This window comes from Bos indicus x Bos taurus, chromosome 15, assembly GCF_003369695.1.
Source record: "Bos indicus x Bos taurus breed Angus x Brahman F1 hybrid chromosome 15, Bos_hybrid_MaternalHap_v2.0, whole genome shotgun sequence".
Taxonomy (NCBI): Eukaryota; Metazoa; Chordata; class Mammalia; order Artiodactyla; family Bovidae; genus Bos; species Bos indicus x Bos taurus.
Genome location: NC_040090.1, coordinates 55,557,272 through 55,629,360, shown reverse-complemented (window position 1 = coordinate 55,629,360; position 72,089 = coordinate 55,557,272). Strand labels below are relative to the sequence as shown.

At 45.4% G+C, this 72,089-nt stretch overlaps 2 protein-coding genes and 1 non-coding gene across 3 annotated transcripts in view; 2 read left to right on the top strand and 1 right to left on the bottom strand.

Moving 5' to 3' along the window:
- Nucleotides 1–1,551, top strand: part of IL10RA (interleukin 10 receptor subunit alpha) — a 13,446-nt gene extending 11,895 nt beyond the window's left edge. The window contains exon 7 of the mRNA XM_027563615.1: nucleotides 1–1,551. This exon is cut by the window's left edge and continues 1,186 nt beyond it. The gene's annotated coding sequence lies outside the window, so the exon portion shown is untranslated.
- A 12,907-nt stretch (nucleotides 1,552–14,458) lies between these two features.
- On the bottom strand, nucleotides 14,459–69,369 carry SMIM35 (small integral membrane protein 35). Its single transcript, XM_027562086.1, has 5 exons — nucleotides 69,361–69,369; nucleotides 62,845–62,912; nucleotides 18,513–18,760; nucleotides 17,217–17,250; nucleotides 14,459–16,518 (listed from the first exon to the last, which is right to left on the bottom strand). The coding sequence occupies exons 1-5, from the start codon at nucleotides 69,367–69,369 to the stop codon at nucleotides 16,419–16,421; spliced, it is 459 nt and encodes a 152-aa protein (XP_027417887.1). The 3' UTR covers nucleotides 14,459–16,418.
- Nucleotides 38,396–38,522, top strand: LOC113906071. Its single transcript, XR_003514766.1, has one exon. It is a non-coding gene; the product is annotated as a small nucleolar RNA SNORA40 (small nucleolar RNA).
- Nucleotides 69,370–72,089: the final 2,720 nt, after the last annotated feature.

Sequence of the window (72,089 nt, the reverse complement as noted above, 5' to 3'; positions counted from 1 at the left end):
AGGACTCTTTGCTCAGGGGGATCATGAAGCCACCAGGCTAAAGGCAGCTCAGTGAGCCAGGCCTCCCCACTTAGGCCGTCCATGTGTCAGGAGAGCCTCCAGTAGGATGGAGGGCTGGGAGGATAGAGGCGTCAGGGCTGCCAATACAGGGGCCACTTCCAGGGGAGGAAGGAGGAAACAGGAGCCAAAGGGAGCTGAGATCCAAAAGGGGGCTTCTGACTCAGAACCCTGGGGATGTTGCGTCCATCTGCAGACAGTGCCCTCTTTCGAGCAAATAGAGCAGCAGCCCCCTGGGGCACTCGGAGTGGCCATGTCACACACTGCCCTCATCCTGCTGCTCCCACCACCTTGCTGACAGAACCAGAGAAACCATGGGTGTTTGTCCTGGTCCAAACACAGCCCTTCAGTGGCTCTCTGGGCTTGGACATCACCTTATCTGCCCAGGAAGGTCAGGGTTAGGACCTGTACTTGTGTTGCTGCTGATGTCCAGCTATAGGACAGGGCACTGGGCTGAGACCTCTGTCCTCTCAGTGATCAGATGTGGTGAGCTTGGACCAGCAGCCACTTCTCAGAAGTGGATGTCGCTCAGTTGTGTCCGACTCTGTGCAACCCCATGGAGGCTGTAACCTGCCAGGCTCCTCTGTCCATGGGATTCTCCAAGCAAGAATATTGGACAGGGTAGTCATTCCCTTCTCCAGGGGATCTTCCTGACTCAGGGATCGAACCTGTGTCTCCTGCATGACAGGCAGATTCTTTACCATCTGAGCCACTTATCAAAGGGCCGTGGTTATTCCATTTGTAAAATAAAGACTCAGTCTCATGCTGGGATGTTGGCCAGCCTGGCTTCTGGGGTGACACCTCCAACCCCACATGATGCTGGGCTGGGAGGAAGCCGTGTCCACACAGAGCTGAGGGCCGAGGGACAGCCCCACGCTGAGGGCTCATCCACGTAGCAGGAGTGGATGGGATTGTGCTGAGACAATGACCAGACCCTGGGCCCAGGGAGGGGGCAGGTGTAGGCTCTGCTTCCCCACAGTCAGTTTGGGATCTGTCTGCACCTGTGAGCAGGGAAACTGTATGCCCCCCGGGTCATCCTTGGCCCTGCCTTCTCCGTGCCACTCTTGGAATAAGCATCAGGCCCAGTGAATCCAGCCAGAGCTCCTCCACTCCGCCAGAAAGCTCATAGATGCCAGTCCGATAATAATTCCCTCTAGAAACAGGTCTGAGGGAGGGTTTCTCAGCATTTCCTTGGAGGGTTTATTTATTTAGTTTATTTATTGAAAAGGCAGCATGGTACAGGGAAAGAGTTCTGGGCATTTCAAGAGCCTAGTAGTTCTCATTCTGACTTCACTGTTCCTAGCCATGTGACCTTGGGAAAGTCACCTTTCCTGATCTGTGAAACCAGAAAATGTTGCCTGACTTGTTTTGTTTATAAGGTTCCACTGAAAACATGAGTGCGAATGTGGCTTGAAACACAAGGCTCTGTTAATGAGTTGATGTATGTTTTTTCTTCCAATAAATTATTGGGATCACAGGAATCTCAGAAAACCAGTCAGATGTCTGATGACACAGTGGCTGGTAGAGGCGTGAGGTTATTGATGATCAAGGATGATAATGAATAGGATGTGTGACATCAGTCAGATATCGATGACACAGTGGCTGGTAGAAGTGTCAAGTTATTGATGATCAAGGATGAAAATGAATAAGATGTGTGATGTCGCTTTAAGGCACCAAGACTGAGAACTCAACGCTCAAATCAGGTCTAGTTCCTCATGTTACCGTTTGTTGCCTGTGACCTTGGGCAAATTCCTTACTAAGTCCCCGTTTCCTCATCTATAAAATGGGAATAATAATTCCTCGTGGGGATGTTGGGAGGTTTAAACGAGATCATACATAAACAGTTTAACGTACCAGGTGTATGGTATTCTAGGCATAGGTAGCTGACATTGACTTTGTTTTTTTAAATTTTTAATTGGAGGATAATTGCTTTACAGTGTTGTGTTGGCTTCAGCTGTATGTTGTTGACTTGTAAAGCTGTAAAGGGAAATGAACAGTTTTTCCTGGAAACTGGTGAAAATGAAAGAGATCTTTAAAAATGTATATTAAATATATGACAAAATTGTTGAAAGAGAAGGTAAGCAAAGATAATGAAGGAATTCCCTGGCAGTCCAGTGGTTAGGACCCTGAGCTTTCAGTGACAAGGGCCCGAGTTCGATCCCTGGTCCGGGAACCAAGATCCCATAAGTCATGGGGTGCCACCAAAAAAAAAAAAAGAATGATAATGTAAAAATTATGTAATATAATGAGAGATAATGAAAATGGATATAAATGAAAGAGTATGCAGAGGTTCTTTGTTGTTGTAATTGTCCAGTCACTAAGTCGTGTCCAACTCTGCGACCCAATGAACTGCAGCACCCCAGGCTTCCCTGTCCTTCACTGTCTCCCAGAGTTTGCTCAAACTCAAGTCATTGAGTCGGTGATGCCTTCCAACCATCTCATCCTCTGCCATCCCCTTCTCCTCCTGCCCTCAATCGTGCCCAGCATCAGGGTCTTTTCCAGTGAGTTGGTTCTTTAGGAAGACTGAAAAGGAAACCATGGGACAGAGAACACTGTGTTTTGGATGTGAATTCTGACAACTTGAAAGGAGACCCCAATGGCCCCTCCCTTCCAGGAAGACAGCAAACCAGGTGTCCCTGGAACCCACCAACTGCTACCCCCAACCTGGAAGTGTGTCCCAGAGGTACTTCTCATAAGGGCGGAAGCCATCTGCATTCAATTCTAAAAGCAGCCTCCTCCTTCCACGAAAAGCCACATGTGGGTTTGAGGCTCTCCCCAAGCTCAGCCCAGCGGGTGGAGCAGACCCAGGGCTCGAGGCTTGAGTCTGGGTACACTTTGCTCTCTGTCACATCCTGGATCCTCCAGGAGGTGGCCAGGGACACCGCATCTCTGTTCCACTGTGTTGCCTCCAACCACACCTCTCCCCTCTTAATCTGAGAAACTAACTAGTTCCGGGGAAGCCCTGATCTATCACCTTCACAGAACTTGACGTATCTCACACTGTTTGGGACCTGCTCAGACTTTTCCCCAAAGGTCTTCTTGTCAGATTGGTAAGAAGTGTGAGATTGGTCACTTTCTCCTGGAACTGAGTGTTGGAAATGGAAAGGCCCCTGGGGCAGGTTGGATGAGGGCTGGCCAAGATGTTGAATATGAAGATTCAAGAGAGAGGGGGTCTGAGGATGTGGAATGGGTGCGAGTTTGGGCTGGGTCTCCTCCCCTTTTCAGCTCAGACTGCCCAGCACCAGGGCCATGGGAGAAACTGAGAGAGTTCCTCCAAACAGCGGTGAGATGCCACCAGACTTCTCAGGAATTTGGAATAAAGTCCCCAAGAGACATCCCTGTCTGTTCCTACACTGAGAAACCTCCTGTGAGGGCTTTTCCAAGCTGAGGAATGGGTGACTCTGCGTTTCTATGAGCTAATGGAACTTCCTCTTTAAGGAGAGGGGAAATGGGTCAGCTCCACTGAAGAGGAAATTCTATTGAACTGTGCTTTCCTGAGTTTGTAAATAGCCATGGTCAACGGGTCTCCCTTGTCTTCCCTGATCTCCATTTCTCTCCACCCCATTCCCAATGCACACAGGGTCGCACAGGTCGGGTCGTGACTCCTGAGATAGTCCCACCCATTTCACCGAATGGAGCCCACATGGCAGCGTGGGTTGAGGGCGGTGGTCTCTGAGCCCCACCTGCGAACAGCAGAGAAGGGGACACTAACATGATGCCCACCTGGGACAGTACACTGGTAACCAAGCGAGGTAGTTCTAGCAGTTAGGGCTGATTTTATCAAGCCCCAATCTAGAGGACACTAGATACTTGGAACGCATGACTCATCCATTTCCTGTGGTGCTCGTGGGCTTGGGGGTTTCTTTTAAAGCAAATCCACAATTTAAAAATTTGTATTAATCACTTATGATCATTTTTATTACTGATCCACCACACCTTTCCTCACTATCAGCTTGATCTTAACTTTGTTATCACGCCCATAAACATTCAGAAAGCGTGCTGGTAAACACTGACAGGGTCCAGTAAGCACTGACAAAAGAAGGGTTGAGTGCAGTGAAATTCGTGTTTCAGAAAGATAACCCTGGTCAGCCCCCCAGGCGTGAGTCAGAAGGGACCAGGAAGAAAGCTGAGAGAACTGGTCGGAGGCATTCTTTATCAGCATTTCATTTCTTGAAGGAGTATATTAGTAACCTCTTGCTACGCGCCCAACGTGGTACTCAGCCCTGGGTCAAGAATGGTGAACGAAAGACGCAAAGCTTCATGGAGGGCACCTTCTGGTTATGAAGGTAAGCACCAAGCTGCTCAACAACAAGTATATATGACTATAATCACTGAGAAGTGTCATGAAAGACACTGCTATCCACACAACAGACGAAGGCAAGAGGCAGAGAAATGGAACGGGAGATGTATTGGCTCAAGCTGCTATAACAAAATACTGTAGGCTGCGTGGCTTCAACAGCACAAAATTATTTTTCATTGTGCTGGAGGCTGGGACATCCAAGACCAAACTGTTGGCAGATTCATTTCTTAGTGAGGGCTCTCTTCCTGACTTGCAGATGAGGCTAAAGATTCACGATGGGTGCTTCTCCTTCTCCTTACTGAGCGGGGTGGGATGGAGGAGGGGTGGCAGAGAGCTCTGGTTTCTCTTCCTCTTCTTATAAGGACCCTTTTTTCCATTGCGAGGGCTCCATTCTCACAACCTCATCTAACCCTAAGCACATGCCAAAGGCTCCGCCTCCTAATACCAGCACTTCAGGGGTTAGGGCGTCAACAGATGAACGGTGGGACCACAAACATTCATTCCACACCAGAGGCTTAAATGATAATCCAATCAAATGAGCAGGGACAGTGGGAATGGAAAGGAAGTGACAGATTCCAAAGACATTTTCGAAGGGAGAATTGGCAAGACTTGATGATTGGCTGGAGTGAGAGAAACAGGAACCAGAGGTATTGATACTAATCATACTTCAGTGTGGGCTTCCCTGGTAGCTCAGACGGTAAAGAATCTGCCTGCAATGTGGGAGACCTGGGTTTGATCCCTGGGTTGGGAAGATCCCCTGGAGGAGGGCATGGCAACCCACTCCAGTATTCTTGCCTGGAGAATCCCACGGACAGAGGAACCTGGAGGGCTACAGTCCTTGAGGTCACAAAGAGTCAGACAGGACTGAGCAACTAAGCACACACATACTTGAATGTGGATGATAAGAAAAGTGAAATATGGCCATGGAAGGGAGATATATGGGCAGGGGATAGAGGGGAGATGGTAAGTTCTGGAGTCAATATGACAAGTCAGCCAAGGGAAAGTTCCTCCAGCAGTTGGCAAGGCAGACCTGGCGCTGGATGAGGGCTTGGAGCTGAGGCTCGGAGTTTTCAGATGTGAAAACTTTAGTACTGTGATACACTTAGTTTGAGTCCACATCCAAAGGTGTGGAGATGCCCATCAAGCCCCGCTGCAGTTAGAATACTCATCTGATGGTCACTCGCCTTGAGGAAAACTGGGCTGCCATTCCTCTGCTCTTAGTGACACCTGTGCTGGGCACCTGTCTTGCAGATCCCAGTGTCATTGGTGCCATGTTGTTCCTTGGACAGTGACAGCCCATCCATCACAGGGGTGAAGTCAAGGGTTTTTCGTAAGTCAGCTGCTCTGTAGGGCTGGTTAGTTCTGGGGTAGGAGGGGTGCATGGCAAAGACTGGCCCATGACTGCCAGAGGACAGTCTGGGTGCCACACGGTATACCTCTCCGTACATGGAAGGAGGGGCTGGTGGAGGGTAAGGCCTCATGACAGCCCTGGAGAGAACAGAAACATTCTTTAGGATCCTGCTATCTAGTCACCCCAACGCTTGTTGGGGCTATTCTTGTCCTCCCCTTCCCACCCTCTACCTATCCCCCAGAACAGTTTCTCAAAGTATAACCTACATTTAAACCATCTGGGGCTACTTGTCTTCCTAAGCTTCTCTCCAAGGCTCAGAATTTCTAAGGCTAGTGCCCAGGGACCTGCTTAGTCAGTAAGTTACAAATAATCAAGTTTCAGGCGATTCACGTACACATCAAAGTCTGAGAGTCACTCCTTTGGAGGACAACTTGATGACTTGCTGCTTGTTCTGTTAAACTCAACCCTTCTCTCCTCGCTACTCCTAGAGGATATCTCCCAGTCCATACATTTAAATGCTATCTGGATGCTGATGACTTCCAAAAGTCTGAGCAGGGCTTCTGAATTCTAATGCCCCCTGAGCAGCTCCATTTAGATGTCTAGCACGCATCTCAAAAATATGCCTAAAACAGAACTCTTGACTCCCTCACACACTCATTCCTCCCCAAGTCTTCCCCTCCAAATGGCACCGTCATTTACCTAGTTGTTCATAACAAAAAATCAGGAGTCATTCTTCCACAACCCACATCTGATCCACCAGGTAGGTCCTAATCAGCTCTACCTTCCAAATAGGTGAATCCAATCACTTATCACCACCCCCACAGTATTATCCTGGTCAAATCCATTGTCTTGTCTTGTCTCACCTGGACCACTGTTCATCCCCTTCCTGCCCCTCCGTTTCCACTCCTGCTCCCTTAATCTAATCCAGTGTGATTTGTACAGTATACTTAATCTAGTACAGTAACCTACATGATCTTCATAACATATGACTCAGGTCATGTTATTCCTCTGCTGGAAGCCCTCTCCTTTGATCTTGGTAAAGTCCAGATGAGCTGGTATCTGCCCACTCTCCTGACATACCTCCTGCAATCTCCCCCTGCCCACTCTGCTTCAGTCTAATGTCTATCTCAGGTCATTAGCCCTTGTTCCTCCCAGGTCTTCTCCTGAATGCCCTCCTCATTTGATTCAAGTGTCTCCTCAAATGGAGCCTCCTTGGAGAAGTCTTCACTGACCACCCTATCCAAGTATCCTCCCCAACTCTGTTCTATCCTTCCATCTCCAGCTTTTTGCCTTCAGAGCACTTATCATTATCTAAAATGATATGATCTATTTATATGTTTATTTGCTCATAGCCTGTCACTCCCAAGAAAATATAAGATATGTGAAAGCAGGGACTTTATCTCTTTCATTTACTCCTACATTCCCAAACCTAGAATGTAGACGCTCAGTTTGTATTTGGGGATGGAATGAATGAGCGAGCAAGTACATAAATGAATACAGACAGGTTTGCAATATAAGGAAGTCATTGCTGGCAGCCTAAACTTCTCCATTCAGAAGCAGAGCCTGATTCAAGGACTTGTGGGAAGGTAGTTTATTTAGAAGTTAAGCACAGGGAACAAGAGCAAGGGACCAGGAGAAGGAAAAGCCAAAACAAGAATAGTTTATCAAACTGGTCATGCTGGGAGCAATTGATCCCACCGGAATGTTAATTGGAGCATATAGAGAGTCCTCCTCCAAACATCCCCTGAGAACAGAAGTCCTGATCCATCAGTTCCTGAATTCCCCTGCTTGAGGTTCCTGCAGAGATGTTGACTCCTCTGCATTCTCAGGGTCCTGTGCAAGGTGCTGTGTGGGCTTTGCCGGAACAGGAGGAGCCAGGGCAGGAAGCAAGTGATGTGCAGTGGGCACTGGAGAAGAGACTTATCAGCACAAAGTCAGTTGGAGCCCACTCAGAACTGGCCAGAACTAGGTGTGGAGCCAAAAAGATGTACGGGGTCATAAGAGGCATCAGCTGAACCTGCTGTGATGGAGACATGCATGGGGGTCACGGCAGGAGCATTTGGTCCAGCTAGAGTGTTCAATGCACATTTGTTGGACTGAATTGAAAGGAGTAAAATACACAGTTTATTAGATGATGCTAAGTGAGGTTGGGAGACTCTCCCAAAACTTGAAATATTGTAAGATCTGAGCCCACAATTCAAACAGGGGACAAAGAGACCACACGTGTAGCAGAACAAGTGCTGCAGCATGCTGTAACAGAGTGAAGAAAGCAAGACACTCACATGGCACAAGTGTCCATCTGTCCACTCAGGCTGCATGGACAGGCTTCCAAGGCAAGGTGGTTGGTCTAGAGATGCCCCAAGGGTAAAAGGGAAGAGGTGACAAACCCAGGGAGTGTAAAGAGTGCTTAGGAATGGAACAGATCTCAGGAGACCTGAGTTCTACCCTCACCTGAAACTGAAAGTTAAGTCATTCAGTCACGTTTGACTCTTTGCGACCCCATGGACTGTAGCCTTCCAGGCTTCTCCATCCATGGGATTTTCCAGGCAAGAATACTGGAGCGGGTTGCTGTTTCCTTCTCCAGGGGATCTTCCTGACCCAGGAATCGAACCTGGGTCTCCCGCACTGCAAGCAGACACTTTACCATCTGAGCCACCAGGGAAGCCCTAGCTTAATCTTATCTTGTCAACTCTGGGCCCCAGTCTTCTCATCTGCCAAATGGAGAGAATATTCTCAATGACTCTGCTCCTGAATTCGCTGGGCAACTGCTGTCATTGTGCCTACAACATGCAGTACTCATTTCAACTTGAGCTCTTGGAGACAGAGACTCCTCTTGGTTTATCTCTGTATCCTTCATGCTAAACCAGTGGCTAATATATAGCCTAGGTGCTCAACACATTTTTGATGAATAAGTGAATGCCTGAACAAACGGATTTCTTCACAGAGAAATGCATGTGAAATATGTCGAAGAAATAATATCCAACATGAGATAGCAATGATGGTAACAGTAGCCTGGGGCTGAATGGATACTTGGCAGACATTAGCACCAAAAGAAAGCAGGTAGTACATAAATTTGATTTTGTTTTCAGGCTTATCATCTTGATTTAGTCACATTATACCATGATTATTCCCTTCCCTGCTATTTTCACCCTATAGCTCTTAGGTACTGAAGGTACTCAGGGCTACAGACTAAACAGGAAGCCTAGAGCAAGGGGATGTGGTCAGGAAGCAAGGTAGGGGACCATGAAAACATTGAGCAGGCAGCCATTCACCCCGTCAGCAAACATTCATTGAACACTAGTCATGGGCAGGTCCTCTGGGAATACAGCAGGCAACAAGACATCCCTGTCTTCCTTGGCTCACCTCTGCAGCACACACACACAAGCACACATATGCAACACATTCAGGTGTCTCTGCCTACCTCCTCCCCTGCCCCCCTCCCCCAGCCCCATGGAACTGAAGTCACCCACACTCTGAAACAGCCTTGCAGCTGGAGGGGACCTCAGAATCCTCAAGTCCAGCGGCAACCTTATTACAAACAAGGCACCTGGGGCCCACCAGCTACTGGGGCTAGACCTGAAGATGAGGCTTCTTACATTTTCCACCCCTCTCCCTCCCCATGGCCCCCTGCCTGTGTATGAGAAACCTCCTCCTAGGCATTGGAGAAGGGGAGATAGCCCCCAAGGCTCTGCAGGGACAACCCAGAAGACAGGGAGTCTGGCAGGGCCTCCAGCACCACCCCACCTGTTGTTTTGTTGACCTGCTACTGCTCTGGGCAGGCAGAACATTTTCACTTCTGGTCCCCAAGTGTGAGAATTCACCAGGCCACTGGCTTCCTGTTTTGTACTAGAACTGCTTAAATATCACTGCTTCTAGATGGTTTTTTGATCACTAAGCACTTTTAAAAATACAGTAAGGAAAGACCCATCTGCTCCCACTTTGAGGTTCTCAGAACCCTGGGCCAGAGAGAGGAGCAGGAAGACACTGGCATAGGGCAAGGTCCTTAAAACTGGAAAGGGAGCTACAGAAGTTCAGAGCCCCCTCCTCACCTGCCCAGCTTCTTCATGGGTTTGGCCATCCCTTAGTTTAACCCTCAAATAGAAAAACTCAAATAGAAGATCTGCACCTTCTCCAGATTTATGTCGCTGGATGATCAAAGGGTTGAGGTTGGGAAGACAGAATCAAAAGTTCTGGTTTTTCAGAGCACCCAGGATTGGTCCAGGGATGAAGCAACAACCAAGATTCCCCGAAGAGACTGAAGATTCCTACAACATAATTTCCTGAGGAGTCACTGGCTATGGTCAGAGCTGTACAAGGCACCATAAAGAACTTAGAAAAGGTGTAAGTTCTGAATTTTGCCAGCAAGAAGTACCCATCAAGTAGGGGAGAGTGAGGTTACTCTCAAGAGGGAATGTATTCCCTCATAGTGCCTAGCACAGTTCTTGACCTGTTATAGAAACTGTAAGAATGAATGAATACAAGGGAATGATCAATAATTAGGTTACAGGAGAGTATCTGGAATTAAAGACTAAAAGACAAGGAGGTCCACAGGTCTTGAAGGAGTTCCTCTGGAGAAGTGAAAATTGAGCTGACATAAAGAATGGGCAGAATTGGGCTTCCCTGGTGGCTCAGTGGTAAAGACACTGCCTGCCAATGCAGGAGATGTGGGTTCCATTCCTGGTCTGGGAAGATCCCACATGGCACGGAGCAGCTAAGTCCATGAGCCACAACTATTAAGCCTGTGCTCTAGAATTCATGAGCCACAATAACTGTAGCCCATGCTCCCCCAGAGCCTGTCCTCCACAATGAGAGAAGCCACCACTGAGAAGCCCATGCACCACAACTACAGATTAGCCTCCTCTCCCCAAAACTAGAGAAAAGCCCACACAGCAACAAAGGCCCAAGAATTAATAAATTATATATTTTTTAAAATCTTGCTTTAAAATTTAAAAAAATAAGCAGAATTTGATGATTTGGAGGTGAAAGGGGGTATAAAAAGTAAAAGAAAGATTGAGGAATGGGTCGATGAGAAACTCACAGCTGAGGACAGGGCCTGGAGAGCCCTGGCTTCTGAGAAGTCCTTCTCAGCACACCAGGGGGCTGGAAAAGAGATGAGAGACCAGAGGGAGGGGCCTGCTTCCTTGGGGGCCAGGGATCTCAGAGAGCTGCTAGTTTGGGCAGAGGCTAAAAGTGAGGAAGAGTTACAAAGAAAATACAGTCTTGCCTGGCCTTAAGCAAATCATTTCTCCAGACCCTGAGCCTCTGTTCCCTAGCCTGGGAGACGGGGAGGATGAAATGAGACAGTGCATTTGAAGTCCCTGCCTTGCACTAATCCGAGGCGTGTGTTAGTGTTTCACCTTCCTGCTCAAGAAGGGATAGGTTGGAAATGGTCCAGTCTTCAGTACTCATCAGTCTTAGCCAGGGTCAAAAAAAAGACGAAGTCATATTTAGGATCCTAAACTATCAGGGTCAAAGGGAACTGCAGCCATCACCTTTCAGCTGCCACCTCCTGTGTTAGAGAGTTATCACTACACTTTATACGTGCCTCTTTTGTGTATGAAATGCACTAAACTGTGGTGGTTTAGTTGCTAAGTCATATTCAACTCTTTATGACCCCATGGACTGTAGCTCGCCAGGTTCCTCTGTCCATGGGATTCTCCAGGCAAGAATACTGGAGTGGGTAGCCATTTCCTTCTCCAGGGATCTTCCCAACTCACTTCTCCTGCATTGCAGGTGGGTTCTTCTACTATTGAGCCACCAGAGAAGCAGGAATATAATTTTCTGTGACTCTGCACATGCTATATAAGGAAACACTCATTTAGCTGGAAGCACAGTTTACGACAATGTGGATGATTTTCCATCTTTTTCCTTTTTCAAAGTTCACAACGGATCCCGATGCCTGAACACCTGAAGAAGCTCTTGTTGGTGAGAAGCTGGGTGTGAAATGAGCCTGCAGGGCATTTTTGGTCAGTGGCCATGAAATATAGTACTGCCCAGCCTCCTCAGATACAGGAAGTCAGAATCCACTAAGGAGAGTGCAAAAGCTCACCTCTGGAGAATCCAGCCTGGATGGGAATGGCCACACACCAGGGCCACACACAACTGGCTCTTCTGGCAGAGTGCTCCAAAAGATAAGCAACGCTCAGCAGATCACAGAGGAGTGGGATTAAACGGGGAAAGCAGCACTGTCACTCACAGAGAAGACAACAGAGTGCCCTAGGGAGTTTTCTCTTCTCTTTTCTGCTATAGGCAGCCACTCAAATTATGGTATGCCTACTAAGTGCCAGCTCTGTGGCACTAAACACAGAGTTGTTATTCAGTCGCCTAGTCACATCTGACTCTTCATGACCCCATGGACTGCACCACTCCAGGCCTTCCTGTCTCTCACCATCTCCCAGAGTTTGCCCAAGTTCATGTTCATTGCATCAGTGATGCCATCCAGCCATCTCATCTTCTGTTGTCCTCTTCTCCTCCTGCCCTCAGTCTTTCCCAGCATCAGGGTCTTTTCCTATGAGTCACTCTTCGAATCAGGTGACCAAAGTATTGGAGCTTCAGCTTCAGCCTCAGTCCTTCCAATGAATATTCAGGGTTTCCTTTAAGATAGACTGGTATGATCTCCTTGCTGTCCAAGGAACTCTCAAGAGTTTTCTTCAGCACCACAGTTTGAAGGCATCAGTTCTTCAGCATTCTGCTTTCTTTATGGCCCAATTCTCAGAGAGCCCAGAGATTTGGAAAAGAAAAAAAAAAAAGATAGGACTCTTTTTCTGCTTCAAGTAACAGAGAGGGGTCTTGAGGAAGTAGTCCCTTAAGTGCCAGATGCTGCAATTTAATCCCAGGATGGTGAAGTGACTGCCCGTGACCACACAGCATGGCAGGACAGGTTCTACCCCAGACCCTGTTCTACAGTGCTCCTCCCTCCAAGCCCAGAGGTCGGGCTGTATCCATGAGGCCTTGCCTCTGTCAGTTGCTGGCTGTGCAGCCTTAGGCAAAGAATACCAACTCTCTGAGCATCAATCTCTCTATATGTAAAATGAGACTGATAGTCGTCTCCACATCACAAGGTTGCCACCAGGCTCAAGACACAGTGGTGTGTGTGGAAGTGCACTGCACTCTGCAGACTCTGCACTGTATAAGCAGTTTCTTCTCTTCCTCATGTCACCTGAGCATCTTTCTCTAGCACCAGGCAGGCTTCTGTGGCCACAGTGGGTGTTTCCTTCCACTCAGCTGGCATTTATTAAGCACCTCCTATTGACTCCACTTTTAATGGTTACTAAAAACCTGTGGGACTTAACCCTGCCTGCTTGGGTGGCATCAAGTCTAGAGTCCAAGGGAAGCCACAGGAAAGATGAGACTTGAGCCAACCATGGAGATTAGATGTGGCCGGGGGTGGGGGTCGGGGGGAGAAGGCATTCTAGGCAGGAGAACAGCCTTGGCAAAGACTCCAAAGAGGAACAGGGTGTCAGTCAGTGGCCTGGGAACAGCCAGTCCACGGAACTGCGGGCTGTCCATGACTGCCTCCTGGCTCCTGGGGCCAGGGAGGTGAAGAAAAGTTACGAGGAAGGGGAAGGCCTGGGTGGCGGGGGCGGTGCTGGCATCGCCATGGGTCAAGGTGCCCAGCAAATAACCAGACTTGGAGCCAGATTTCTAGACATCTGCTCCCTCGCCATTTCTGAATGAGCTGGAATCTGCCCCCAACAGAAAGATGTAGAGTCCAGGGTAAAGAAAGCTGCATTAGCCAGTCAGACACCGGAAGTGAGGAAAACGAGGGGGAGGCAGAGAGGACAGGGAACACGTCAGAGGACCCAAAAAGAGGAAGTGGCGGGGTCTCAGTTCCGCTCCCCAGGATAGGAAATACCCTCCATTCTCCCAGCCTAGGGCAGCTGTCCCTGTCTCCCTACCTGCAGCCATCAAACCTGGGGCCAAGACCACCTGGGCCCAGGACCCTAGCCTTTGAGGTTTCCCCAGGTCACTTTCAGGGGTTAGGGAGGCCCTGCCAGGGCTGCAGACCCAGGATCCATACTGAGCAGGGCGCAGCTGAGCGTTTACTGATACTGGACACCCCCTTGGGTTAAGCAATGGTGCTTAGCCCTCAGAACTGAAATGCAAGGAGGAAGGGCACCAGGTCAGCCCGTAGCCCCTCCCCACACCTCTCCCAGTGGGCCTTCAAGGAAGGGAGGGGTCCAGAGTCTAGGGGGCCCCTCCCCACCTCCACCTACCCAGGAATAGAGGAGTTGGGGCCCAGCCAAAGACCTCCAAAGGCAGAGACTTGGCTTATTAAGTTGTAACCTGGCTCTGTCGGGAGAATGGCCCCCAGGCCCTGGCAAGTCAATCTGTTAAAATCCAAAACAAGAAAGAAACCAGGCTTCAGAAAAGAGAGGACAGGAGGACAAATGTGACTTTTCTCTTCACCTATTATGGTCTTGGGCCTCTGTATATTATTGGCCTTGTTCTGGGACATTGTCAGGGAGACCAGTGGCTGGTAGCTCTAACTGCTGTTTTCACCAATGGCAGGACCTCCATTAGACCCTGCTCCATCCACAGCTGCCTCAGGAATTCAGTCCCTCTGGACTGAACAATGCTGCATAAAGTACCTACTAAAGTGACATCCCGGGGCTTCCCAGGAGGCGCTAGTGGTAAAGAACCCGTCTGCCAATGCAGAAGACACAGGTTCAATCCCTGGCTTGGGAAGACCCCCCGGAGAAGGAAACAGCAACCCACTCCAGTATTCTTGCCTGGAGAATCCCGTGAACAGGAGCCTGGCAGGCTACAGTCCATGGATCGCACAGAGTCAGACACAACTGAAGCAGCTTAGCATGCAAGCTGACATCCCAGTTTGGGCCCCACCTCAGGTCCAGTAAGGTATAGACTGGAGGAAGGAGTCATGACTCATGAACTAACTGTTCTGTCCACTAAGCTATACTTGGTTGTTGATTTCCCATGTGCATTATCTGGTTTATTTCAGGCTAATCTAGGTTCCTCTTCCCCCATTCTCACCATTTCTGGTCCACTTTCCACATTACAAGGCAGGCCTTGCACAGGAAATGGAGTACATGGGAGAGACAGCTATCTACACCAGGCCCTCCCCATCACAGGAACCTAAAAATAAGAATTTGTCTCTAGACTGTTCTCAGTACTGCCCTCAAAATTGTCTGGGAGGCACAGACGCTGGTCAGTAGCAAGGGAAACAGACACAGGTGGTGGACAGATGTGTGGGAGGGCATGAGGGGTTGGGTAGTGAGGTGGGGGGACTTGCGGAAAGTGCCAGAACCCAGGGCAGAGGGGGGCAGGGCAGAGTCAAGGCCTAAGCTCAGTATACAGCTCTCAGGAGAAGTTGGCTTCTGGTAGGAAGGTTTAAAAGCATCTGGAATGACCCTTCCTCCCACATGACTTTGCCTGTGGAGGCTATGACAGGTTTTCTGGCCCTGGTGTCAGTCCCCCAGGGGAAGTGGCTGGGGATGCCCAATGGAGAGCTCCCCTCCGGAATCTCCAAGCCCCACCCACGCCGCCCAGCTGGGAGGGCTCTGCTCTCCAGGGCACCTGGAACCTGTGGCCACAGGCTCAGGAGCCCCCCAGGAACCAGCCCCTCCCCCTCAGGAAATGGCCTTCTCTTGGTTTCTGTGAGAAAGCCGCTGTGACATCACAGAGTTTGTTCCCAGAGGTCTGACTCTCCCGGGGACTCTCACGCTGCAGGCTGGGGTGTCCCAAGAGAAGACTCCTCAATGTTCACAAGAGGGGCCAGGCCAGGCCTTGAAGACCCAGGGGTTGAAGGCAGGGGAAGCCCAAGAGGGGTGGATTCTGAGCCAGGAGCCTCCTCCTGCAGAAAAAGATAAGGGGACATGACAAAGAAATGAGTCTTGGAAAGGATTCCTCTAAACCAGGGCTCCTCAACTTCCGGGATCTAAAGCCGGATGATCTGAGGTGGAACTGATGTACTAATCATAGAGATAAATTGCACAATAAATGAAAATGCTTGAATCATCTCGAAACCACCCCCCATGCCCATCTGTGGAAAAATTGTCTTCCACAAAACTGGTTCCTGATGTCAAAAAGATTGGGGACTGCTGCTCTGAACCATCACATATGGGCAGAGGGAGAAACATATAGAGGAGCTGAGTGTGGGGTCCTATGTGGAGATGGGAGAGAAATCAAACTGAGGGTCCATGAGGGACTGCTGGAAGGGAAAAGTGTTTAGATGGGAGAAAGCAACTGTGATGCAAAGAGGGATGGGCTTAAAGGCAGGCAAGGAAAGGTGTGATCATGGGGTTCACCAGCCAGGAAGCAAGAACGGCTCCTGGGCTTAGAAAGTTCAACAAGTTCAGAAGTTCTACAGTGATGCTTCTTGGAGAGGGTGGCCATCTGGAGCCTTCATCTCAGAGCAAAGGGTTGAGATAGAAAGCTCCATTCTAAAAACTTCCATCTGATTAGAAAGGAAAGAAAGGCATGGATCAGGTGGACAGGAGTAAAAGGAGCGACCCAGTGGAGCAAGAGGCAGGGACAGCATGATCCCAGGTCTTTGCTCTCAAGATCATCTCCTACAGCACTCACTCCCCGGAGGATGAACCACATTATCTGTGGGTTCCAAGCCATCTTTGGTGCTAGGCTTGGGTGCCTGAACCACCTGAGGACCACACTGGGACATCAGGTTCACTCAGGAGCTCACCAATGTTCCACTCACCTCTCTGGGGCTCCAGAAAGTTGACACTCCCCTCATCAGACCAGCCTGTCTGAGAACTTCATGTAGCCTCCATCTGAACTGCTAATGTGGCCACTGATGGTGAAGGGAGGACCCATCTCCAGATCCTTCAGGTTCCTGAGAGAGACCATCCAATCAAGTTACTGGGGCTGAGAACCTGGCCTCTCTCTGGGACCAGAGCATGGGAAAAACTTCCAGCAGTGACTCACTGACTTATTTTCTGGAATGAGAGTTACCCAACCCTTGGGCCAGATGAGAAGCAGGCCTGCTGTGTGGCAGAGACCAGATGAAACGACTTATCACAGGAGGACTTTCTGAATCTTCTTGCAATAACTCAGGACACTCCTTGAATCCCCAGTTGTCTTCATTTGCTCCTCTCTTTGGACAGCATGTTATGTCTGAGATTATATCTGTAACCAGGCATGTGTCCACCGTGGGCAGCTTAAAGACAGATACTATGCCAAGTTATCTTTGTACCCTTAGAAACTAAGGCCACAATACTTACTGCAATAGAATCTTTACTGAATAAATGATGGGTGAGTGAATATATGAATGGATGGATGAACAGATGATGCCCACCCAGATGATGAAGTAGATCACTGTCATTAGGATCTTCCATGTCCTGTCTGTGTTAAAGTTTTCTTTCATGGAACTTTCTACATGGACCCTGCTCCACCCTTTTCTCTTGCTTGCTCCTCCATGGGGAGGAGACAGGGAAGGGAAGTAATAAGTTTGAGCTCCATCTTTGATTCTTTCTCAAGCATACATAGCCTTCCCCCACCCATCCCACTCCGATCTGTCCTGAATCTACTCACCGGATTTGGTACAAGTTGAAGACAAAATTAGGCCCTAGAAAGACAATAAGAAAAGAAAGGGTTGGTACCTCCAGGGAGAGTGACCCACCACTCTTCTGGGAGCATATGTTCCACCCTCATGCCTGTCTGGGAGGTGTGGATGGCTAGGCTGGGCCTCAGGATGTCATGGGAGGTTCCCAGGCTCCTTCAGTGTTTTCTTCCTGCTCCAAACTCTTGGGTACATTCCCTTCTTTCTAGACAGAAACACCAGCTCTTTGAGGATAGATCCTGCCACTGGGGATCTCTCCATTAAGGGCACTAATGATTCTGGGAAGGAGGCTGGAATCCAGACTCCACCACTTTCCAACTCTGTGACTCTAGCCTCATATCTTTGTTTAAAAAAAAAAAAAAAAAAACACAGAGACTAAAAATTTCATCTTCACATGGAATTTTTTTTTAAATCATATTAGGCACAAGTACGTTGGCACATAGTAGGTGCTCAACAAACATCCGTGGAAGCTGTTGAATTTAACTGCAGGTCTAGGAAATGTTCTCTGCTTCTAGTGCATGCTAAGTGACTTCGTGTCCAACTCTTTTCGACCCTATGGACTGTAGCCCACCAGGCTCCTCTGTCCACAGGATTCTCCAGGCAAAAATGCTGGAGTTGGTCACCATGCCCTCCTCCAGGGATCTTCCCAATCCAGGGATGGAACCCACGTCTCTTATGTCTCCTGCACTGGCAGGTAGGTTCTTTACCACTAGCACCACCTGGTAAGCCCCCAGGACTCTAGTACACCCTCCCAGATCTCCTGGGTTCTATGGGAAATTAAGATGTGAATCAGAGTTGGGGCCACCCCCAGCAAATTCCAGGAGATGCCCAGTGGGACTGAAGCATCAGCAAGCTCAGGAGAAGGCCCCGAGACAAACAGGCAGGAGAAGAGAGGACAAGGAGCCAGGGGTAGAAAAGACATCTGGAGCTTAGGCAGTCTAGCCCATCACCCTTGGCCTTGGGGCCCACACAGGCCTGGGAGTGGACTCCTGTGAGTTCTGAGGGAGGAGGAAGCCGACTGCTTGCTGGGTGTGGGAAAAACCCCCCATTCAATAAAGGCCCCAGAACCCTACCCCCGCCAACTCAAGGGTTCAGCCACCCCAAGGGCTCAGCCACCCCACCCAAGTCTTCGACCACTGCTGCCACCGCAGGAAATATTTTTGCATGACACCATTCTAAAGAGTTTGCTGCCCCATCTGGCCTGGCCGACTACCATGGAAGAGGAGGGGCTGGGCTGGGCTGGGGTGACAAGGTCCGCGCTCACTCACCCTCCCAGCAGTACCCCCGCTGGTACCACTTGGCCAGGCTGTAGCCCAGGATGGACACGAGCAGCAGCGACAGCCCCACGCAGAGGATCAGGCCCAAGGTGCTGATGGAGGCGTCACCTGCAGAGACACACAGCCTTCGCCCAGCTGCCCAGAGCCCTCTCGCAGCCCCGGACTCAACTGATTGCACCCTGTTCCAAGTTTCCTCTCCTCCCACCTCACTGCCATCAAAATGACTGTCCCCTAAGAATCTGGATCTTGGGAACTTCCCTGGTGGTCCAGTGGTTAGGACATTGCCTTCCAATGCAGGGGTGTGGGTTCGATCCCTGGTTAGGGAGCTAAGATTCCCATGTGCCTCATGGCCAGAAAACAAGAACATAAACAAATGAAGCAATATTCTAACAATTTCAACAAAGACTGTGCAAATGGTCTACATCCAAAAAATCTTCAAAAAAGGAAAAAAAAAAAAAAAAACAGTGCTGCTTTGCACATTGAGGTGCTTGTATCTTTAAAAAAAAATAAAATAAAAGACTCTGGATCTGGGCTAGCTGGTTAACCTCAGCTATACTAAGATGTCAATGGCTGATATTTGATTTTTTTTTTTTTTTTAAGAGTTAGCTTGTTGTTCCAAAGTAGCAGTCCTCTGACAGTAGAAATAATTTGGAGTTGGGCCACCTTCCAGAAGCTGCAGCTTTCTACTTGTTGATAAAGACGCTGCTCTTTGGGGAGGAGCCCAGGACATCTCTTCAGGAAGCAGCAAAGGCAGTCTGAATACCCCCAAGAGCAAAGACACACAGATCCTCAGTCCTCTCCCCACAAGACCTTCATGTGTGGTAGCAGGGTGTTAACCCCCTGGGTTCTGTTAGCTGCTTATACTCATCACTTCTTCCCTTTTTGTGGTATAAGCTCTCAGCTAAATTTATATTTTATTTGTTAAGCCACACTGAGAAAAAGAGACAAAGAGAAGGAAGAAGAGAGAGAGATTGGAAACCTACTGAAGCAGAAGCAAAGTAGGAAGCCCAATTTGCAGGGAGAGGCTGACCATGGGGACAAACGGGGATGATTCAGCCCTTCCCAGGGCACGGCAGGAAGAGGAGGGACAGCCCACTCTTGCTGGGTGAGGGGCCGGGAGTGTGGAAAAATGGAGTAATTTCCCATCTACAGGGCCTGGTATCCTCAGGCTCTAGAGGAGTTCCATGAGGCCAGGAGGTACAGCCTTTGGTGTACACCAGGTTTGTGTCTGAAGCCCACACCCATCATTTGTAAAATGTGGGACCTGAGTAAATCCCTCTCCCTCACTAGACTTCAATTTGCTCTTATGAAAAATTACTATAATAATAAATACACATGGAGTTGTGGTGGTGATTAATGGAGATGCTGTATACAGAGCACTTGGGAGCAGACCTGACATACAGGAAGTGCTCAATTAATGTTGTGTGTATGCTCAGCGGAGAAGGCAGTGGCACCCCACTCCAGTACTCTTGCCTGGAAAAGCCCATGGACGGAGGAGCCTGGTGGGCTGCCGTCTATGGGGTTGCACAGAGTCGGACACGATTAAATCGACTTAGCAGCAGCAGGGTGTGCTGTCGTGTCTGACTCTTTGTGACCCCCTGGACTGTAGCCCACCAGACTTCTCTGTCCAAGGAATTTTCCAGGCAAGAATACTGGAGTGGGTTGCCAAATCCTTTTCCAGGGGATCTTTCTGACACAGGGATCAAACTCATGTCTCTTATGTCTTCTGCATTGGCAGGCGATTCTTTACCACTAGCGCCACCATCATTATCATTGTTGTCATTACTATCATCAAGTGATGAGACTGTTTTCTTTTTTTCTAAATTTTATTTTTATTTTTTTAATGCCAAAACATTTTGTATTGAGGTACAACCAATTAACAATGTTGTGATAGTTTCAGGTGAGCAGTGAAGGGACTCAGCCACGCATATAATGTATTCATTCTCCCCCAAACACCCTTCCCATCAAGGCTGGCACACAACATTGAGCAGAGTTCCATGTGCTATATGATAGGTTTCTGTTGGTTATCCATTTTAAATACAGCAGTGTGTACATGATCTTCCCAAAGTCCTTAACTATCCCTTCACCCTCGCCCGGCAACCATAAATTCATTTTCTAAGTCTGTGAGTCTCTTTCTGTTTTGTAAGTAAGGTCATTTATTTTTAGATTCCACATATAATATATTATATAATATAATATTATATAATATATATAATATATATTATTATATATATTATATATATAATATTATATAATTATATATATAATAAATTATACAATATATATAAAATTATATATAATTTATATAAATAATATAAATATTTATATAAACATTTATATTTATATAATTTATAAAATATATAATATATAAAAATTTATAAAATATATAATATATTTTATATATTTTATAAATTTTATAAAAAATATATATAAAATATATAATATATTTTATAAAATTTTATAAAATATATATTATATAAAAATTTATAAAATATAATATATATAATATATAAAATTTATATAAATATTTATATAAATAAATATAAATATAAATAAAATATATATAAAATTATATAATAAATATATATGATTATATATAATATATTATATATAATATTATATAATTATATATATAATATATATAATATTTCTCCTTCTCTGACTTACTTCACTCAGTATGAAACTCTCTAGGTCCATCCATGTGGCTGCGAATAGCCTTATTTCATTCTTTTAATGGCTGAGTAATATTCCACTGTGTATATATACCACATCTTCTATAAATATTTCACAATTTCCCCCACCCAAGCCTTTCTCTCTCTCTTTCCCTCTCCCATGCTCCTGACCCTTCTTCTGTTACAGCAGCCAAGTTATCCTCTGAGAGTTTGACACCCAAATGCAGAGAGATAATGTCTCTCCTCCTATTTTTAGATTCCAAAAGCCCAGGCCCTTAGAAAAATGGATTCACAATACAGATGAGAGATGAACAGAAGCAAGATTAGCGTTCTTGTTATACTATGGAAAAATTTCCAGCTTGGGGGAGGAGAAGAGAGAAGGTGAAGTACGGTGAGAGATGGGGGGTGGGGGTGGGGAACATTAAAAAGATATCGGTGGACTCTACATAGAGAAAGTCCTTATTCCCTGATCTGAAGTGGAGCCCAGAAAGGCAACAGAATTCTTAGATAGAGTTGTGGGATCTGAGAGCTGGGCTGAGTCCCAGAAAGACAGAAAGAGCCCAGTAAGGAGAGTGCCAGCAAGCTCCTGGGCAGATGGAGCCTTGGACAGCCTTGGAGAGTTACGGTGCCTTCTTATGCTTTTGTTACTGTTGTTCAGTCGTTCACTTGTGTCCGACTCTTTGCAACCCCATGGACTGCAGCAATCAGGCTTCTCTGTCCTCCATTATCTCTCAGAGTTTTCTCAAATTCATGTCTACTGAGTCAGTGATGCTATCTAACCATCTCATCCTCTGCCACCTCCTTCTTTTGCATTCATGCATGGAAGCAATCAAATGATTTCTGGGTCCCTACAAGAGGCAGGAAAGTCAGAGAGGGGCTCTCCAGACCTGAAGGAGCTAAACACCTGGGACCTAGGAACACCTCTGCAGCACTCTGCCTAGCTGATGCTCAAAGCCCAGTCTAAGGGATTGCTGTCACAAGTGTGCCAGGTGAACAGCTGGTACAAGGGGCTATACCCCTCTCCCTCACTCCTTAAGTCTCTGAGTAAAGGAGGAAACAGATCCTCAAAGCCACTGTTGGCAATCTCCTTGCCAGGCACTTGTCTAGGTGCTTGTATTACAGCAGTAAATAAAACACAAAAATCCCTGTTTTCACGAAGATTATATTCCAGTGGAGGGAGACAGACAATAAAAAAAATTAAGAAATAAATTTTATAGTATATTGGAGGACCACACATACCAGGGAGAAAGAGATAAGCAGAGGAAGAAATGGAATGCATCATGAAAATGAGAGTAGCTTTAAATAAAGGGATTGGAAAGACCTGTAAAATGTGACAATTGAGAAAACCACACTTTTGGTGAGAGAAAGAACAAGCCAGGTAGATAATCAGGTAAAAAGTTTCTAAGAGGGAGCAGCAGGTACAGTTGAGGCAGGAGCACACCAAGCAGGTGCTAGACGCATCAGGGAGCCCCGAGTGATGAGTAGGGACAGGGAGTGGGGGAGAGCAGTGAGAGATGGGGTGGAAGGAGCCAGATCACTGCAGTTCTTTGAAGGCAATAGGGGAATTTGGTTTTTCCTCTGAGCAAGACAGAGAATTTTGAGCAGAGAAGTGACATGCTCCGAGGTTTTCAGAGGACCACTCCATCAGCTACCATATTAAGGGTAGATGCAGCAGGGAATAATGATGAAGGGAAACAAGTCAGAAGGCTATTGCAAAGATCCAAGCAAGAGATGATCATTGAAGAGAAGTAGCGCCAAGATACTGAGAGGCCAAAGTCAGACATAGATCATCTATGTGGTTAAGAGAGAGCACAACAGTGACCCAAGAGCTCAAGTCCAGAGGCAGGTCAACAGATAACTCAACAAGACATGGTGGTAACATTGTGGTGTTTATGGAAGCTGGGGTTATGAAGGGTTCCATCAAAGAGAAATATCAATAACCTCAGATACACAGATGATACCACACTTATGGCAGAAAGTGAAGAGCTAAAGAGCCTCTTGATGAAAGTGAAAGAGGAGAGTGAAAAAGTTGGCTTAAAACTCAACATTCAGAAAACTAAGATCATGGCATCTGGTCCCATTACTTCATGGCAAATAGATGGGGAAACAGTGGAAACAGTGACAGACTTTATATTTTTGGGCTCCAAAATCACTGCAGATGGTGACTGCAGCCATGAAATTAAAAGACACTTGCTCCTTGGAAGAAAAGCTATGACCAACCTAGACAGCATATTAAAAAGCAGAGACATTACTTTGCCAACAAAGTCAAAGCTATGGTTTTTCCAGTAGTCATATATGGATGTGAGAGTTGGACTACAAAGAAAGCTGAGCGCCAAAGAATTGATGCTTTTGAAGTGTGGTGTTAGAGAAGACTCTTGAGAGTCTCGAGAACTGCAAGGAGATCCAACAAGTCTATCCTAAAGGAAATCAGTCCTGAATAACCATTGGAAGGACTGATGTTATAGCTGAAACTCCAATATTTGGCCACCTGATGCGAAGAACTGGCTCATTGGAAAAAGACCCTGATGCTGGGAAAGATTGAAGGCAGGAGGAGAAGGAGAAAACAGAGGATGAGATGGTTAGATGGCATCACTAAGACGATGAAGATGAGTTTGAGTAGGCTCCAGGAGTTGGTGATGGACAGGGAAGCCTGGCGTGATACAGTCCATGGGGTCACAAAGAGTTGGACACAACTGATCAAAGAATTCTGCCCAGGAGTAGAAAGTACTCATAGGAAAGCACCAACAGGTAAATCACAGCCTGCCGAGACCTGGCTGGTGAGAGAAGAAGATGTATTATTTCTGTTTGCTACCACTTGGTCCCCACGCCCAACAGTGCCATCTGGCTTAGATGTGGCTTATAGACACATTTAATTACTATCCTATTTTACCTCTTTATCTTTCCAGAATACTCCTTTAACTAATACTCTTTACTTATTCTCCCTTTTGCATACCTTTAAATTTTTATTATAAAATATTTCATGCACACAAGAAGTATATAGAAAAACATGGTGAATATCCCTGTGCCTACTACTAATCTTCAAAGAACTCTAAAATTTTACCATTCTTGCTCATTATCTCAATTTCAGGGTAGTTTTCTGCTATCTCTCCCTCTAAGTAACTTTTCTCCCAAATTTGGTGTTCAGCTTCCCTATGCATGGTTTTTATACTATTAGCTCATTTCCCCCAAACTATGTCTATATGAATACATATTTATTTATGTATAGAAAGGGGGGATATATATGTGGCATTGTTTTGCATGTTTTCAAACTTTATAAAAATGCAGATTACTTCTACTTTCAGCTGCCATGGAATAAAGGAGGCCAGATTTGCTCTCTCATCTTAAATAACTAGAAACCCAAAGAAATACATAAAACAGCAGAGAATGGTAGTGCAGTGCATGATAGTGCTGTCTGAAAGAAGGAAATGAAATGAAGTGCGATCCATGATTGTTGAGCTTATGGCATGGGGTGAGTTTCCAACTCACAGTACGGGGGGGACCCAAAGAGAGTCTTGGGTCCTGCCAAAGGAGTAATAAAGACCATAAAGAAGACAAAGCACCAAGAATTGATGCTTTTGAACTGTGCTGCTGGAGAAGACTCTTGAGAGTCCCTTGGACTGCAAGGAGATCAAACCCTGAATGTTCACTGGAAAGACTGATGCTGAAGCTGAAGCTCCAACTTTGGCCACCTGATGTGAAGAGCCGACTCATTGAAAAGACCCGGATGCTCAGAAAGCCTGAAGGCAGGAGGAGAAGGAGATGACAGAGGATGAGCTGGTTGGATAGCACCACTGATTCAATGAACATGAGTTTGAGGAAACTCGGGGAGATTGTGAAGGACAGGGAAGCTTGGCATGCTAGTTCATGGGGTCACAAAGAGCTGGACATGACTGAGCGACTGAACAACAACAACATTAAATGCTCTAAATTTATTTCTAAGTACCACTTCAGCTTCATACTGTTATATTTGATACGTAATATTTTTACTTATGTCTGATCCAGATGTTCTGTCATTTCAAGTGGAATTTTTCTCTTTAATCCAGGAATTCTTTGGCAGTGCCTTTTTAGTTTCTAAATATATGGAATAAGGTCTTTGTCTTTTTACTGTTTATTTTGATAGATGTTGGTTATAACATTATGGCTGATATTCTATAAGAAATTAATTTAATTTAAATTAATTAAAATTAAATTAATTTCAAAAATGGCTCAATATTTCCATCTAATTCATGAGGTCAAAGTAAAGCTTTTAGAAGTTCATTTTGTATAAGGTAAAATGCCTGAGATCATTGTGAATGTTATTGAAAATTTAGTTTGAGTTTAATGTTAATGATAAAGTTGTTTTTGCATTTTTCATACTGTGCTTCAGTCTTGGATATTTTTTCTCACCTATTTTGTACTTGACTAATTCTCTCTTAAGTGAAAGAAAGTGAAAGTGAAGTCTCTCAGTCGTGTCCAACTCTTTGTGACCCCATGGACTGTAGCCTACCAGGCTCCTCCGTCCATGGGATTTTCCAGGCAAGAGTGCTGGAGTGGATTGCCATTTCCTTCTCCAGGGGATCTTCCCGACCCAGGAATCGGACCTGGATCTCCCGCATTGCAGGCAGACGCTTTACCGTCTGAGCCACCAGGGAAGCTTTCAATTCTCTCTTAAGCTGCATCTAACTTGTTATTAAACCATCCTTTGTGTTCCTAATTTCAGTTTGTACTTTCCATCTCCAAAATTTTGACTTATTTTTTTTGGACTTATTTTTATAATTTTTAATTATTTGTCAATTTTTCCATCAAGTCATTTATTTGCTATACCACTTTCATTTATTTTTTATTGGTTGTCCTAAGGCTTATAATAGGAAGTCAGGATGGCTGAGCAGTCTAAGGCGCTGCGTTCAGGTTGCAGTTTCCCCTGGAGGCGTGAGTTTGAATCCCATGAAATTAAAAGACGCTTACTCCTTGGAAGGAAAGTTATGACCAACCTAGATAGCATATTCAAAAGCAGAGACATTACTTTGCCAACAAAGATCCGTCTAGTCAAGGCTATGGTTTTTCCAGTGGTCATGTATGGATGTGAGAGTTGGACTGTGAAGAAGGCTGAGCGCCGAAGAATTGATGCTTTTGAACGGTGGTGTTGGAGAAGACTCTTGAGAGTCCCTTGGACTGCAAGGAGATCCAACCAGTCCATTCTAAAGGAGATCAGTCCTGGATGTTCATTGGAAGGAATGATGCTAAAGCTGAAACTCTAATACTTTGGCCACCTCATGTGAAGAGCTGACTCATTGGAAAAGACCCTGATGCTGGGACGGATTGGGGGCAGGAGGAGAAGGGGACAACAGAAGATGAGATGGCTGGATGGCATCACCGACTCGATGGACGTGAGTTTGAGTGAACTCTGGGAGTTGGTGATGGACAGGGAGGCCTGGCGTGCTGCTATTCATGGGATTGCAAAGAGTTGGACACGACTGAGCTACAGAACTGAACTGAACTGAAGGCTTATAATATGAATCTTTAACTGATCACAGCCACATATAAGTTTAAAGTAAATGATAAAGATATATCATACAAAAAATACTCAAAAGAAAGCTGAAGCAGGATAAAAGAAGACATTTCATAATGATACAAAGACTGATTCATCAAAATGGAGCCTTAAATGCGCATGCATCTCTATTATACAGTTTTAAAACACAAGAGGAAAAAATGGACAACTAAAAGAAAAACTAGACAAATCCTTAATTGTCATTAAAGAACCTAACTCTTCTCTCTCAGTAATTAATGGAACATGAAATCAGTAAGTGTATTGAAGACACAAACAACACTACCAGCCAACTTGATCCAGTAGACATTTATAGAACACGCCATCCAAAATCTGTTAGAATACATTTTTTTCAAGTAATACATGAAACATTCATCAAAATGGATCATTTACGAAACTATAAAACAGTTTAAATAAATTCTAAAAGATTAAAATCATATGGAGTATATTCACAGACCATAGAATTGTATGGAGATGAAAGTCTAAAATAAAACCTGGAAAATTCCTCAATATTTGGAAATTAAACAACACACATCTACATAGCTCATGGGTAAAAGAAGATATCACAAGAAAAGACCGAAAATACTTAGAACTAAATAGGAGTGAAAACACAACATATCAAAAATTGTGGATGGAAGAGACAATCTAGAAAGATCAAGACAGTGGAGTTCACAGGATGAAGGTAAGAGCTACGCAAAAAGAGAACCCAGGGATGTGCACAGGATCCCCCTAAAGTATTCACTAAGGCATGGATCAATCATGTGTGTGAACAAACTACCTGAAGCTGGAGAGAGAGTCATCGAAGAAGAATAGCAGGAACAGTATTCAGCATTCAAATGGGGCTGATATTAACAGCTGTGTCTGTTCCCATAACCTAGACTGGCAAAACTCATAATTCACAGGGCATTGACTAGAGAACTCAGGACGGTCTTACCTCAGTAATGGGAAATAATTAGCCCCATACTGTTCTGGACTCACCTAACACGTCACCACAGGAAGACCAGAAGGGACCAAATTTCTTCCAAGAAACTTAACTGCTTCCCAGAATATTTATAGAAAAACAAAACTATCTGCATTCAGCAGGGTAAAATGTACAATGTCTGGAACCCAATCAAAGATTACCAGACTTACAGAGGAGCAGAGAAACCTGACTCATAATGAAGAAGGTAAGTAATCAGTTGAAACCCACTCAGAACCGACAGGAATGTTAGAATTGGCAAACAAAGACATTATAACTATATTTCACTTGTTCAAAATATAGGCAGAGTCATTCAAGATATTAAAATACCAAAGATATTTGGTATGCAAATATGAAATGTGATTAACAGCAGATCAGTTATTAGAAAGGAAAAAACAATGCACTTGAAGACACAGCAACAGAAACTAGGAAAAATGAAGAACGGGTATAAAAAGAATAAAACAAATGAAAACAGCACCAGTGAGATGTAGGACAACTTTGAGCAACCTCATGCATGTGTAATTAGAGTCCTCAAAGGCAAAAAGGAGAACTGAAAAAATATTTGAAGAGATATGACCAAAAATTTTCCAAGCTTGAAAAGCCCTTCAAATTATTTATTCAAATGATACACTTTCTTCCCTAAAAGGAGTTATGGTACCCATGGTTGATATCATAATCAATTTTCTTTTTCATTATATTAAGGAAAGCCTAAACTATGCTAAAGCCTAAACTGTGCTGTGTCTAAGGGTCTCCTGCAGAGGTACAGATCAGCAGTGGACTGCCGCAGGGGCAGGGGCTCTGGGTGCAATAGGCCTGGGATGGCATAAGACCTCCTGGAGGAAGTCGTCATTAACCCCACTATAGAGCCACCAGAACTTACACAGGACTGAGGAAACAGACCCTTGGAGGGCACAAACAAAAGCTTATGCACACCAGGATCCAAGAGAAAGGAGCAGTGACCTCACAAGAGACTGACCCAGACTTGCCCGTGAGTGTCCAGGAGTCTCCGGTAGAGGCGTGGGTCCGTGGTGGCCTGATGCAGGGTTAGTGGCACTGAGTGTAGCAGTGCGTGCATGGGACCTTTTGAAGGAGGTGACCATTATCTTCATTACCTCCACCATAGTTCAGCCTCAGGTCAAACAATAGGGAGGGAACACAGGCCAGCAACAGAAAATTGGATTAAAGATTTACTGAGCATGGCCCCGTCCTTCAGAACAAGACCCAGTTTCCCCCTCAGTCAGTCTCTCCCATCAGGAAGCTTCCATAAGCCTCTTATTCTTTTCCATCAGGGGGCTGCTGCTGCTGCTAAGTCGTTTCAGTTGTGTCCAACTCTGTGAGACCCCATAGATGGCAGCCACCAGGCTCCCCCACCCCTAGGATTCTCCAGGCAAGAACACTGGAGTGGGTTGCCATTTCCTTCTCCAATGCTTGAAAGTGAAAGTGAAGTAGCTCAGTCGTGTCCGACTCTTCTCGACCCCATGGACTGCAGCCCATCAGGCTCCTCCGTCCATGGGATTTTCCAGGCAAGAGTATTGGAGTGGGGTGCCATTGCCTTCTCCGCCATCAGAAGGCAGACAGAATGAAAACCACAACCCCAGGAAACTAACCAATCTGATCCCATGGACCACAGTCTTGTCTAACTCAATGAAACTATGAGCCATGCTGTGTAGGGCCACCCAAGACGGACGGGTCATGGTGGAGAGTTCTGACAAAACGTGGTCCACTGGAGAAGGGAATGGCAAACACTTCAGTATTCTTGCCTTGAGAAGCCCATGAACAGTATGAAAAAGTGAAAAGATAGGACACTGAAAGATGAACTTCCCAGGTCAGTGAAGAAGAAGTGAAGTTGCTCAGTCATGTCCAACTCTTTGCAACCCCATGGACTCTAGCCTACCAGGCTCCTCCCTCCATGGGATTCTCCAGGCAAGAGTATTGGAGTGCGTTGCCATTTTCCTTCTCCAGGGGATCTTCCTGACCCAGGGACCGAACCCCAGTCTCCCACATTCCAGGCAGATGCTTTAACCTTTGAGCCACCAGGGAAGCCCTTCCCAGATCAGTAGGTGCCCAATATGCTACTGGGGATCAATGGAGAAATAACTTCAGAAAGAATGAAGAGACAGAGCTAAAGCAAAAACAACATCCAGTTGTGTATGTGACTGGTGACGGAAATAAAGTCCAATGCTGTAAAGAGCAATATTGGATAGGAACCTGGAATGATAGGCCCATGAATCAAGGCAAATTGAAAGTGGTCAAACAGGAGATGGCAAGAGTGAACATCGACATTTTAGGAATCAGTGAACTAAAATGGACTGGAATGGGTGAATTTAACTCAATGACCATAATATCTACTACTGCGGGCAAAAATCCCTTAGAAGAAATGGAGTAGCCATTATAGTCCATAATAGAGTCCAAAATTCAGTACTTGGATGCAATCTCAAAAATGACAGAATGATCTCTGTTCATTTCCAAGGCAAACTATTCAATATCACAGTAATCCAAGTCTGTGCCCTGAGCAGTAACGCTGAAAAAGTTGAAGTTGAATGGTTCTATGAAGGTCTACAAGACCTTCTAGAACTAACACCCAAAAAAGATGTCCTTTTCATTATGGGGGACTGGAATCCAAAAGTAGGAAGTCAAGAGATGCTTGGAGTAACAGGCAAATTTGGCCTTGGAATACAAAATGAAGCAGGGCAAAGGCTAATGCAGTTTTGCCAAGAGAATGCACTGGTCATAGCAAACACCCTCTTCCAACAACACAGGAGAAGACTCTACACATGGACGTCACCAGATGGTCAATACCAAAATCAGATTGATTGTATTCTTTGTAGCCAAAGATGGGGAAGCTCTATACAGTCAGCAAAAACAAGACCAGGAGCTGACTGTGACTCAGATCATGAACTCCTTATTGCCAAATTCATACTTAAATTGAACAAAAAGCAGGGAAAACCACTAGACCACTCAGGTATGACCTAAATCAAATCCCTTATGACTATACAGTTCAGTTCAGTCACTCTGCTGCTGCTGCTGCTGCTGCTAAGTCACTTTAGTCGTGTCCGACTCTGTGTGACCCCATAGACGGCAGCCCACCAGGCTCCCCCATCCCTGGGATTCTCCAGGCAAGAACACTGGAGTGGGTTGTCATTTCCTTCTCCAATGCATGAAAGCGAAAAGTGAAAGTGAAGTAGCTCAGTCATGTCCAACTCTTTTTGACCCCATGGACTGCAGCATGCTAGGCCTTCCTGTCCATCACCATCTTCCAGAGTTTACTCAAACTCATGGCCGTTGAGTTGGTGCTGCCATCCAACCATCTCATCATCTGTCGTCCCCTTCTCTTGCCTTCAATCTTTCCCAGCATCAGGGTCTTTTCAAATGAGTCAGTTCTTTGCATCAGGTAGCCAAAGTATTGGAGTTTCGGCTTCAGCATCAGTCCTTCTAATGAATATTCAGGACTGGTTTCCTTTAGGATGGACTGGTTGGATCTCCTTGCAGTCCAAGGGACTCTCAAGAGTCTTCTCCAACACCATAGTTCAAAAGCATCAATTCTTCGGCACTCAGCCTTCTTCACAGTCCAACTCTCACATCCATACATACTACTGGAAAAACCATAGCTTTGACTAGACAGACCTTTGTTGGCAAAGTAATGTCTCTGCTTTTTAATAGGCTGTCTAGGTTGGTCATAATTTTTCTTCCAAGGAGTAAGTGTCTTTTAATTTCAAGGCTGCAGTCACCATCTGCAGTGATTTTGGAGCCCCCCAAAATAAAGTCTGTCACTGTTTTCACTATTTCCCCATCTATTTGCCATGAAGTGATGGGACTGGATGCCGTGATCTTAGTTTTCTGAATGTTGAGCTTTCAGCCAACTTTTTTACTCTCCTCTTTCACTTTCATCAAGAGGCTCTTTAGTTCTTCTTTGCTTTTTGCCTTATGGAAGGTGTCATCTGCATATCTGAGGTTATTGATATTTCTCCCTGCAATCTTGATTCCAGCTTGTGCTTCTTCCAGCCCAGAGTTTCTCATGATGTACTCTGCATAGAAGTTAAATAAGCAGGGTGACAATATACAGCCTTGACAGACTCCTTGCCCTATTTAGAACCAGTCTGTTGTTCCATGTTCAGTTCTAACTGTTGCTTCCTGACCTGCATACAGATTTCTCAAGAGGCAGATCAGGTGGTCTGGTATTCCCATCCTTTTAAGAATTTCCCACAGTTTTGTGGTGATCCACAGAGTCAAGGGCTTTGGCATAGCCAATAAAGCAGAAATAGATGTTTTTCTGGATGATTATACAGTGGAACAGTTAGAACTGGACATGGAACAACAGACTGGTTCCAAATAGGAAAAGGAGTTCGTCAAGGTTGTATATTGTCACCCTGTTTATTTAACTTCTATGCAGAGTACATCATGAGAAACGCTGGACTGGAAGAAACACAAGCTGGAATCAAGATTGCCGGGAGAAATATCAATAACCTCAGATATGCAGATGACACCACCCTTATGGCAGAAAGTGAAGAGGAACTCAAAAGCCTTTGGGAGAATAGCATTGAAACATGTATAATATCATGTATGAAATGAGTCTCCAGTCCAGGTTCGATGCACGGTACTGGATGCTTGGGGCTGGTACACTGGGACGACCCAGAAGGAGGGTAGGGGAGGGAGGAGGGAGGAGGGTTCAGGATGGGGAACGCGGGTATACCTGTGGTGGATTCATTTCGATATTTGGCAAAACTAATACAATATTGTAAAGTTTAAAAATAAAATAAAATTAAAAAAAAAAGAAAGTAGAGAGTGAAAAAGTTGGCTTAATGCTCAACATTCAGAAAACTAAGATCATGGCATCCAGTCCCATCACTTCATGGCAAATAGATGGGGAAACAGTGGAAACAGTGTCAGACTTTATTTTTCTGGGCTCCAAAATCACTGCAGATGATGACTGCAGCCATGAAATTAAAAGACGCTTACTCCTTGGAAGGAAAGTTGTGACCAACCTAGATAGCATATTCAAAAGCAGAGACATTACTTTGCCAACAAAGGTCCGTCTAGTCAAGGCTATGGTTTTTCCTGTGGTCATGTATGGATGTGAGAATTGGACTGTGAAGAAGGCTGAGCGCCGAAGAATTGATGCTTTTGAACTGTGGTGTTGGAGAAGACTTCTGAGAGTCCCTTGGACTGCAAGGAGATCCAACCAGTCCATTCTGGTTGGATCCATCTGGGATCCAACCAATCCCAGATCAGCCCTGGGATTTCTTTGGAAGGAATGATGCTAAGGCTGAAACTCCAGTGCTTTGGCCACCTCATGCAAAGAGTTGACTCATTGGAAAAGACTCTGATGCTGGGACGGATTGGGGGCAAGAGGAGAAGGGGATAACAGAGGATGAGATGGCTGGATGGCATCACTGACTCGATGGATGTGAGTCTGAGTGAGCTCTGGGCGTTGGTGATGGACAGGGAGGCCTGGCGTGCTGCGATTCATGGGGTCGCAAAGATCTGAATGAGTGAGCGACTGATCTGATCTGATCTGATCTGATACAGTGGAAGTGACAAAGAGATTCAAGGGATTAGATCTGATAGACAGAGTGGAAGAATTATGAATGGAGGTTTGTGACATTGTACAGGAGGAAGTGATGAAGACCATCCCCAAGAAATGCAAAAAGGCAAAATGTTTGTCTGAGGAGGGCTTACAAATACCTGAGAAAAGAAGAGAAGCTAAAGGAAAAGGAGAAAAGGAAAGATATACCCATTTGAATGTGGAGTTCCAAAGAATAGCAAGAATAGATAAGAAAACCTGCTTCAGCGATCCATGCAAAGAAATAGAGGAGAAAAATAGAATGGGAAAGACTAGAGATCTCTTCCAGAAAATCAGAGATACCATGGGAACATTTCATGCAAAGATGGGCACAATAAAGGACAGAAACAGCATGGACCTAACAGAAGCAGAAGATATTAAGAAGAGGTGGCAAGAATACACAGAAGAACTATACAGAAAAGATCTTCTTCCAAGTTTAAGTTATTAGTTCAAAACTGAATAAATGCAAATGACATCTCCAAAACTATATCACCTTTGAAATAGTTTATATTAAGTTTCTTTATATCAGTAGTTAAACAGAATTAACTGATTATTTAAACTAACCCTAACTCAATACACCCATTAGCATCAGCTTGCAAGAGGACTCATACCTCCACTATCTACAGCAGGGAGGTATGCATCCATATCCAAAAGCGGTTTCAGATCACGAGGATGTTTGTTTAAAATGAGATTATTCAAAATGGGAGTCCCAGTTTGTACTCCTCCTAGTCGTTATTTGATAGGGGGTGGGGCATATCTCTTAACCTCCACTGTTACTGTTAAGATGCAAATCTAATTAGAAGTCAGTAGCCATGTAGTCAAAGGTTAAAATAAAAGTACAATTGTGATCGTTTATGAGTCCTGGTTCCACAAAGGACCATCAGGCTCTAGGAGAAGAGATGCATTGAGGACAACCCTTCCCTCCCCTTTCCCCTCCTGCTTTACTAGCATCCCTGAGCCATGCTGATTGGCCCAAGTTCGCTAGCCAACTAGTGAGTCATAGTTGTGACACTTTCCATTCTACTTCCTCTCTCTAGACATCTGGAGGGGTAGGCATCCAGTCTAGCCATCATGCTTTTCTCATTCATGCCCACATACTCTCATTATGACAGTTTCCTGCCCTTGCATGCCAGAGCTGGTAAGTTTCAGCATTTGGATTGGGACTAAGAAAGATATAAGCATCTGAATTCAGAGTTCCAAAAAATAGCAAGGAGAGGTAAGAAAGCCTTCCTCAGTGATCAATGCAAAGAAATAGAGGGAAACAACAGAATGGGAAAGACTAGAGATCTCTTCAAGAAAATTAGAGATACCAAGAGAATATTTCATGCAAAGAGGGGCTCGATAAAGGGCAGAAATGGTATGGACCTCACAGAAGCAGAAGATATTAAGAAGAGGTGGCAAGAATACACAGAAGAACAGTACAAAAAAGAGCTTCATGACCAAGATAATCACGATGGTGTGATCACTCACCTAGAGCCAGACATCCTGGAATGTGAAGTCAAGTGGGCCTTAGGAAGCATGACTACAAACAAAGCTAGTGGAGGTGATGGAATTCCAGTGGAGCTATTTCAAATCCTGAAAGATGATGCTGTGAAAGTGCTCCACTCAATATGCCAGCAATTTGGAAAACTCACCAGTGGCCACAGGACTGGAAAAGGTCAGTTTTCATTCCAATCCCAAAGAAAGGCAATGCCAAGGAATGCTCAAACTACCGCACAATTGCACTCATCTCACACGCTAGTAAAGTCATGCTCAAAATTCTCCAAGCCAGGCTTCAGCAATACGTGAACCATGAACTTGCATTTGTTCAAGCTGGTTTTAGAAAAGGCAGAGGAACCAGAGATAAAATTGCTAACATCCTCTGGATCATGGAAAAAGCAAGAGAGTTCCAGAAAAACATCTATTTCTGCTTTATTGACTATGCCAAAGCCTTTGACTGTGTGGATCACAATAAACTGTGGAAAATTCTGAAAGAGATGGGAATACCAGACCACCTGACCTGCCTCTTGAGAAAGCTATATGCAGGTCAGGAAGCAACAGTTAGAACTGAACATGGAACAACAGACTGGTTCCAAATAGGAAAAGGAGTCTGTCAAGGCTGTATATTGTCACCCTGCTTATTTAACTTCTATGCAGAGTACATCATGAGAAACTCTGGGCTGGAAGAAGCACAAGCTGGAATCAAGATTGCAGGGAGAAATATCAATAACCTCAGATATGCAGATGACATCACCCTTATGGCAGAAAGTGAAGAGGAACTAAAAAGCCTCTTGATGAAAGTGAAAAAGGAGAATGAAAAAGTTGGCTTAAAGCTCAACATTCAAAAAACGAAGATCATGGCATCTGGTCCCATCATTTCATGGGAAATAGATGGGGAAACAGTGGAAACAGTGTCAGACTTTATTTTTGGGGTCTCCAAAATCACTGTAGATGGTGATTGCAGCCATGAAATTAAAAGACGCTTACTCCTTGGAAGGAAAGTTATGACCAACCTAGATAGCATATTCAAAAGCAGAGATGTTACTTTGCCAACAAAGGTCCATCTAGTCAAGGCTATGGTTTTTCCAGTGGTCATGTATGGATGTGAGAGTTGGACTGTGAAGAAAGCTGAGAGCCGAAGAATTGATGCTTTTGAACTATGGTGTTGGAGAAGACTCTTGAGAGTCTCTTGGACTGCAAGGAGATCCAATCAGTCCATCCTAAAGGAGATCAGTCCTGGGTGTTCATTGGAAGGACTGATGCTAAAACTGAAACTCCAGTACTTTGGCCACCTCATGCAAAGAGTTGACTCGTTTGAAAAGACCCTGATGCTGGGAGGGATTGAGGGCAGGAGGAGAAGGGAACGACAGAGGATGAGATGGCTGGATGGCATTACCGACTCGATGGACATTAGTTTGAGTGAACTCCGCGAGTTGGTGATGGACAGGGAAGCCTGGCATGCTGCGATTCATGGGGTCGCAAAGAGTAGGACATAACTGAGCAACTGAACTGAACTGAAGAAGGAGAAAAAAATGGCCCAAGGGTCTTCAGCCTTGCTGTTTGCTTCATCCAAGTTTGCAAGACATGTCTGTGTGAACCTGAGGCGCAAGATCTCTGCTATAATGTTACTTTATTTTAAACATTGATTTGTCTCTTTTTTTGTATGTCTGTATCTAGATGGATAGATAGATAGTTAATCTCCTCCAGAGATTTTCTATAGAATTTCAGCATTCCTGGAGACAACCAAAATATCATCTTAATTCCATCCATACCCCCTTTTTAAAAAACCTGTACATACTGATTTTACAAAGAACCCTTAGCTTGTCCTTATGTAAAATATTAACCGAGGAAACTCAGGTTTGTAGTTTGTAAAGAAGAAATTGGCATGAAGTTTACTTAGAATAATGAAGAAGAAAAGAGGATATGATGAAAAAGGAAAAGAAGACTGAGAACAAAGTAGGGCAAAAAAGTAAAACTAGGAGGTGGGGAAAGAGAAGGAAGAGGAGGGAATTGAGAGGAGAAGAAAAACTAATTAGTTAACATGTAGTTTGGGGTGAAAATAGTAATTTCCCTTTTTGAAAACAGAATCAAAATGCAGAAGAATATGGCCAATCAATATGTCAAATAGAATATAAATGGCATAGCAACCACATAACTAAATGGCATAGCAACCAAAGTGTAGCATGAGTATATAAATAAAACCATATGCAAAAGAGAGGCAAAGACCTCTGCCTAGAACACAGTATTACTCAGAGAATACAAGAAAATTCTTCAAAATCACTTCATTCCCTAGAGCCACTTGCTTAAAGCATGCATTAAAATAAAGGAAGTTTACAGGAAGAGAAAGATTAAGGAAACAAATTGAAGAGCACATAATACCATTATGGAGATAATAGATCCAACAGAAATATAAAGTAATAAAATAGAGGTCATTAAAAACTAAATTACTAACAGAGGGAAAGCTTGAGAAAAGCACAGAAAATGGGGAGGAAAATACAAAATATTAAATAAATTAGAGAAAAAGCTAATACCTATGGAAGATCAAGCTAATCCAACAAAAAAAAGTTGACAAGGCTGAGGTAGAAAATCCAATAAATTAAATAGAAAATATTTTCAAAGATACAATACAAGAGAATTTCCCTGAATAAGGCAGGATGGTCTAGAGAATGGCATCTGCAGTTTAAGTATAATACACACCGGGTTCTATTAATGAGTGAAGTCGCTCAGTCGTGTCCGACTCTGCGATCCCATGGACTGTAGTCTACCAAGCTTCTCTGTCCACGGGATTTTCCAGGCAAGAGTACTGGAGTGGGTTGCCATTTCCTTCTCCAGGGGATCTTCCTGACCAGGGATCGAACCCAGGTCTCCTGCATTGCAGGCAGACGCTTTACCCTCTGAGCCACATTAGAGTTAAAGTTTTGTTCCAGTTATTAAGCTATTGTTTCTCAGCTTCAAGCCCAGCGTCTATACTCAGGTTTCTAAAGCTGCTGCTGGGACTCTGTAGACCATACTTCTTTTTGGCCAGCTGGGAGGTTCTGCCAATAGCAGATGATAGAAGGAGACTGAAGGACTCAAGGATAAAGACGGGACTTGCTCTGTTCTGCCTGCTTCCCATCGTCTTCCTGCAGATGTCCTAGTACTATCAGTAACACCCTTTGCTTCTTTCTCACCCCAGAAGTTTTTTCTACAAGTAGTTGGGTACGGTTTTCAGTTTTTCCAAGTTCATAAAACCAGTATCATTATTTCCTATGCTCCACTGCAGAAGTATGAGTGCTCAATTGCTCAGTCATGTCTGACTCTTTGCGACCCCATGGACAGTAGACTGCCAGGCTCCTCTGTCCATGGAATTTTCCAAGCAAGAATACTGAAGCAGGTTGCCATTTCCTACTCCAAGGGATCTTCCCAATCCAGGGATCAAACCCACGTCTCTTGTGTCTCCTGCATTGGCAGGTGGATTCTTTACCACTTCACCACCTGGGAGAAGTATGAGCACCAGATGGCCAAAGACCCCGAGGTCTGAGGTTCTCCTCCAAGCTCCATATCTTAATACTTTCAGATTCTTTCTTTTGCTTTCCCAGTCCTAGCGGTAGTAGCTCTTCCTGCAATTGCTACTTCCATGATACCTATCTGCCTTTTCAGTTATCTAGTTAGCAAGTCTCTATAATAAAAATACCTAGTAATAGCACTTGTGTTTGTTTTTGTTAAGCTTGTGAGCAAAGACTTATAGACAGGTGCAAAAATAAACCCTCTTTTGCAACCCAGAACTCATTGTTTAGTATGAGTTTTGATACAGGTAAGAAGGAACATGATAACTAAAACAGATTCAAATGATAGGGCTGTATTGATGAACTTAAAGATTGCTTCCAGGGCTATAGTTTTTGTTGTTCAGTCACTAAGTGGTGTGTGTCAATTTTTGACCCCATGGACTTCAGTATGCCAGGCTTCCCTGTCCTTCATCTCCCAGAGTTAGCTCAAACTCATGTCCATTGAGTCAGTGATGCCATCCAACCATTTCATCCTCTGTCATCCCCTTTTCCTCCTGCCCTCAGTCTTTCCCAGCATCAGGGTCTTTCCCAGTGAGTAGGCTCTTAACATTGGGTGCCAAAGTATTAGAATTTCAACTTCAGCATCACTCCTTCCAATGAATATTTAGGATTGGTTTCCTTTAGGATTGACTGGTTTGATCTCCTTATTGTCCAAGGGACTCTCAAGAGTCTTCTACAGAACTACAGTTCAAAAGCAACAATTCTTCTGCACTCAGCTTTCTTTATAGTCAAACTCTCACATCCATTCATGACTACTGGAAAAACCATAGCCTTGACTAGATGGACCTTCTCTTCTTGCCTTCAATCTTTCCCAGTATGGAGCTCTTTTCCAGTGAATCAGCTCTTTGCATCATGTGGCCAAAGTATCAGAGTTTCAGCTTCAGCATCAGTTCTTCCAATGGATATTCAGGACTGATTTCCTTTAGGATTGACTGGTTTGATCTCCTTGCAGTCCAAGGGACTCTCAAGAGTCTTCTCCAATACCCCAGTTTGAAAGCATCACTGGGAGGACAAGGCTGCAGCACTCAGCCTTCTTTATGGTCCAACTCTCACATCCATACATGACTACTGGAAAAACCATGCAGTTTAGTGCTCAGTCATGTCCGACTCTTTGTGACCCCGTGATCTGTCCATGGAATTCTCTAGGCAAGAATCCTGGAGTGGGTTGCCATTCCCTTCTCCAGAGTATCTTCCCGACTGGGATCAAATCCTGGTCTCCTGCATTGCAGGCAGATTCTTTACCATCTACACTAATAAGGAAGCCATAGGAAGCACTAGGAAAAACCATAGCTTTGACTATAAGGACTTTTGTTGGCAAAGTGATGTCTCTGCTTTTTAATACGTTGTCTAGGTTTGTCATAGCTTTTCTTCCAAAAGCAAGCATCTTTTAATTTGGGGGCTACAATCACCACCTGCAGTGATTTTGGAGACCAAGAAAATAAAATCTGCCACTGTTTCCACTTTTTCCCCATCTATTTGCCATGAAGTGATGGGACCAGATGCCATGATCTTCATTTTTTGAAAGTTTGTTGAGTTTTAAGCCAGCTTTTTCACTCTCCTCTTTCATGCTCAACACGACGTTCTTTAGTTCCTCTTCACTCTCAGCCATTAGAGTGTATCATCTGCACGTCTGAGTTTGTTGATATTTCTCCCAGCAATCTAGATTCCAGCTTGTGATTCATCCAGCCCAGCATTTTGTATGATGTACTCTGCATGTAAGTAAGCAGGGTGACAATATGTAGCCTTGATGTTCTCCTTTCCCAATTTTGAACCAGTCCATTGTTCCATGTCTGGTTCTAACTGTTGCTTCTTGACCTGCATACAGGTTTCTCAGGAGACAAGTAAGGTGGTCTGGTATTCATTTCTTTAAGAATTTTCCAGAGTTTGTGTGATCCAAACAGTCAAAGTCTTTAGCATGAAGACAAACACAAATGGTGTGCCTCTTGCTAGGATGCCATATGAAGAACACAGAATCACTTCTGTGACGAGTTTGCCAAAGATACAAGACCCGAGTCCAAGCATGAAGAGACATTATACAAGCCCAAACTGAGGCCATTTTAGGAAACAGCTGACCTTCAGTCTTCCAGTGTAAAGGTCAAAAAAAAAAAATCAAAAGAAGATTGAGGAAATGTTCCATACAGAAGCAGGCTAGAAAGACCAGAGAACTAAATGCAAATTTTGATTCTAAACTGGATTCTTTTGCTATAAAAGCCATTACTGGGGCAATTGACAAAACTTGAATAATAAAACACTTAGATAGAAGTAATACATTTGATTTAATTTTCTGATTTTGATCATTGCATTGTGGCTATGCAGGGAATTGTCTTTGTAGGCAACAGACTCTAGAGTATTCAGGTGTAATGGGGCATTAGGTCAAAAACTTACAATTAAATCATTCAGGGAGAAAAAGTTTTGGTTTACTTTTTTTAAGATATAGTTCCAAATTTTCTGTAAATTTTTAATCATTTCAAAATAAAATTTGATAATTTTTATATGCAATTGGTCTCTATTTACTGATTTACAAATCTCCAAGACATTTTATAAATGAAAAAGCATGCTTGGGGCTGGTGCACTGGGACGACCCAGAGGGAGGGTAGGGGAGGGAGGTGGGAGGAGGGTTCACGATGGGGAACGTGGGTATACCTGTGGTGGATTCATTTCGATATTTGGCAAAACTAATACAATATTGTAAAGTTTAAAAATAAAATAAAATTTTAAAAAAAATAAAAAAAAAAGAAAAAGCAAAGTTTAAGTGGATATAGTATGTCTTTTGGTATACTTTTCAAATATATGTATTTATATTTCATCATATGTATATATATAATTTTTTGGAAAAATGAAGAAGAAAGATTTTGTGATGATCTGGGAGGGGGTGGTAGTGGGAAGGAGCTTTCATTTTTCATTTTATATCTTCCTGCATGATTTGGATTTTTACTACAGGTACCAGGTACATTACCAGGTACCAGAACTGACTCATTGAAAAAGTTCCTGATGCTAGGAAAGATTGAAAGCAGGAAGAGAAAGGATGAGATGGTTAGATGCCATCACCAACTCAATGGGCGTGAGTTTGAGCAAACTCCGGGAGATAATGAAGGACAAGGAAGCCTGGCGTGCGCAGTCCATGAGGTCACAAAGAGTCAGACACAGCTGAGCGACTGAACAACAACAACCAGATACATGTATTAGTCTAATTAAAGAAAAAAAAAACAGGAGTTTTCTGGAAGATGAGATTATGTTCCATTTTTGTTTTTCTTTATATTCTTACAAAATCAAAACTTAATAAATATTATATAAACATTTGGATGTACACACATTATAAATTCTTTTCTGTTTATAATTAGGGTAAAAGGTTAACAAGGATCAGATAGCATCATCAGTTAAGCCATTCTGAATAATTTTGATGGCAGAAAGTCTTTACCTGGAGTTTTATTTACTTAGGCTTTTTAACTTAAAGATCTGTATGAAGAATTGTCCTTGGCTACTGAATAGCAAGGATCATATTTTTCATTGAAGTACAGTTGATTTACAATGTTATGTTAGTTTTTGGTGTATAGTAAAGTGATTCAGTTATACAGATATACATATTCTTTTATATTTTTTCCATTGTGGTTTATTATAGGATATTGACAATAGTTTCCTGTGCTATAAGTAAGACCTTGCTTTAACTATTTGATATATAGTAGGTCCTACTTTGGAGAAGGCAATGGCACCCCACTCCAGTACTCTTGCCTGGAAAATCCCATGGACGGAGGAGCCTGGTAGGCTGCAGTCCATGGGGTCGCTAAGAGTCGGACATGACTGAGCAACTTCACTTTCACTCTTCACTCTCACGCATTGGAGAAGGAAATGGCAACCCACTCCAGTGTTCTTGCCTGGAGAATCCCAGGGACAGGGGAGCCTGATGGGCTGCTGTCTATGGGGTCGCACAGAGTTGGACACGACTGAAGCGACTTAGCAGCAGCAGCAGCAGTTCCTACTTGCTAACCCCAAACTCCTAATTTGTCTCTCCACCAACCTCTTCTCCTCTGGTAAACATAAGTTTGTTTTCTGTATCTGGGAGTCTATCTCTGTTTCACAAGTAAGTTCATTTTTGTCTTATTTCAGATTTCATGCATGTAACATCACACAGTCTTTGTCCTTCTCGCTCTGACTTACTTCAGTCAGTGTGACGCTTGCTAAGTCATCCATGTTGCCGCACATGGCATTATTTCTTTCCTTTTCATGACTGAATGGATTCCCTTGTGTGTCTCCCACCGTGTCTTCTTCATCTGCTCACCTGTCAATGGACGTTTAGGTTGTTTCCATATGTTAGCTACCCAGTGAGCAAGGATTCTAGAACACATAGACTTCAAGGCAGTTATCTCAGAACTGTAAGAAAAGCCTTTTCCCACTTATTAATTTAGATCCATACCTCCAATTACTTCACTCACCAAAACCTCACTCTGTGGGATATGTTTTAAAACCTACTCTCTTGCTTGACAAGCACACTCCAGTGATTTGGGAGGTAATAAGTTTAAATAGGGTTTAGATTTGATAAACTCCTGTGTGTTTTCATCCATATCCCTTTATGTGCTGCCTTATTACCACAGTCAAGGGGCTTTTCCCATTATTGTTATTGTCACTGCTGTTTTGATTTCCTGATAATGTCCATGTAAAATCAAGAAACTCTGGAGCAAGACTCACATTTACTCAAACATGGAATGGTTAAAACAGATTTTAGCTTTTGGTGATCCTTTGATAAGAGATGAAGTGAGAAGCCTCCCTCTCTCAAGCCACTTAAAGATGAAAGTTTTCAAAAGGCACCTCAGAGGAAAGTTTACATGAAGTTTCAGAAGACTGTCAGCAAGAAATCACTTGCAGAATTCTAGAATCACTTTGCAATATCAAACAGAGATTAGAAGAGAAAGACAAATGCCATATAAAGCACTTATATGTAGAATCTAAAACATGCACAAATGAACCTATCTATAAAACAGAACCAGACTCACAGATGTAGAGAACACACTTGTGGTTGCCAAGGGGGTCAGGGGAAGGACAGCCTGGGAGTCTGGGGTTAACAGATGCAAACTATTACATTTAGGATGGATAGACAACAAGATCCTACTGCATATCACAGGGAATTATATTCAATATCCTGTAATAAATCATGAGGGAAAAGAATATGAAAAAGAATGTATATATATACATATATATGAAAAAAGTAAGGAAGGTGCTACTTGCTCAGTTGTGTCCAACTCTTTGCAATCCCATGGACTGTATGTAGCCTGCCAGGCTTCTCTGTCCATGGGATTCTCTAAGTAAGACTAGTGGAGTGGGCTACCCCATTTCAGTATATATAGAGATATTCTGGCGGCTCAGATGGTAAAGCATCTGTCTGCAATAGAGGAGACCTGGATTTGATTCCTGGGTTGGGAAGATCCCCTGGAGAAGGTGGCTACCCATTCCAGTATTCTTGCTTGGAGAATTCCATGAACAGAGAAACCTGGCAGGCCACTGTCCATGGGGATTGCAAAGAGTCAGATACAACTGAGCAACTAACACTTTCACTACTTTTTTTCAGGATATACATATATATATCCATTCTTTTTCATACTCTTTTCCCTTATGGTTTATCAGAGAACACTGAATATAGTTTCATGTGCTATACAGTAGAGACTTGTTGTTTAATCTGTTCTAAATGTAATAGCTACCATCTGTTAACACCAAACTCCCAGGCCGTCCCTCCCCCGCCCCACCTTGGCAGCCACAAGTATATTCTCTACACCTGTGAGTCTGTACTTCAATTTAAAAAAAAGAACAGAGATCAAGAGTTTGGGCGCTGGTGCCAAAAACACATGAGTTTGAGTCTCAGCTTAATATTTACAATGTGTCTTTGAGCAAGGAACTTAATCTTTGCAAAACTCAGTTTATTTATCTAGAAAATGGAAATAAAATTATCTACTCTATGAAATTATTATGGAATTTTTTGGAAATAATATAATCTACCACAAAGAAAACACTTAATCAGTACTAACAGTAGTAAGTATTGTTGTTGTTGTTGATTACTTTTAAAAAATAATTGCTTTCTCAGTCTATATTCTCAATATCATGAGCTCGTATATGGATTAAAACAGACTCGCAGACCACAGTGTCAAGAGTAAAAAGCCATTTTTCATATGTGTCATGACATTCATCACAAGAATCTTAAGAAAGAGGGGCCAGCCACATTATTACAACACTAGCCCAAGGATAGAGATGTTAGTGAAACTTCCTTTGGAATAAGTGTCCACCAGTCTGCTCATCACTAAGATTGGGTTTTATAAATATAAATATAAGTGGGGAGGAGTTTTCTTTTTAAATTTACAACTTTTCCTCTGGTTCCATATCAGGTGTAAGTAGACCCCCCAGGGATCACCCTCACAACTCTGGCATTCAATGCTCTAAAGAACATTGTTCCCACACTCAGCAAGTGTTTGTGGAGTCCCTACTCTGTGTCAGGTCCTATGCTAAACACTGGGTCAAGGCAGAGAGAAACCCTGCCTTCATAAGCTAGTATGCTATGGGGAAATGGAAAGTCTGACTCTTTGCAACCTCATGAACTGTAGCCGCCAGGCTCCTCTGTCCACAGAATCCTCCAGGCAAGAATACTGGAGTGGGTAGCCATTCCCTTCTCCAGGGGATCTTCCCAACCCAGAGATTGAACCAGTTCTTCTGCATTGCAGGCAGATTCTTTACCATCTCGGCCACCAGGGAAGCCCATACTATGAGGAGGGGTTTGCTAAACAGATAATCATCCTATGAATCAGTTGATCAAAAACACACATTCTAGGGACTTCCCTGGCAGTCCAGGGATTAAGAGCCCACACTTCCGCTGCAGGGGTCTAGGAACTAGACCTCACATGCCACAAGTAAGATCCGGTGCGGCCAAATAAATAAACATTAAAAAAAAAACATTCTGTGAAGAAGTAGAAGGTGTCAGGGTGTTATTAGAATAGGAATACCTGAACTATTCTGGGAGGTTAGGGGAAGTTTCCTAGAGGAGGTGACATTTAGGTAAGATCTGAATCAGGAAAGAACAGCACGTAAGGCAGAGAACATGTGTAGTGGGCATGAAATAGGAGAGAGTATGTTAAATGCACAATAAAAATTTGCAAGACTAGTGTGAGACTAGAGAACATGTTGGTGAAAGGCAGAGGGGTGGGGTGGAACAGGAAGTGGGGCTCAGAGTGACTGAGACACGAGAAGAAGTGAAAGAGAAAAATGGGGTCTTGGAGATCATGTTAAGGACTTTTGTACTTTATTGTAAGAACAATGGAAAATCACTCAAGCAGCTAAGTGGTATTATATTATGACAAAATGAGCTCTTTCTAAAAATCACTCACTCTGACTGCCATGTGCAGAATAAATTAGAGAGCAAAAACAGAAGCCAGGTTGACCAGTTGGGTAGCAAGAAAACTTAGGTAATTATTATCTCTGCCTAGCAACACATAGAATAAGTAATCTAAACATCCAGACATCTGAACAGGTAGCTTTGGTGGAAATACTATTGGGGTCACAATCAGTTAATTAAGAAACTAGGTTGGATCAAAGCATGATTTTATTGCCTTAGTCCAGGAGCTACAGGGCAACCTCTTTAGGTTTCCTCAAGAATAAAGGAGCCAGAGAGGTAAAATTCTAGCACAAGATCTACTGACCCACACCCATTGCAACTAGTGAAAAATATTTTGAATAAACAATCATTTAAAACTCTCTAAGGTCTTCCCTGATTGTCCAATGGTTAAGAATCTGCCTGCCAATGTAGGGGACACAGGTTTGATCCCTGGTCCAGGAAGATCCCACATGCCAAGGGACAACTAAGCCCGTGACCAGGGCTACTGAAACCCAAGCTCTAAAGTTTGTGATCTGCAAAAAGGAAACCCACCACAATGTGAAGCGTGTGCGCTGCAACTAGAGAAAGCCCATGCACAGCAGTGAAGACCCAGCACAGCCAAATATGAAAATAAGAATAATTTTTTACAAGAACTCTATAAGCAGTTCTAAGGCTTCAATTACTGTTTAGTGTGTGAAGAAACATCCATTCGAGGAAATCTATGAAAATTTGGTAAGAAAAGCAAGAAGTTGTGGTATCTGAACCAAGGCCTTGGCCTCCCTCCTTTCACTCAGCTCAGCAAGACAGAAACTCCACTCCAGGCTGTTGCTTTCATGAACACAGGACTTCCTCTCCCCATGACAACCAATTAGAGGACTTTCTTCTTAGGAGGACATTTCTCATTTGAGGACATTTGGCATTTTTCATCCCGTCCCCAGCTACTATTGCTAAGGCTAAGTCGCAGGCAAGTCCAGTTGAGAAGTGGTGGGTCTTCCCCTTCCACCCACTCCCGTCTCATGAGATGGAGGCTCTAGCTTGGGTATGGCATGCTGAGACTATTGGAGCCTCGACTGCCCTTGATTTAACTCATGAGACAATGGCTTCACATGAGGAGAGGCCAGCCCAGAGAATCTCAGACTGCTTGCCCTCACCTACTGATTATTCAGTTCCTCAGAGAGAGATTTGCCATTGTTTCCATCCCCAGCTGCACAGCTCCAAAGATTTTTCTGAGGGGAAAGCAGACCATAAAACAGATAGCTCATCAGGTCTTCTCAAAAGAACTGACTTTCTTTGCAAAAGAGCATGGAAAAGTTCAAACCTAATGTTTGCTCTCAAGACAGTGGAGGTTATAGAGGAAAGAAAATAGAGAGATTTAATGGATTTAATGAAGATATAACCCAGAATACAGGCTGGATAGTTTGTAGGAGATAATCAGGAAATAAAACAGCTAAGAGGAACCCACTGAGGTCAGAACAAATCTCAAATACATACTTCAAAAACTATTCCTTCAAAAGAGTCACAGTTTGATTGGATTCATTTATAGAGCAGTTTGCGCTGCAGAGCACTATTGAAAACATTAGAGCTATTAACCAGCAGTTAGTGGAATTTAACAGCTGGGTATAGTCAAGATAAGCAAGAAAGTTCTACAAATACCATCATTCAGGGAACTGTGGGCACACTCAAAGCTACATCTCCCCAAGGAACAGCATCAAAGGCCAAACACTGATGCAGAAAAATAGACTTCACTAAAACCATCACTTCACTAAAACCAGGTAATTAAGAATCCACCTTCCAACGCAGGGGATATGGGTTCAATCCCTGGTCAGGGAACTAAGATCCCCCATGCTGTAAGGCACCTAAGCCCACCTGCCACAACTACAGAGCCCATTTGCTCTGGAGCCCATACTCTGCAACAGGAAAGGCCCAGGCACCACAATAAATGATCCTGCGTGTGCCGAAACTAAGACCTGATGCAGCCAAAAATAAATAAATAAAAAGTTTTTTAAAAGAAGGAATATTCAGAGAACTAAAGAAAAGCATGTTAAAGAAGTAAAGAAAGATATGATAACAATGTCTCAGCAAATGACGGATATCAATAAACCAATGAAAATTGTTTTTAAAAAAAAAAACAAATTGAAATTCTGGAGTTGAGAAATACAGTGAATGAAATACAAAATTCTTTAGAAGGGTTTAACATATTTGAACTGGCAAAAATAATTAAAGGACTTGAATCACTAGAGCAATAGAGATTGTTGCTGTTCAGTTGCCAACCCCATGGACTGCAGCACGCCAGGCTTCCCTGTCCTTCACTACTTCCTGGAGTTTGCTCAAAATCACATCTATTGAGTCAGTGTTGCCATCCAACCATTTCATCCTCTGTCATCCCCTTCTCCTCCTGCCCTCAATCTTTCCCAGCATCAGGGTCTTTCCCAGTGAGTAGGCTCTTCACATCAGGTGCCCAAAGTACTGGAAGTTCAACTTCAGCATCAGTCCTTCCAATGAATATTCAGGACTGATTTCCTTTAGGATTGACTGGTTTGATCCCCTTACTGTCCAAGGGACTTTCAAGAGTCTTCCCCAGCACCACAGTTTGAGAGCATCAATTCTTCCACGCTCAGCCTTCTTTATGGTCCAGCTCTCACATCTGCACATGACTAGTGGAAAAACCAAAGCTTTGACTAGACAGACCTTTGTAGGCAACATGATACCTCTGCTTTTTAATATGTTGTCTAGGTTGGTCATAGCTTTTCTTCCAAGGAGCAACTGTCTTTTAATTTCATGGCTGCAGTCACCATCTGCAGTGATTTTGGATACCAAGAAAACAAAGTCTCTCACTGTTTCCATTTTTCCCCATCTATTTGCCATGAAGTGATGGGACTAGATGCCATGATCTTAGTCTTTTGAATGTTGAGTTTTTAAGAAAGCTTTTTCACTCTCCTCTTTCACCTTCACCAAGACACTCTTTAGTTCCTCTTCATTTTCTGCCATTAGAGTGGTGTCATCTGTATAGCTGAGGTTATTGATATTTCTCTGGGCAATCTTGATTTCAGCTTGCGCTTCATCCAGCCGGCATTTGGCATAATGTACTCTGCATTTAAATTAAATGATCAGGGTGACAATATACATCTCAATAGATGCAGAAAAAGCATCTGACAAAATCTAACACCCTTTCATGATAAAAACACTCAACAAACTAGGAAGAAACTTCCCCAAACTTGATAAAAGGCCTTTATGAGAAACCCGCAGCTAATACCAGGTGTAATGGTAAAAACACTGGATGATTTCCTCCTGAGATTAAGAATAAAACAAAGATGCCCATTCTTGCCACTCCTATTCAACATTGTTCTGGAGGTTCTAGCCAGGGCAATTAAGGTAGTAAAAAGAAGTAAGTGGCATTCACATTGGAAGGGAAGAAATGAAGCTGTTTCTAGCCACAGAGTATATCTTATACATAAAAAAACTAAGAAATCCACTAAAACCCATTAAAACTAATAAGCAAATTCAACAAGATTGCAGGATAGAAGATCAATATACAAGACTGCTGTTGTCACATACACTTGCAATGAAAAATTCAAAAATGAAATTAAGAAAATATTAATTCACAATATCATCAAAAAATAAAATGCTTAGAAATAAATTTAATGAAATAAGTGTAAAACTTAGACTCTGAATATTACAAGTCATTGTTGGGAAAAAGATAAAAATCTAAATAAAAGGGAAAACATCCCTTGTTCATGAATCAGAACACTTAACATTAAGATGGCAGTACTCCTCAAAGTGACCTACGGATTCAGCGCATCCAATCAGAATCCCAAAGACTTCCTTAAAGAAATCGACAAGCTGACTCTAAAATCTGCACAGAATTGCAAGGGACTTGGAATGGTTAAAGCAGACCTGAAAAATAAGAGAAAAGTAGAGGGATTCAAACCTCCCAATTTTAAAACTTACTACAAACCAGTGGTAATCAAGACAGTGTGGTCCTACACAGGGATAAACACATAAATCTGTGGAATAGAATTGAGAATCCAGGAATAAACCTGTGCACATATAATCAATTGATTTTTTTTTTTTTTACAAAAATGCCAAAGCTATTTAATGGAGAAAGAATGGTCTTTTCAACAATGATGCTGAGACAACTGGATGGCCACATGAGAAAGAGTGAAGCTTAGCTCACACCGTATACAAAAATTAACTCAAATGGGTCAAAGACCTAAATGTAAGAACTAAAACTATAAAACTCTTAGAACAAAATAGAGGAAAAATTTTATTACCTTGGATTTGGCAAATAATTCTTAGATAAGACACCCAAAGCATAAGCAGTGAGAGAAAAATAGATAAATTGAACTTCATTAAAATTCAAAACTTTGGTGCTTCAAAAGACAGCATGAATAAAGTGAAAGATGCCCCACACAGACTGGGAGAAAATATTTGCAAATTATGTATCTGATAATAACTCTTATGACTTAATAATAAAAAAACAATTTTAAAAGGAGCAAAGGATCTGAATAGATGTTTCTATGTGCTTAGCAGGTGGTATTAGTGGTAAAGAATCTGCTTGCCAGTGCAGGAGATGCACAAGACAGAGTTTCAATCCCTAGGTCGGGAAGATCCCCTAGAGGAGGAAAATGGCAACCCACTCCAGTATTCTAGCCTGAAAAATTCCATGGACAGAGGAGCCTTGCAGGCTACAGTCCATGGGGTCATAAATAGTCGGACACAACTGAGCGAATGAGCATGCATACATGCATAAGGAAGATATATTCATGGCCAATGAGCACATGAAAAGATACTTTCAACACTATTAGTCATTAGGGAAATGCAAACAAGAACCACAGTGAGATACCGTGTCACATCCACTAGGATGGCTAGACTCCAAAAGTCAAATAGTTAGTGTAGATGAGAATGTAGAGAATCAGAACCCTCATAGAGAGCTGTTGGGAATGTGAAACGGTGCAGCCGATTTGGAAAATATCTGGCCATTTCTCAAACATCGTGTCATCACATGTTCCAGCAATTCCACTCCTGGATATACACCACAAAGAAATGAAAGCTACACCCACACAAAAACTCAGATATGATGTTTTTAGGAGCATCATTCATCCTAACTGAAAAGTAGGAAAACCTCAATATCAATCAACAGACAAATGGATAAACAAAATGTGGTATGTCCATACAAGAAAATGTTATTTGGTCAAAAAAAAAAAAAAAAATGAAGGACTAATACATGCTACAGCTTGGATGAACCTTGAAAACCTTATGCTAAGTGAAAGAAGACAGTCACATATTATATGATTCCATTCATTTGGAAGTCTTAAGTAGGAAAATCTATAGAAACAGAAAGTAGATTGTTGCTTGCTTTAGGGTGGGAAGTTGAAGGGAAGAGGGTTTATAGCTAAAGCGTTTTTTGGGGGAGGGGTTCTAAAATCAACTTTATGTCCCAAATTGTGTGAGAGTGAGGCAGTTCAGTTCAGTTCAGTTGCTCAGTCATGTCCAACTCTTTGCAGCCCCATGGACTGCAGCACACCAAGCTTCCCTGTCCATCACCAACTCCTGGAGCTTACTCAAACTCATGTCCATTGAGTCGGTGATGCCATCCAACCATCTCATTCTCTACCATCCCCTTCTCCTGCCTTCAATCTTTCTCAGCATCAGGGTCTTTTCCAATGAGTCAGTTCTCCGCATCAGTTGGCCAAAGTATTGGAGTTTCAGCTTCAGCATCAGTCCTTCCAATGAATATTCAGGACTAATTTCCTTTAGGATGGACTGGTTGGATCTCCTTGCCATCCAAGGGACTCTCAAGGGTCTTCTCCAACCCCACAGTTCAAAAGCATCAATTCTTCAGCACTCAGCTTTCTTTATAGTCCAACTCTCACATCCATACATGACTACTGGAAAAACCAGAGCATTTTTGGGGCAGTGAAAATATGCTGTATGACCCTATAATATTGAATCCATGTCATTTATATATCTATCTAATATATATAGATATAGATATCTATATATCTATCAAAATGTACAACACCCAAAGTGAGCCCTAATGTAGATTGTAGACCTTGGGTAATATTGATGTGTCAACATAAGTTCATCAGTTACAGGAAGTGTCCCCTTCTGGTGGGTGATGTTGATAATGAGGGAGGCTATACATTATGGAGTCAGGGGGAATATAGGGAATTTCTGTACCTTCCCTTCAATTTTGCTGTAAACCTAAACTTCTCTAAAAGTAAATTCTCAATTAAAAATAAACTAGACTGGTTTGCTTACTGCCCTCCCCTCACAAATTTTAACCTCATTTCCCCCCATCATTCAATCCAATTTCATGAATGACCAGACAGAGAATTTCAGGCAGATCTTCCTAACTCTTCTTGGCCAAAAGACTGCTGGCTTTAGTGGTATGAGATCATGGAACAAGACTTGGAGTTGAGCCATCTAGGGGGTGAAATTTTTTTACTTTGGGCAAGATCAAGTTTCCATCCTCATCTTTGTCAACATGGAGATAAAAATTTTACCTTTGCATGGTTCAGTTCAGTTCAGTTCAGTCACTCAGTCGTGTCTGACTTTTTGCGACCCCGTGAATCGCAGCATGCCAGGCCTCCCTGTCCATCACCAACTGCCAGAGTTCACTCAGACTCATGTCCACTGAGTCAGTGATCCCATCCAGCCATCTCATCCTCTGTCGTCCCCTTCTCCTCCTGCCCCCAATCCCTCCCAGCATCAGAGTCTTTTCCAACGAGTCAACTCTTCGCATGAGGTGGCCAAAGTACTGGAGTTTCAGCTTTAGCATCAGTTCTTCCAAAGAAATGCCAGGGCTGATCTCCTTCAGAATGGACTGGTTGGATCTCCTTGCAGTCTAAGGGACTCTCAAGAGTCTTCTCCAACACCACAGTTCAAAAGCATCAATTCTTCGGCGCTCAGCCTTCTTCACAGTCCAACTCTCACATCCATACATGACCACAGGAAAAACCATAGCCTTGACTAGACGGACCTTTGTTGGCAAAGTAATGTCTCTGTTTTTCAATATGCTGTCTAGGTTGGTCATAACTTTCCTTCCAAGGAGTAAGCGTCTTTTAATTTCATGGCTGCAGTCACCATCTGCAGTGATTTTGGCTACTGTGAAGAAAAAGTGAGATGTGTGTGCAAAGAGGGGAGTAGTACAGTTTCTGACACAGTATACACTCCATGTTACTTTCATTCTCTGAAGATGGATATTTCTAGGACAGCATTAGAGTGTTGGTAGCTTTGCATCTCGGAGAAGGCAATGGCACCCTACTCCAGTACTCTTGCCTGGAAAATCCATGGATGGAGGAGCCTGGTGGGCTGCAGTCCATGGGGTCGCTGGGAGTCGGGAACGACTGAGCGACTTCACTTTCACTTTTCACTTTCATTCTTTGGAGAAGGAAATGGCAACCCACTCCAGTACTCTCGCCTGGAAAATCCCATGGATGGAGGAGCATGGTGGGCTGCAGTCCTCGGGGTCGCTAAGAGTCGGACATGACTGAGTGACTTCACTTTCACTTTCATGCATTGGAGAAGGAAATGGCAACCCACTCCAGTGTTCTTGCCTGGAGAATCCCAGGGACGGGGAAGCCTGGTGGGCTGCTGTCTCTGGGGTCGCACAGAGTCAGACACGACTGAAGCGACTTAGCAGCAGCAGCAGCAGCTTTGCATCTGTTTAACAACTACTGCCTCTGACCCCCAGAACAGAAATCAGCTGACACCAAGCCATGTGATCCACACAGATCGCCACCTACTGAAGTTGCTCAAAAGTCTACTTTTGAACCCTAACACAAGAATGAAGGTGGGCAGAAACGGTCTCCTGAGAGATCACCATCTCCATCAATGCCAAATGGGGCTGAGTGCTGGGCCCCTTTCTCTTTAAGTGATGTGACATGACCAGATATTACTTTTAGATTAGATGGCTGTGTGGTGTCTGTTGAGGCACACAGGAAGATAAACATCACCTTCTGTACCGAGAGTAGAGCATATGAAGAATCAGGAGGTAACCTCGAGAAATTCTAAGTGCTGGTTCCCGCCCATGCAGAAGAGCAATTTAAAGTCAAGTGGTTCTCTGCCTACGCAGCCCTGAGCCTCAATGCACCCCTGTGTATCTTGGATCTCAGCTGGAGATGGAGTCAAGTTTCCCCCACGATTTAGACAAGTCGAGGAAGGTACAGAGCAGGTGTTCCCAAATGCTTAAGGATCCACCAAGGATCTTTCAGAGTGGAGCTACTCCAGATCTGTCCAGTCCACCTCTGCAGAGACAGAGCCCAGGAATCTGTCATTTTCAGTAAGTTCCCCCAGAGGATTCTCTTGAAGCCAGGCTGCCACTATTTGGGTCTGAAAATCAGGGGACTGGATCTGTCAGCGTCTATTGTAGGAGAGTCAGTATAGGGAGTTTCCCAAAGAAAATAGTTCTGATTATCTCACATTGAAGAGGAAGAAGGTGAGAGTCATATTGAATATACTTAAGGTTAGACACAAAGATATTTGGGTTTGGAAATGTATTGTTTTGAGTAAGAGTTTAAGATAAATAAACACTTTAGATTTCTTGGTAGATGCCAGTCCCAAGAACACTTGGTTTTAGTACTTTCTGAGCAAGATAAAGTCAATGAGGGACTTCCCTGGTGGTCCAGTGGCAAAGAGTCCATGCTCCTAATGCAGGGGCCCAGGTTCAAACCCTGCTTAATGAACCAGATCCCACATACCATAACTAAGAGGTCCCATACCACAACTCAAGATCCTGCATGCCTCAAAAGACCAGGCCACAGCTTAACTAATTAATACTTTTTTTTAAAGATACAGTCAATGAGAAAAGTAGAAGTCAGCCTCGTTTCTAATAACTGAGCCTTGGGAGTAAATGGACAGCTGAGGGTCAGCCCCTACTCCTAACACGGTGATCAGAGAAAAATGATCCAACAGGTGCCTGACAACAGAGAGAAAGAGACATAATGCATCCCTTTGGTAACCAACAATACGTTTATTAACTCCAAAAAGTGTTCTTTCACTAAACTTCCCATGCGACAGTGCAAGCACGAGCTGTAGCAGCAACAGGAAATGGCCCTTCCATGCCGAGCACAGGCCCTGGACATCAGACAGCTGCAGGCAGGAGGGCCCTTCACCAGTTTCAGTAGAGCAGCCACGGCCATGACTCTGGCAGCAACAGGGGGCAATGGCACCATGAGCCGGCAGAGGGGAATAGCTCTGCCAAGAGGTGGCCAAGGGTGCTGGGGTCCAAATGGTGAATCTGCAATGCCGTCAATCTTGTATTTATTTTGTATTAGAGTATAATTGCTTTACAATGTTGAGTTAGTTTCTGCTGTACAACAAAGTGAGTAAGTTATAAGTATACATATATCCCCTCCCTCTTGAACCACCCTCCCACCAACTTCCCTCCCACCCACCTAGGGCATCACAGAGCACCGAGCTGAGCTCCCTGTGCTCTACAGCAGCTTCCCACTAGCTATCTATTTCACAGAGGGTAGTGTATATATAATGCAACTCCCCCAATTTGTCTCACCCTCCCTTTCCCCCAACTTCATGTCTACAAGTCCATTCTCTACGTCTGGAAGCTGTAATTCTCACATGTGTTTCTCCTTTTTTCTTATTTTTAATTATATTTTATAATGCTCATATATACTAGAGTGGGCTTCCCTGATGGCTCAGTTGTTAAACCATCTACCTGCAATGCAGGAGACCCGGATTCGATCCCTGGGTCCAGAAGATCCCCTTAGAGAAGAAAACTGCAGCCCACTCCAGTATTTTGCCTGAGAAATCCCATGGGCAGAGGAGCCTGGCAGGCTGCAGTCCATGGGGTCACAAGAGTCAGACACAACTTAGTGACTAAACCACCACCATATACCAGAGTGTAAGTACAAATACAATTTGTAAAGACCCTCGTAAACACTGACAATTGTTTATGTCTAGGAGGCAGGAGTTATGACCAACCTAGACAGCATATTAAAAAGCAGAGACATTACTTTGCTAACAAAGGTCTGTCTAGTCAAGGCTATGGTTTTTCCAGTAGTCATGTATGGATGTGAGAGTTGGACTGTAAAGAAAGCTGAGCGCCGAAGAATTGATGCTTTTGAACTGTGGTGTCAGAGAAGACTCTTGAGAGTCCCTTGTGCCAAGGCCCCTTGCCAAGGCAAGGAGATCCAACCAGTCCATCCTAAAGGAGATCAGTCCTGAGTGTTCATTGGAAGGACTGATGCTGAAGCTGAAACTCTAACACTTTGGCCACCTGATGCAAAGACCTGACTCATTTGAAAAGACCCTGATGCTGGGAAAGATTGAAGGTGGGAGGAGAAGGGGACGACAGAGGATGAGATGATTGGCATTACTGACTCAATGGACATGAGTTTGAGTAAACTCTGGGAGTTGGTGATGGACAGGGAGGCCTGTTGTGCTGCAGTCCATGGGGTCGCAAAGAGTCGGACATGACTGAGCGACTGAACTGAACTGAACTGAGGAGGCAGGATCCAAAAGTTTGGCTACTTTATACTCCTACTTTACTCACTAAGTGTTAATTGCTGTCAACACTTCCTCTGTGTAAACTGTACGTCCTCCACTAGGTGCTGAGGGAGGAGGTTTGGGGAGTTTTTGGTGGGGGGACCTGTGCCACTGAGTTCAAACCAGCTTATGCTGTAGAGGCATCTCTGGGGCCTGGAGGGTTCCCTGGGGCCCAGACTCCTTAGGAGGAGCAGGAATGGGAAAGGCTCTGTAAAACTGAGAGTCCTGGAAAGAGCACAGGGTTTGCCTTCAGAGAAACCCTCCAGGGAGCAGCCCCAAGCCCTAGCACACACCAGCTGTGCCATCTTGGGTGACCACTCTCAACTTCAAGCTTGTCTTCTGTGAAATGAAGAACTCATGAGTGGTATGCACCTCACACCATCTATGCAAGGCTCACATGAGGCTTTGGGGAATCACAGAGCATCTTCCTTCTCCCAAGGAGTATCCCAGAGGTTCCCAAGCTCCAAAGCCTGTCAGGAAGGGGTGCTGCCAGGTCAGCAAGGGGAGCTTGTGCCAAGGCCCCTGCCCAAACAAAGCCAGGTCTTTGCTCAGATGAGCCAGAAGTCACACACGGCCCAGGTGACCCAGCACCCAGCCGCCCACACCAACCATCAGCCACCCCTGCTGTCTCCGGGCTCCTGCAGCTGCTGGGAAATTTCAAGGTCAAGCTGGTTGTTACATTTTGAGTCTTTGTGTTGATCTCTGCCAGACCTTTGCAGGGAGGAGAGGAGACAGCTAACATGCACACAATGGCAGGAACTCATTCTGAGCACCCAGGGGTCCTTCTGCCTCAGAGCCCCCAAACCCTCTCTCCCTCTGTTTCCTGGTCACAACCACAAGTGGATTCATGCAGGTTGCAGAAAATAGGATAAACCAGAGCTGGTTTGTGTGGTTACAAGTTCAGAGGCTTTGGGGTTTTTCTGGATCTGGCCTGGAAGCATCTAGAAACATCTGACCACTTGGATGACTCCCACCTCTCTTTTCCTCTGATGGGTACTGAACTGAACCCCAGACAAGAGCTTCCCAATCCTTCCTGCACCATTCGGAGGAAATCGTTTCACTGACTTCTCCAGTTCATTCCCATTTCCTCTAAATCCCTGCAAAAGCACTTCCCTGGGAGCAGGAACATGCCTTTGACCCATTCCATTCTCCCATTTCTGACTCTTGCATTTTGGAAAGCAGGAGCTTGGGTTCTGCTATGCACTTTGAAGGAGATGCTTAAAGGAGGTAGAAGCCAGCTTATCAATGCCACATCCAGGGCCAAGAAAAAAAGTCAGTTGAGGTCAAGGCACTGCCTCCCACTCCAGCTTGGAGTACAAAAGCAGAGAAAGTATCCTTCCCAGTTTTGAACAGACTATGTTCTGCCTTTTACCATTCTCTGCTGAGACCCTGAATTGGACTGTGAGCTTCCCATGCCCAGGTTCACAGCTGTTCATCCATCTCCATGTCTCCCCACCCAGCTCAGTACCTGGCACAGGTAGATGCTGAAGGGAGCCATGTGGACAAGGGCATGGCTGACTTGGCTCTATCCTACTGGGGCTAGCACCATGTCTAACACAGCGGATGCTCAGCACAGCTTGATTAAAGCTACTGGAATAAGCAGGCATCTCTCTCCCCTACCTGCCCCGGCTGGGACTTAAACATGGGCTTCGGACCCCTCGGCAAATCAGTGTTGACTCTCAGAGATCCACGGCCTGGGTGGAGCCTTGAGATCAAGGTTTTACCCAGGTGTGAGCTCTCCCAACAGCCCAGGAAGGGGGTGAAGGTGAGAACCCTCTCTCACCACAGTACAGATAGGGTGAAGGAAAAAAGCTGTCAGCTCCACCCTACCTGTGCCTGCCCTTACCACCAGAGCCGATGCAGGAAGGGGTGGGGGACTACCAAAGCCAGCCGAGTCACTTGTGGTTTCACTACTATGGTGAATCAGTTCTCTGTACAGGGGGCCAAGAGGGCAAGCTTGGGTTTAAATATTGTTGAACCAGTAGTGAAAGGGAAGCACCGAGGGCAAGTAGGGTGTGAGGTCCCAACCTGCGGGGGTTCAGCCAGGTGTCCTTAGGCCCAGTCGTGAGCCTTGGTGGAGGGAGCTGTTTACCTGCCTCACCAGGATGGGGTGAGAACGACACAAAGATGAAAGCGTCTGGCCAACGCGAAAAGCCTCCATACCCGTGCATTGTTGTTGTTATTGTTAAGTCACTCAGTCGTGTCCAGCTCTTTTGCAACCCCATGGACTGTAGCCCACCAGGCTCTTCTGTCCATGGGATTCTCCAGGCAAGAATACTGAAGCAGGTTGCCATTTCCTTCCCCAGGGGATCTTCCCCACCCAGGGCTTGAACCCGGTCTCCTGCATTGGCAGGCAGATTCTTTACCGCTGAGCCACCGGGGAAGCCCCACCTGTGCATTACTTAAAACATTAACAGGAGTTATGGTCAGATTCAAGGCCACCCCTTGGAACAATTTCGGGGCACTATTTGCATAGACTCAGTATAAAAAGTCACCCCCACTGACCTCCTCTTACCCTGACAGAGCAGCTCGGCCTCCAGAGGAGACCACAGACTCGGGTTTCCTGAATCCAGTCTTGACTAGCTGCTCAGGGGTCCAGGGCTCCCCAGAGGAAGAGAGAAAGGAAAGAGAGCAAAAGCAGTTTGCTGCCAGGTTTGTACACAAAGCTAAACAGTGGCAGACTTTATTTTCTGGGCTCCAAAATCACTGCAGATGGTGACTGCAGCCATGAAATTAAAAGACGCTTACTCCTTGGAAGGAAAGTTATGACCAACCTACATAGCATGTTCAAAAGCAGAGACATTACTTTGCCAACAAAGGTCCGTCTAGTCAAGGCTATGGTTTTTCGTGTGGTCATGTATGGATGTGAGAGTTGGACTGTGAAGAAGGCTGAGCGCCGAAGAATTGATGCTTTTGAACTGTGGTGTTGGAGAAGACTTCTGAGAGTCCCTTGGACTGCAAGGAGATCCAACCATCCATTCTAAAGGAGATCAGCCCTGGATGTTCTTTGGAAGGACTGATGCTAAAGCTGAAACTCCAGTACTTTGGCCACCTCATGTGAAGAGTTGACTCATTGGAAAAGACTCTGATGCTGGGAGGGATTGGGGGCAGGAGGAGAAGGGGATGACAGAGGATGAGATGGCTGGATGGTATCACCAACTCAATGGACGTGAGTTTGAGTAAACTCCGGGAGTTGGTGATGGACAGGGAGGCCTGGCGTGCTGTGATTCATGGGGTCGCAAAGAGTCGGACACAACTGAGCGACTGAACTGAACTGAACTGAATAAGTTAAATGTCAGGTCCCTTACCTGCAAGGACCTCACCAAACCACTCTATCTAATTTTGGATTTATTTCTGTATTCTTGCTTTAAGAAAGGCTGCAAAACCATTGAAACTTCAGGCCCCCAGAAAACGTGGGTCTGCTCTGGCTCCCAAATAGGACTCTTTGCTCATCAGAGAGAGGCAAGCACCCATCACTCCCCAGCCTGGTAGCCTCCACCAGCTGGCCTCCTCCCTTGATGTCCACCTGTCTAGCCAACTCAGACAGGCCTCCATGATATGGCATTCTCCAGCCAGGACTACATTTTCCCTAACATTTCAGCCCGTTGCACTGTTGCCTAGTCCCCCAGCAAACACTACCAACAGTAGAAAGCTTTCTCCCAAGTCTCAGGCAAGTTCACCCCGCCTTCCTAGGCGTCCCCACTGCCTTCAGTGGGTCCCTCTGTCACAGCACAAATCCATCCCAGGGAGGCTTCAGTTTTGAGGGTCCACCTCTCTGCCAGGGTCCAAGCAAGTTTATCTGATTCGGGTCTCCAGAGCCCACCAGCTCAGAACTGGCCCCTCCCAGGTGCTGGGCAAATGTTTCTTGAATAAATGAATTGAGTAATGCTAGTGCTGGGGACAATAACAGAGTGATTTTAAAAGGTCAAGTTCAGTGCTGGGACACAGCTGCAGTCTTTGCTCTCACGCTCTGGCCACCCCCTCCTGATGATACCTTATCACTCTCCACCAGGCAAGCTGAACAAGGAGAAATCATTCCTGGAGCCTGTTTGCCCCCTGGTGGCTGAATAGAGGCAGCAAGTGAAGTAGGAAAGTAAAAGTCCCATGTCTGACTGCAAACCCAGGGACTATACAGTCCATGAAATTCTCCCGGCCAGAATGCTGGAGTGGATAGCCATTCTCCAGGGGATCTTCCCAACCCAGGGATTGAACCCAGGTCTCCTGCATTGCAGGTGGATTCTTTACCATCTGAGACATCTGAGCCACCAGGGAAGCCCAGGTGGAGCCCAATCCTTGGACGACCTGCACAGATGCTTGACACACCCCACCTCCACCCTCAAGAGCAATATGTTCACAACGGTCTTACTCACGTGGAGGCTCACGTCCTACAATTTCTGTAATTCCTTGGTCTATAAGGGGCTATAAGGACTCCTCTCACCTGCGGTCCCCAAAACCCCACCCTGGACCCAGTTCCCTTGAGTCATGGTGGTCTCCATACCTGTCCAAGAGATCTCAGAAAAAAGGAAAGCCATCCTGCTTCCTGTGTCTCTGATCTTACATTCTTGCCTGTGCCTTCCAAGGCCCTCCAAGACAGCTGGAATGTGTGCCAGAGCCAGGCTGAGCTGTGGGCCATCCCGCAGAGTCAGCATGGCAAAGTCACGCCCTACTTCCTGGCTTCCAAAGAAACTCACCAGCTACGTTATTGCTACAGGTTTCCCCACTCTGGACCACACAGTCTCGCCGCCCCTCCAGTCTGGCGCCTGGAGCCATGGGCGGCGGCTACTGTGCCTTGTGCAGCCTGTGCGGTATTGTGTTCATGGTGGAATGTGAAGACTTTCAACGGGACATGCCTTCTGCTGGTGTCTCCTGCCCTCTGTTAAATAGATGTACAGATCTTCCTCGACAGTGAGGTTATGTCCTGATAAGCTCTTCCTAAGTTGAAAATATAATAAGTCAAAAATGCATGTACGTAAGAATGCATTTAATATACCTAGCCTACGGTTAAACATTTCTTTGGACAACATGAGAGTTGCAAGTTAAGTTTTATTTGGGGCCAAACAAGGAATGCAGCCCAGGAGACAGCATTTCAGATAGTTCTGAGAAACTGCTCTGAGGAGGTAAGGGGAAGAGCTAGAACATACAGGAGTTTTGTGACAAAGGTCAGGTAGTTGGGAACATCAAAAGATTTTTGTTAATTAAAGAAAACAGATATCTCAAGTTAAGGACTTTAGTGCTTTTCTACGCAGAGGAAGATGCAAGAGTCTGGGCTCACTAAAATCATTCCTTTGATACATACCTCAGCTGTGTGGGGCCAATATCCTGTGTTTTCACATCCTAAGTTCCTCAGGGCTCATCTTAGGGAGTGGCTGCAGTCTGATGGCTGCTAGATGGCAGGTATTCTTTCCTTCCTGAGTTCCCTCAGGGCTCACCAGCTCACCATCCACGGTGGCTGCAATTGCTGGTGACTATAGCATTGGCAACCCACTCCAGTACTCTTGCCTGGAAAATCCCATGGGCGGAGGAGCCTGGTAGGCTGCAGTCCATGGGGTCGCTAAGAGTCGGACACGACTGAGCAACTTCACTTTCACTTTTCACTTTCATGCACTGGAGAAGGAAATGGCAACCCACTCCAGTCTTCTTGCCTGGAGAATCCCAGGGGCGGGGAGCCTGGTGGGCTGCCGTCTATGGGGTCACATGGAGTCGCACACTACTGAAGCAATGCAGCAGCAGCAGCAGCAGCATAGCATCCTTATTTACTAGTATGGCAGGAAATATTGCATTTCTCACTACCAAACGTCATAGCTTAGCCTAATCTATCTAAAACATGCTCACAACACTTAAATTAGCCTATAGCTGGGCAGAATTACCTAACACAAAGCCTAGCCTATAGCTAGGCAGAATCATCTAACACAAAGCCTAGCATATAATGAAGTGTTGAATATATCATGTAACCTACTAAATACTATACTGAAAGGGAAGAATACATGGTTATTTGGGTACAGAGTGGTTATAAGTGTACTAGTTGTTTACTTTCAGATCTCGTGGCTGACTGGGAGCTGTGGTTGCCACAACTGTCCAACATCATAAGAGAGTATTGTGGTACAGCTCATCACTAGCCAGGAAAAGGTCAAAATTCAAAGCTTCTACTGAATAAGCATTGTTTCTGCACCATCATAAAGTTGAAACATCTTAAGTTGAACCATTGTAAGTTAGGGACCATCTGCCGTCATTCCTCCCAGTTTCTCTTAGTCCTGAAGGATCTAAGTTAGAGACTCCCGCTCATACAGTTCATTCACAGCCTCCTTTCCACACCATTTCCTGTCTACCTACAAAATGTACTTAAAAATTGCCTCTTCTAGGAAGTCCTCTTTGACCTATCTGTTCAATAATTATTGTTTTGACAAACAGTCTGAGCATATGGAAATAAGATTTACAGCCCAAGACCAGGAGGGTAGAAGAGCTGTATTACTAGTAAGTGCTTTGGGAGGATATGCCACATGTAATCACACACGCACACACACACAATACTAAATCTGCTTGATACCAACCTCTCCCCACCTCCTTCTCTCCCAGAAGTCTGAGGGGGTGCTATCGTTAAGATGATTAATAATAATAGGAAAAGGTAATGAGCATTCACTGCAACCAAGCACAGGACAAAGGCTCACACCTGACTTGTACGTGCCCCCCAGCACAGAGACCTGTGGGATCCACATCTTAAAGGCAAGGCCTACGAGAGTAGGAAAACATCAGCGTGGAAACCATAAGCATGGAAACCAATGACCCACTGGAAGGGGTCCACCTGCGGAACACGAGTCAAGTAGAAGCAGACCCAACGCCATGCTTCTTTTCCTTTTCCCAAGTAGTCCCCCATAATGTCTGCTGCGTGGTGCAATTTTTGTGGGATTAAATGTGAACGGCTTAAAAATAAATCATTACATTTCCATCCTCAGTTGATCTAAGCCTATAATTTGACACCTGGCCACAAGAGCAAAGTAACAACAGGCAAGGGATTAAATGACCTTGTGGCAGAGCTGGGAGTTGATCCTCCCTAATTAGAACAATTTTGTAATCGTTTTATAAAAATATCTCAGGCACCCACACCATTAACAGGCCACCCCATTACAGGGGGCTATTATGCCAGAGGCTAGGAGAGCAGTGTCCCTGAAACAGGGAGGTACCCCTCCTGGGCTTACTCGCTTTGGCAGCTAAGTCCCCCTCAGGAGTTTCCTGCAGCCCCCAGGTGGTCCACTGTCCCTGATTCCTTGGTCTACCCCTCCTTCCTTTGAGTTTTCTCTCCTCCAAGCCCAGTCTCAAGTTCAGGATTCATGCCAGGGCCAGGCTAGCAGAGGAGGACTGGAGCTGGAAATGGACCCAAGGAGAGGGAGGGGCAGGCCTGGGCCGCTGGGACAGCTGTGGACAGGGGTCTGACAGGCAGCCATGGCCTGGGTACCAGGAGAAATGATGGACGTGGGGATGGAGGCCCAACAGGAGGGTGAGAGGCAAGTGCCAGGGGTCAGGGCAGCCTGAGTGCAGAATTCTGGAACAAGGGCTTGGTTAGGGACCAAACCAGAAACCCACTTGTAAGAACTAAAGAAAATACAGAACATGAGGAAACTCTGGGGTGGGTACCTCTGCATTAAAAGAAGTTGGGGAGCCAAGAGTCAGTAGAGCCCTTAATTGGGGCTACCCATTACTCGAATCCTGGAATACTGAGTGTCTTGCCTCTAGATTCTCCAGAATTTGACCATGACCTCAACTTCAGGGACCTGGGGAAGAAATGGGGGAAGGGGTCCTTCTGCAGAGGAGGCGGCAGCAGGTTCCGAGCATCCCCACACACACACTTTTCCTGGCCCTAAAACAGAGCACTGTGCTTCTGAGGTTTTGCTGGAAACTAAAGGGAGAAGGCAATGGCACCCCACTCCAGTACTCTTGCCTGGAAAATCCCATGGACGGAGAAACCTGGTAGGCTGCAGTCCATGGGGTCGCTAAAAGTTAGGCACGACTGAGTGACTTCACTTTCACTTTTCACTCTCATGGATTGGAGAAGGAAATAGCGACCCACTCCAGTGTTCTTGCCTGGAGAATCCCAGGGACAGAGGAGCCTAGTGGGCTGCCATCTATGGGGTCACACAGAGTCAGACACGACTGAAGCGACTTAGCAGCAGCAGCAAAGGGAACCAGGAGAGAGGTCAAGTTAGGACAAATCACAAGTTAGGGCAAGTCACAAGTTGAGCAGAAATGTCACCAGAGCCCCAGCATAGCTGGGGTGAGGCCTCACTCCTGGCCCGGGGCCTCTACCCACCTCTCTCACAGGGTGGGACTCTTATCTGGAGAGGCGGGGCCCTCGGGGCTCCCCAACACTGGGTCCATCCCAAGCCGGTGTTTCTGGGCACCAGCTGGGGCACTGAAACCTCTGGGAGACCCTGGCCATTCGGTAAAGGTGTGAGAAACCAAGAGGGCCCCTGGACGCTTTCAACGTCAGTGCCCCCCATCACACGGAGACCATGTGAGGAGTGAGGGGGACATGAACATGAAGCCCTGTCACCTGTGAAGCCCAGGACAGGAGCGCGGTGGGCCTCGGTCTGGGGAGGGGAGTGATGTTTTCTATCAAAGGTGCTGGAGGGGGCTTCCCTGGTGGTCCAGTGGTTAAAAATTCACCTGCCTATTCAGGGGACACATGTTCAATCCCTGGTCAGGAAAGATCCCACATACCACAGGGCAACTAAGCCTGTGCGGCATAACTACTGAGGCTTCATGCTCTAGAGCCTGTGTCCCTCAACATGAGAAGCCACCCCAATGAGAAGCCCATGCACCTCAACTAGAGCGCAGCTCCTGCTCGACACAGCTAGAGAAAGCCCACACGCAGCAATAAAGACCCGGTGCAGCCCAAAATCAATAATTTTTTTTTTTTTTTAATTTTAAAAGCCTTCTTTAAAAAAAAAAAAAAATGTGTTTGAGGAAGTGAAACATCCCCAGAGTGGTACCCTCAGACCCATTCGGGTCCCACCTCATCCACTTACTAAGGGGTCACCTCCCTGTTTTGAAACAATGAGCAGCCCTGTAGGAGCTATCTCCTGGATTGCCTTAAGATGCAAATGAGAAAATGTGTGAAAGAATGTTTGCCACCTTTGTTGAAAATACAAAAATGCATCATGCGCGCTCCACTACCAAGAAGAGCAAACTGACGCAAGTTTGGGGTGCACTGGAGCCCCCTGGCCCCCCGGCCCTCTGGGTGAATCTCCATTCCTTTGCTGCTCCCCCTGCGGCAGCATTCAGGGCTCCCCCACACTCTGCCTCGCTCTGGGCCTAGAAGCCTTGGAGGATCATTAGGAATGCCCAGATCTGGGGTACAGGTTCTCAGCTTCTGCGGGGTAAGCTGGAATAAAACTGTGGTTCCACCCAGAGCATCGAGGCGCTGCTGGGGTTTGCGGCCCCCTACTCCTTCTGTGACAGGGACAACGGAAGGAGAATTCTCACTGAACCAAGACAAGCTAAGAACCTGCGGGCACAGAGTCATTTTACAATTTGTTGTTATTGCTGTTTAGTCGCTCAGTCATATCTGTGTCCGACTCTTACAACCCCATGGACTATAGCCTGCCAGGCTCTTCTGTCCATGGGATTTTTCCCGGCAAGGTTCCTGGAGTATGATAGCCAAAGCAAACTTGAGGGTCGAGAAGAGTTCCATTAGCATTTTATCTCTTCACCCTGAGCTTGGGAGCCTGTCAGGAGAAGTGGAGGCGGCCCTGCCCTGGCAGACAAACCTGCAGACCCACCTTGACTAGGAGGCAGCCAGGGCCCCTAGCCACCAACCCAATTCCCACGCTCCAGGGCTCTCCCAGTTTACCTCCCCTCTCACGCCTCACCCCCAGGAGCCTGCCTGGAGCCTCCACCCAGAGCCCAGACAACCCAACTCACACCCTTCCTGGTCATCAGGGACGTGGAGAAAGGCTGAGGGCTTCCTCCACCAACGGGAGTTCCAGGCTTTTCCATCTCTGAATGTTAACATCCCCTCTCACCACCCTCCACCCGCAACAGCCCTCTTGTGATGAACTCTCAGTGCTGATGAAAGAGCTGGGAGATCCTAAAATAAGATCTTCTGGCTTTGGAAAACATGAGTCAGACTTTTGTTACAGCTCTGTTTTGCTGTGGCAAATGTTATAACCAATCTGCTGTCCCCAGCTGGCAGAGGAGGGTGGACGGGGGTGCAGGCAGCCCTGGGAAGCTTTCGTGGTGGAAAGCCAGAGGTGGCTGACCTGCTTCCCTAAGGGATTATCCTTGACCTCCTTTCCCTTCCAAGCATGGGCTCCTGTGAGCCTTTGGGTCGCAGGTGGGGAGAAAACAGCTGCCATTGGTTGGCTTGAGTCCCCTGAACAGAGCTGGAACTTAGAGGGATTCCTCTTTCCTTTACCCCTAGTGATCGCCTTCTCCCTTCTCTTCCTCTAGTTCCCTGCCAGCTCCAAGTGGGCTGGAATGTGACTCCATTCTGGCCTGCAAATCTCTTTTTGGCCCTGAGGACAGACACATAGCCTCCCAGGCAGACATCCACACTGGCCTACCTTTATTTTCCCTTTATTGATCCAAGAGGGAGCAACAGAGAAAGTGCCTCCGCGATGCTCTTCCAGTTCTGTGACCTCCCATCAGAATAGTCCTGGTTACAGGTTTGGGGGGCTCCAATGCAGAGACCCTAGGGCCAGCAGAGCCTCCCAGAGCCACCACTTCTGCTGAGTCACTCATTCACATACTCGCTTGTCCAGAGATGGGACTGCCTGCATCACCAGCTCAATGACAGACTCACCTGCCCACCGCACCCCACCCCTAGCTCAGTGCGGATGACAGAGGGGCTGGAGAGGGCCAGAGCTCTGAGCCTGCATCACCCTCATCCCCAGCTCCTCCAAGGAAGAAGAGGTCAAGAGACTAGACTTTGGTCTCTGGGAGGTGGCTGTAAACCTCAGATTTAGACCCATTTTCCCATCTATATGATGGAAGCAATGATGCTCACTTCTCACCATTAATGGCAGCATAGGGTGATAGAGTCACATAAAGCATTCAGCAGAGCCTGGTAAGTGCGTGCTCAATAAGAGGCATTTCTTGCTACTATGATGCCAATGAATGATATATTTTTATAATTAGCAAATGATTTCAGGGACTTGTGTGGTGAGACCCCACCCCTCAGGTTATCTTCTTACTGGCATCGAAGTCCCAGGGAAGCAGAAACAGTAACTATCAGATGAACACGATCAAATCAAAGGAAGTGGGAAAGTGGGGGTGGGGGTGGGAGGGACTTTCACCTGTGCTCTGGGAAGGCCCCACAAGCACCAGTAGCCTCCACAGAGGATTCCCCTCTGTAAGTAGAACTTGCTAGTGCCTGCTCACTCCCAGGCCCCGTCCCCCAACCTGGGCTGGCTAGGACCCTCCATACCCCAGGAGTCACCTCTGTACCTTGGGCCACCAAGATGGTGTTTCTCTTCTCGTTATGAGTTGACTTCACAAAAGCAGCCCTCACTGCTCAGGGACTTCCCTCCTTCACAGCCCACAGGCTGGCTGATGGTGCGCAAGTAACAATGCCATAGGGCATGACTGTCACCAACTGCTTCTGCCCTACGCACTATCTGGGCTAAGCTTCCTACAACTCAGTCTCTGTTCTCAACAATTTCATCACATGGACGTATAAATCTGTTCCATCACAAAGAAAAAGCAAGTCTGCGGAAGCACCCAGAGCTGAAACATCAAATCGGACGTCTCCTTCCCCAGGTCAGCCCCTGCTGGAGGGCCCCAGCCCAGCAGAAGCAAAGGTGACAGCTGCCTCTCACTCTTCCTGCAGTGCAGCTGGGTGTCAGGAGTAGAAACAGCCATTCACAGGGGCTCTGGCTCTTTTGATTTTGTGATTGAGAAGCAGGCAGATGGGTAGGGAAGAAAGGAAGGTGGAGGACCAGGGCTTCATCCAAGCAGGACTCTCTCTCTCTCCATCCCTCCTTCCACATGCCTGACCCCTGCCCTCCGTGTCTCTTGACCCTTGTCTCCTCCATGTCTTTGAGTTTTCTGCCACATCAACCTCCATTTGTGTCCTTGTTCGTCTCCCTCACTTTCTTGTCTTCCCTCTGTCTTTTTTTTTTTTTTTTTTTAGCATTTTTTACTTTATTTATTTAGCTGCATTGGGTCTTAGTTGTGGCACGCAGGATCTTTGATCTTTGTTGTGGCATGTGAGATCTTTACTTGTGGCACGTGGGATCTTCAGTTGCAGCATGCAGACTCTTAGTTGAAGCATGTGGGATCTAGTTCCCTGACCAGGGATTGAACCCTGGCGCCCTGAGACCACAGGGAGCACTGGGAGTACAGGTGCCTTCTGAGCACTGGAAGCAGGAGTCTTAGCTTATGGATCATCGGGGATGTTCTATCTTAATCCTACTCTTCTTTCTCTTCTTCCAGTTGGTAATCTTCTATATACCTTTCTGCTCTCCTTTCTGTTTTGTCTCTCCTGTCTCTCTCTCATCTCTCATCTTCACTGTTAATTACTCAGTCTTTTTGTTATCTAGATCTCCCTACTTTTCCCTTCCAAAGAAAAATACTGATGTGGGAGATAAGATACTCACCTACCTTCCATCGATGACACACCCACCCCACCCCCACATACCCAGACCCCAAGATCCTGCCAACAGCTCAGGCTGGTAGTTCTGAGGCCCCATCATCACTGATAAAACTGTTAACCTTCTTCACATTGAGCCCCAGGAGGACTGTTGGGCAAGCCCATTAAATTGGGGCAGCCCTGATATACCAGTTCAGGAATGATCAGACCAGGACAGAATGAAATACATCTATTCTAAAACGTGATCCCCACAGTGGGTCCCTTCTCAGCAGTCCCACACCTGTCCTGCCTGGGCAACCGCAGGGCATCCACACCCTACCCTGCCTCACCCAGCTGCAGCCCTGCCCTCTATTTTGCTTATCTTAGCACCTGAAGATGATAGCAAGGACACGCCCAGCCTAATCAGCCTTTCCCAATAACTGGCCTGGAGTTCGATGGGTAGTAGCCTGCTCACTACCTAAGATGGCTCAGAGGAGGAGGAAAACCAGGGTACCTACAATTTGGGTGGTTCCCAGAAGTGAAATATGAGGAGTGGTCTAGGTGTGATCCCTGGGACATGGAGCCCAGTGGCCAGACTAAAATCTGGAAGAGTGGACAGAAGTCACCACTACTGCCCGACTGACCCTTTTCGTGACCTTTGAGTGCTACCATCACCATCACTCACCTGGGCCATGCCTCGGGAAGGGGTGTCTGCAGCCCAGAGACCTCCAGAAGCCTGACCAAGCGGGCCAGCTCCAGCCAGGCTTCTCTCTGGCGTGTATGATTTAACCTGCTCAGATTCTTTGTCTTCCTCCCTAACCCACTCCTCGCTTGTGTTTGCACCCTCCGTGTATGGTGCCTCCATTTGCCCAATCACCCGGAGAACTGAGACTCTCCTTACTCCCTCCACCTGCCTTGTTCTCCAAATCTAATTAGTCATCAACTCCCATCACACCTAAAACTTCTCTCTGCTCTTCCGGTTCCATCCTCCCACTGGGACTTCTGCCAGCAAGTCCCTACAAGTGTCTCCAGCCGTATGTGTCACTCCATGCTGCTGCTGGGTGGGGAGTCTTCCAAAATTAACAAAACAAGGAGAAAAAGTCATCTCTACTTGAATAAATTCTACTGGCTTTTACTGCCTAGAGCTGGTCTCCAAGCCTCTTTGATGCTTATTAATACCAAAATAATTTTGGCACCCACTTCTAACATAGGTATATTTCTTTACATAAAAATTGTATTTCCATATTCTACCATCATTCAGTTCAGTTCAGTTGCTCAGTCGTGTCCAACTCTTTGCGACCCCATGAACTGCAGCACGCCAGGCCTCCCTGTCCATCACCAACTCCCAGAGTTCACTCAAACTCACGTCCATCGAGTCGGTGATGCCATCCAGCCATCTCATCCTCTGTCGTCCCCTTCTCCTCCTACCCCCAATCACTCCCAGCATCAGAGTCTTTTCCAACGAGTCAACTCTTTGCATGAGGTGACCAAAGTACTGGAGTTTCAGCTTTAGCATCATTCCTTCCAAAGAACACCCAGGGCTGATCTCCTTCAGAATGGACTGGTTGGATCTCTTTTCAGTCCAAGGGACTCTCATTAGCCAATATCTAAAGGATAACCAACCTTTAGAAAAAGAGTATCACCAACACCAAGAGATTTAAGTCTATATTTCAAATAATCCTGATAATTTTTAACAGTTCTAATCAGCTTCCATTAATAGTGATTAGATTGTTACAGTTTTTAACTCAAGACTAAAAGGTAACAAGGAGCCTATTTGAAGAGTGGGTTGCCATCTGCTTGGACCACTGGCTTTCTCTTCAACCGCCACCGTCTTTTCAGGAAACTTGCTATTGTCCATTGCATGTGGGTCAATTTAGTTAAAACTAGATGAAAGTGTTAGTCACTCAGTCATGCCCAACTGTTTGAGATCCCATGGACTGTAGCCCACTGGACTCCTCTGTCCATGGGAGTCTCCAGGCAGGAATACTGGAGTGGGTTGCCATTTCCTTCTCCAGGGAAACTTCCCGACCCAGGGATTAAACCTGAGTCTCCTGCATTGCAGGCAGATTCATTAACATCTGAGCCATCAGGGAAACTTTCTTTTTTAACTAGATGAGCTCACCCCTAAATCTACTTTGTGAGCATGTGTAAGTGTGTCACAAGATGCTACAAGGGAGTGAAGGTGGAAGGACCCTTCTGTCCATTGTCATGGAACTCTGCATCCCCTGTTCCCCTCAGATCCCCTCAAACACACACAACATGCATGACACAGGGGCTAAGTGCAGGCACTGGGGTCACCTCACACAGAAAATATTGGAAAAACTCAAATTCTTCCTTTGATTTTCATTTTAAAACACACATAACAATTTCATTATTTTTCAATATTGAAGTTTCAATATTTTTTCCTCCTATCCCAGTGGATCCTCTTGCATAATCACCGGGTTTAAGAACCCTTATTGGGAACTTCTAAGACTAGTACATGGGCCTGTGTCCAAATTCCTCATTTCGTGCACAGGCTCTGCAAAAGAAGATATCTTGTGAGTTTCACTGGAACTCTGCAGCTTCCCAGCCCCAGTTGAAGGCTGGCATGGACAAGGTGCTCAGTAAATATTTGTGGAATTAAGAGCTCCTTCCCCAGACACCCAGCCTCCCCTCTGTGCTGCGAATGCTCTCCTCCCCTTTGGCTCCCACTCTTCCACCTGACCGCATCCTGCTCATCCTCATAAGCTCAGCACAAATGTTACCTCTTCTGGGGAGGCTGCCAACTCTGGCTCTGTTTGCTCTCTCAGCTTAGCCTCCCAGGCAGATCACAGAACCATGGGGCAGGGAAGTTGCCTGATTCACCACGTCCCTAGACTGCAGGTGCTCAGTAAATGGCTGATGAGTGAGAGAATCCCACAGAGCCTTGGGTGAGGTCAAGGGATAGTCTGGGCCAGAGACTTTCAGGTTCTCTGGGTAATGGACAGGGAGAGGATGAGGGCCAAGAGAGATTGTGTGAGGGGCGTCCAGGACCGTGTCTGCATGCTGAACCTCAGGAGGACTCCTCACTGATGGTCTTTCAGGTGGGAGACGAATCTACTTAAAAAAGAAACAGGGACCCTGGGGTGAGGGAGCGAGCTTCCACCACCTGGCAGCGTCGGGGAATCCTAGGGAGGCAGAGCAGCTTCCAGGAGCCAGGCAGCCTCTCCCCAAGCACCACTCTGCGGCCAGAAGCACTCAGTCAAGCCAGAGGCACCAGCATTGTCATTAAGTGCTCATCTGCGGGATTTGGGAAGGCCTGGACACAGACCATCTAAAAGCATTTCCTCTTCCAACAGGGTCAACCCACTGAACCCAATTTTTTTTTTTTTTTAATCAGATCAGATCAGATCAGTCGCTCAGTCGTGTCCGACTCTTTTTTTTTTTTTAATTTTA

Coding starts and splice junctions, on each gene's coding strand:
- SMIM35 (XM_027562086.1), bottom strand. Junction 18,761..62,844: donor GCTGATGTTTTCCTACTCTC/GTAGGCCTTGCC, acceptor CCCAAGATCCAG/ATTCTTAGGGGACAGTCATT. Junction 17,251..18,512: donor GCGGGGGTACTGCTGGGAGG/GTGAGTGAGCGC, acceptor TTGTCTTTCTAG/GGCCTAATTTTGTCTTCAAC.